Source organism: Spinacia oleracea, chromosome 2, assembly GCF_020520425.1.
Source record: "Spinacia oleracea cultivar Varoflay chromosome 2, BTI_SOV_V1, whole genome shotgun sequence".
In the NCBI taxonomy this organism is placed as follows: Eukaryota; Viridiplantae; Streptophyta; class Magnoliopsida; order Caryophyllales; family Amaranthaceae; genus Spinacia; species Spinacia oleracea.
In genome coordinates this window covers 51931362-52003450 of record NC_079488.1, presented here as the reverse complement: position 1 = coordinate 52003450, position 72089 = coordinate 51931362, and the positions used below count along the sequence as shown (strand labels likewise).

At 37.4% G+C, this 72089-nt stretch overlaps 2 protein-coding genes across 3 annotated transcripts; one reads left to right on the top strand and one right to left on the bottom strand.

Moving 5' to 3' along the window:
• The first annotated feature begins 15295 nt into the window (after nt 1-15295).
• On the top strand, nt 15296-64613 carry LOC110804797 (twinkle homolog protein, chloroplastic/mitochondrial). 2 transcript variants are annotated; one of them, XM_022010402.2, is made up of 21 exons: nt 15296-15797; nt 16309-16433; nt 18393-18448; nt 18528-18585; nt 19019-19126; nt 32719-32802; nt 33271-33351; nt 33669-33734; nt 33802-33918; nt 46842-46889; nt 46968-47053; nt 47141-47201; nt 49530-49712; nt 51289-51420; nt 55275-55336; nt 55882-55965; nt 56504-56635; nt 59308-59404; nt 59472-59606; nt 59695-59762; nt 63882-64613. In XM_022010402.2, the coding sequence occupies exons 1-21, from the start codon at nt 15527-15529 to the stop codon at nt 63913-63915; spliced, it is 2088 nt and encodes a 695-aa protein (XP_021866094.1). In that variant the 5' UTR covers nt 15296-15526; the 3' UTR covers nt 63916-64613. The 2 variants fall into 2 exon arrangements, with proteins under 2 accessions (XP_021866094.1, XP_056692781.1); XM_056836803.1 differs by having other exon boundaries at nt 15341-15797; nt 16291-16433.
• On the bottom strand, nt 27568-30379 carry LOC110804799 (uncharacterized). Its single transcript, XM_022010403.2, has 3 exons — nt 29448-30379; nt 28536-29345; nt 27568-28433 (listed from the first exon to the last, which is right to left on the bottom strand). The coding sequence occupies exons 1-3, from the start codon at nt 30235-30237 to the stop codon at nt 27811-27813; spliced, it is 2223 nt and encodes a 740-aa protein (XP_021866095.2). The 5' UTR covers nt 30238-30379; the 3' UTR covers nt 27568-27810.
• Nucleotides 64614-72089: the final 7476 nt, after the last annotated feature.

The following is a 72089-nucleotide window of genomic DNA, read 5'->3' as shown; positions in this document are numbered from 1 at the left end:
CTTGATTCAAGGAAATAAAGATATGCTAAATATTGATGCTACACGCATAAACACTGGCAAAGGATCAAGCAAAGACCCTTTGGAGTTAACCATTGATAAGGACGAGCTATAGAGCATCGTGTTTTGAAATGGCAACATGGATTGGAGACCATGAATTGTTGCGTGGGAAATTAAATATTAATTTCTATGTTCTAAGATACAGCTGGAAAGTCTTCCACATATCTGTGAACTGCTTGGATAAGCAAATCCAAACAAAGCATCACTAGCAACCTAAACAGTTGAAGTAAAAGTACTTATTGCCTAAGAAGCAATAAAACAGAGTTGTTTATATTAATGAGTTCTTCATTGAACTTGGGTGGATAACATGTCTGCTGACTTGATGGTTCTTCATTGCAAAATGCGTAGAACCACTATTTAAGTAAGAAAGACTAGATCACATAATAAACAAACTCAAAAGATCTTATCATCCTATCTCGAAAAACATTCGATGAAAGGGATATTAAGATTAGCAAAGCATGATAACTAAACCTATGCAACAAGTGAGAAGCAACACTCACATTGTAGCACTGGAAATCAAGCATAGCTTGGAATTCCATGAAATGTTTTAAAGATGGGTTAGAGGCCCATGGTTGTAAAACGTTGGGGTTGAACATTTATCATATATGAAATGTATTTTTCATATTCCATTTAATCTTGGTTTAGTATTAAATGATGAGTCCCTTTAATTTGACGATATATTCAAGATAGACTGTCAGGACCAGTCCTGTGACTAAGAAATGTCTATCAAGTGAACTTGAATGTCAAAGGTTGAAAATGGTCCCTGGTCGGAGTTTTCTATAAAATTGGACGCATAGAAAACGTTAGACGATTAGAATGCAAGATGACTAGTAGTTCTGTTTCTTGAACTATGTGGACATGGCAATGTCATAATCATTTGCATAGATACTTACTTTGGGAAGACTAGTATCGGACAAGACCTATGAAACTTTACTGTAAGAGATGAAAATCTGTCATAAGTAAATTTCATTAAAATTATTAGACACTAAATCCTCAATACCTGAGTGATTTGAGATTACTTGTTTGAGAACTGGTTGCTTTGACGTTGACCAACCGTCGCACCGTAAAAGGAGGCTATAAAGGCAACGCTCAGGTAATCACCTATCAAACGAAGTCTAATCTCAAGATCGCAAGATTGGGATTGTCCTCCCATAAATCGGGATGAGATGCTTAAAAGTTGTACAAGGCCACTCAGAGAGCTAGAAACTGTGAAATGCATGGCCGTGCTCGGATGAATCATAGGCTATGATTATCTGTTTATTTGATCAGTTGAACTCTGAAACCGAGGAACACCTCTGGACATAATAAGGATGACAACTCTTACCTTATGTTCAAGAGCAAGCATCGAGTGACAAAGGAATTAGGAAATGCACACTTGTCCCTAAGGACAAGTGGGAGACTGAAGGAAATAATGCCCTTGGTCCAAGTATGCATTCTATGTTAAGTCTAATAAGTGCGGTTCAGTATTAATTAACAAGTTAATAATTCAGTGAGATCAAGTGAGCTGAATGCCTAGCTAGAGGCCGCTTCAGTTCAAGTGGAATTAATGATATTAATCCACAGCTTACTCTTGACTGAACCCGTAGGGTCACACAAATAATACGTAAACGGATCAAGTATTTAATGGCATTAAATACTCCATCTATGGATATTCGGAATCGACGGATCTTGGTTTCAGTGGGAGCTGAGATCGTCACATGCAAGAAATGAATACTCCGGAAACGATGATATTGCCGGAAACGGAAATATGGATCGTATCGGGAATATAAATATTATCCAAGTCGTAGATGTTGCCGGAAACGGAAACATGGTACGTATCGGAAAATATTATCGGAAATGGAAATATTGCCGGAATCGGAAATATTGCCGGAAACGGAAATATTGTCAGAATCGGAAATATTATCGGAATCGGAAAATAATTCCGGAAACGGAAATATTAAATATTTGTTCGAAACGGAAATTAATTCCGGAATCGGAAATATTAAATATTGTTCGTATCGGAAATGAATTCCGGAACCGAGAATTTAATCAGAAGCGTATCGTACGAATAAGCATCGGACGAGGCCTGCCGGACGAGGGGCCAGCACGAAGCCAGGCCATCGCCCAGCAAGCCAAGCGCGCCATACGAACAGCCAAGGCCACGCCAGGCCCAGCGCAAGGCCAGGCCCAGCAGGCCATGGCAGCGCGCGCAGCGCGCGCAGCTGCGAGCAGTGGGCTGCGAGCATTGCTGCAGCTCGAGTGGGCTTGTAGCTCGCGTGGGCCGAGCGGCCGTGTGGGCTGTGCGCGGGCATGGCCTGCACGCTTGCGGGTCATGCTCGTGTAGAGTTTGTGTTCACATACGAAACCTAAAGAGTACAGGATTTGTTTAATGATTAAAATTCCTAATCCTAAAAGATAAATTAATTAAATAAGAATTCTACTAGGATTCTAATTTAATTAATTCGTATCCTAGTAGGATTCGATTATTTATTCCATGGTCTATAAATATGAGTTAAGGGCTCATAATTTATATCGAGTATTCAAGTATTCAAAGTGATTTTTGAGAGCAAAAATTCAGTCATATGATTGCCTACAATAGCCGAAAATTCTAAGTACCTTAAGGGCGATCCTAGTTGGTCAAGCTTAAGGCGGATCTGGACGTGCTGTGGACTATCTACGGAGGGACGACACTTGGAGTCCTAAACACTTGTTCTTGTTCGGTTCGGTCGCAGCTAGGGAGGGCACGCAACAAAGTGTATGCATCTAAACTATGCTAAATGATTATGTGTAAATAATATGCTTTTCTGGCTTTATGGTTTTTCCGCATGATTTATGTTTTGTCATATGGATCATAACCTAACACAGCGGGAGCTATGCTCTCACAGTGTGTACATGGATCCGAGCGAGCCATCTACTACTTGAGCAAGAAGTTCATACAGTACGAGACGAGATATACAGAACTTGAGAAAACCTGCCTCGCCCTCGTTTGGGCGTCCAAAAAACTCAGACATTACCTATTAGCCCACACCGTTCATATAGTGTCACAACTAGACCCCTTAAAATACATGTTCGAAAAGCCCGCACTAAACGGTCGCTTATCCAGATGGCTAGTCATGCTCTCAGAATTCGATCTAAAATTCATGCCAGAAAAAACGATCAAAGGAAGAGCGGTAGCCGAATTCCTGGCCGAACATGCTACAAATAAGGAAACCACGGAAGCTTACCTCCTCCCTAACGAGGAACTTTTGATGGTACGAGACGACTGTTGGACACTATACTTCGATGGAGCATCCAATCAAAAGGGATGCGGAGTCGGAGTTCTCCTAGTCAGTCCCGAAGGGGCCCATATACCAATTTTCGTCAAACTTGACTTCGAGGCCACAAACAACGCCGCCAAGTATGAAACCTGCATAGTCGGGCTAGAGGCCGCGGTTAGCCTCGGAGTCAAACATCTACAAGTCTTCGGGGATTCTTCCCTAATAATCAACCACATATCCAAAAGATGGAAAGTCCGAAGCACTAGTCTCTCAAAATACCAAGCTCACCTAGACCAAATAGTCGAGCAATTTGAAAAAATCGAGTATACATACTTACCAAGAGACGACAACCAATTCGCGGATGCACTAGCAAAGTTAGCTTCGATGCTCAACATCCCGAATGAGTGGGACGGAATGACCCTTCGGGTCGAACGAAGAAAAGAGCCGGCTTATTGCTGTGCCATAGAATCCGAACCTAAAAATACCGAAGAAGAACCATGGTATACGGACATCCTTCGTTATAAAACAAGTGGGGAATTTCCCCAAAACACCTCCCCGCGAGCACAAAGGGCCCTACGCCTCCTCGCATCACAATATAGCATAATCTTGGGAGAATTGTACAAATACACGCCAAATAAAATCAAGCTACTTTGTGTTCACCAAAACCAAGCTCAAAAACTAATGGAAGAATACCATAACGGCGTGTGCGGACCTCATATGAACGGCAAAATGCTATCCCGAAAAATATCCCGCTCAGGGTATAATTGGACCACCATGGAAACCGATTGCCATCGCTTTGTGAAAACCTGCCCAAAATGCCAAATTTTCAGTAACCTTAACCACTTACCTCCCTCAGAGCTATACACATTCACTTCCCCATGGCCCTTTTCTACCTGGGGTATAAACATAATTGGCAAAGTAACACCCACAGGTGTAGGGGGACACGAGTACGTTTTAGTCGCAATTGATTACTTCACTAAATGGGTAGAGGCAGTCTCCTACGCCAAATTAACGGCCAAGCATGTATCCCGCTTTCTTGAAAAGAACATATTCTGTCGGTACGGGGTTCCACACGAAATCATAAGCGACCAAGGTTCCCACTTTAGGGCCGAAGTCCAAGACCTACCCGAAAAATATCATGTCAAACATCATAAATCCTCTCCCTGCAGGCCACAAATGAACTGTAATCCCCCGTATATTTATAAAGTTTATTAATATAGTTTTACGTATAATTAATTATATTTAAATTACATTGGTGAATTTTAGTTTTAATGTATATTTATTTATTCAAATGCATTTTAAATATTTTAAGAATTTATGAAATTAAAATAATTTTAGAATTTTACGTTGAAAAGAAATCGAATTGCGAAACCGATTGAATTTAGAAAACTATCCTTACCGATTTTAGATTGAAATCCTAAAACTAAATCCTAATTCTAAGCCCATTTGGTAAAGCCCAAAATATCAAACCCACAACTCTCCTCCACTCTCCTCTCTTTCAATTTCACGTGAAAAACAAAACACCCAAACCCTCCTTCTTTTTGCAACTTCACGTGAACAGGAACCACAAACCCCTTGCTTCAGCCACCAGCCCTCCTCCACCGTCGCACCACAGTACCTGGTTGCAGCTGTCAACCCGCCGTCGCTGCCCTGCCCAGCCGCCGGCCTTTCTTCGCTGCTCCCTTCTCCTTCGCGAGCACCATTGTTCCCTCTTCTCCCTCGTGCTTGTCTCACTCTCTCACGTCACTGCAGATGCATCGCCAGCCTCCGCGACCGCCGCACAACCACCGTGCGTCCATTTGACGCCGTCCGACGTACTCCTCCTCCTGGTCCCGCTGCCGCGCCGCCCTGCCGCCGGCCATCACTCCTTCTTTTCTTATTTTGGTTAATTCTGAAACCCTTAAACTAATTTATGTTTTAATCATGTTTTATTAATATAATTCATGTTTTCCTTGAATTAAATTATAGTTTGTATGAGTTAATTATGAATTCAGATTACATGTTTTGCATAATTAATAATTTAAATTTGAGATTATGTAATTGAAATGAAATTAGAATTTTAATTATTAAAGCATGGATTTTTAAGGTTTTTAGAGTTTTGAAACCATGGTAGGATGATTACAAGTTATTAAAGTTATTGTTTTTATGATTTCAAACATGTTAATTATGTTTTGGAGTAGTTTGAAATTAGTTATATTGCTGGAAATTTAAAGTATGATGCTTTGAAGAGTTTTCAACGAATCTCAATAATTAATATAACAATTACGATGCTAGGAAATCAAATATTCAAGTTTCGATATTGGGAAATGTTATAATTATGTTTAGGAAGGGTTTGAAGCTCCCTAATGTTGCTGAAAATTCAATATGAATTGATATGAGTCTATATTGGTTGTTGTTAGGTGGAGAATTCTCTTTAGGCGACTTTTAAAAGTGTTAAAGTGACGTATCAGTTTGTTTACACAAGGTACGTACATACCTGTGTGCTTGGAATGTGTGCTAATTGTTGAAACCATGTTGAATTATTGATGAACTTGGTTATGTTGATGTTGTTGATGAACTTAGTCAGGTTGAAATTGCATGTTTGATACTGTTGGATGAACATATTAAACCTTTATTGCATTTTGAGGATTATAACATGTTAGTATGGAAGATTGATGCAAACATGTTTGATTGGGAACACTAGATTATTTAGTATATAATCCAGATCAGTTAATTGTTGTTCCCTTTTTAGCTTTTCACTACTTTATGAGGGCGGAGGACCTTATTTAGTAAGTTGAAACCTTATACCCATATTCAGGGGTTGATCAGTATTAAAGAAAAGATTGGAGTTAAGTGGAATGAGTCTTGTTTGATGCCTTTGTGATCACTTACTCAATTCCAAGATAAAAACAGTTATAAATAAATGTGAGTTGCATGCCTTATGTGATTGTTGAGTCATAACAGGGTGTCAATTTGTAAATCATGTAAAGTGAAACTGAGTAGCAATAGCTTTAGACTGTGCACGTCTAAAGTGACGGACAAACAGGAGTTGGGGTTCATGGTGGTAGCCCATGGCCTTTCATTCGGACCGGATTGATCACCGCGTCCTATTTTCAGTCAAACGTTCCTCGATATCGCAGGTCACTGAGGTTACGGAGTCGCGCCCGTACCTCGCCTAGCTAGAAAACTCGGTCCATTGCCTATTTCAATTAAAATAATATTATTGTTATAAAAGTCTAGTGCAGTCTAGCCTAGTCTAGTTAAGTATGGTCGTCAGATTATCATGCTTTGTCTGACCTTAATTATGTTTAATAGTATCATGTTAGGATTATTATTGCTTTAGTATGTAGTACTCAGCTTTGCTGATTACGTGCTTTGTTTGTGTGTGTTGATCACGGCTATGCCTATTGATCATGTGATGACCCATCTTTGGTGAGCAGTCCCTAAGGATCAATAAGCGTTGCCCATCTACAGGTTTGAAGATGATGCATCATTGGGATCGGGATTAGAGAGCTTGTAGTTCATTTGATTTTCTAAGTTGGATTCGGTTTGTTTAAGTGGACTCTAAAACTTATTGAATTAGTAACATTAACTTTGTTTTTCGTTGATTGGTTTTTGGGATTTATTCTGAAAATGATTATTTATAAACTTACAGTTAGTTTTATGTTTTCCGCTGCAAAATTCTGAATAAGCCGTTACGTTTTCACACGGGCGATAATGCCTTGATAATTCTCTACGTTTTATATTTAAAAGTTATTTTAGAAAAGAGAGAATTGTCGGAGTGTTACATGAACGGCGCGGTAGAGGCGGCCAACAAAAACATTAAAGTCATAATTGAAAAAATGGCTGAAAACTATAGAGACTGGCCCAACAAATTACACTTTGCATTATTGGGTTATCGAACCTCAATCCGCTCCTCCATTGGGGTAACACCTTACTCCTTGGTATACGGAATGGAAGCAGTCCAACCAATCGAGTTGGAAATCCCCTCCCTCCGGATCGTCCTAGAAAGCAAGCTACCCGAGGCCGATTGGGTCCAAGCTAGGTACGACGAGCTCGTCCTTTTAGACGAACGAAGATTGAGAGCTTTACATCACGTGCAAGTGTATCAAAAGCGTATCGCAAGGCAATTCAATAAAAGAGTCAAACCTCGAAATATCAAAGAAGGTGATTTCGTGTTAAAAGAGGTCCGTGCACCTACCACGGACCCCCGAGGAAAATTCCGGCCTAATTAGACCGGACCATAATTTGTAAAGACCATCCTGCCAGGCGGTGCAGTCCAATTGGCTGACATAGATGGAGCGGAATTCGCTAACCTCACGAATTTAGACCAATTGAAAAAATATTATATTTAATAAAGTTCAGTCCGGAGTTAAGGCATTTTAATAATATACATTAAACTCATAAGCAAGCATTCTGCACACTACTCTAGCAAAACGGCATAAGACTCACTAAAATATTTTAAAAAACAAAACGAAAACGAAAAGCTCGCAAGACCTGAGTTTCAACGCCCAGTGCTGGGCGCCATAATTTCTCACGCCCAGACCCGGGCGCCGATCTTTTCCAACACCCATACCTGGGCGTCATTCTCTTCTGCCACCAGTCCTCCCGCTTCTGCAAGTGTTCGTACTTCTTCCTCGAATTACCAAAAGAATCACGAACACTTGGGGGGTAGCAGACGTGTAATAAACACCCTCTTCAAAAAAAAAAGAAAAAAAAAGAGAGCATATATAGTAAGAACTACGCACGACCTGATTCTGACAAAGATACGTAGGCAATCCTTACCAAGGATTCGGTCCAATAAAAAAAAGGGAATAATAAAGTCATGGAACACATCGAGAGGGAAAGACAGTACAAAGGGCACTATACCCCGACCCATGCACGAGCAAAGCTAAAAGTCCAAAGATACACAGAAAAGGGTAGCCACAAGAAACTTATGAAGGCACAAACCCAACAGAGGAGTACGACACGAGTTGACAAGGACAAAAACCCCAAATATAGACATAAGAAAATATACATATGTAATACCCCCAAGTAGTCGGCTAGTCTAGTACGTGTGCACTCTTGTACGAACTCATTTTTGTTTACAATATATGGAATCCTTTCTTTTTTCAAAAATTGTCGTTGGTTTGAAAGTTTAAGTACCGTCATAATGCTACGTGTTGAGACCTCATGTGATAAAGGCAACCTAGCAAGCCCAATGAATGCTCAAACATTCTTGCACCAAAGATTCGCAAAAAAAAAAAAAAAAAAAACGTATATATATATATATATATAATAAATCATATGTACATGCGAAATACAAGAATGAATAAAACACAAAAGTGGAAGTAAGCCTAAGGCTCGTCCTCGGCTTCACCCCTCCAAGCCTCACCGGTCCATCCCGTCCACCCCCCATGGTGCGAGGACCCCCAGGCTGAACCTTCCCAACGCTGAGGCTGCGGCTGCAACTCGGGGCTAGACTCGCGAGCCACTGACGTGGAACACCGTCCACGCTCCCGCTCAGGTCGTGCCCCAGAAGTACTCGTCCCCACGTCAGAACGGCGATGCCGTAAGGGCGAATGCCGTTCCCGTTCTCTCTCCTCGGGGCCGCGTCCTCCGAACCCCGACGACCCTGTGTCATCGGCCCCGGCTCGCCATGTCTCCGTCTGTAGAAACAAAAAGAAAAAATAAATGACAAGAATAAGACAACCAAAGAAAATGTACAAAAAGAAGGCACATCACCTGAGTAGAGCTGGGGCTCCTGCAAGAAAGTGCGGATCGGGCCCGAACAAATGCAGACTTCAACCGGTTGATCACCCCCACCATCGCATTGGCCGTACGGGCCGGGACCTGAAATGGGAATGTCAGTAACAAAAGAAAACAAAAAGAGAATAAGAAAGATGCATAAATGAAAGGTGCATACCGCCTGTGCTCCCTCAGGGAGCGGAGCATGGAAAACCCGGCCCTCCGGGATAATCTCCACAACCTCGGATCCACCCTCCCCAATGTATGAGATCCGAGCATCGGGAGGCACCCATCCGCCTAACAAAGGATCAGGATGCTCCTGCACGAAACCCGAAACATGAATACATGGGCACGAGCGTGGGAATACAGCAAAAATAGTGAGAATAAAAAGAGCGACTTACAGCGCCAGGCTCCGGGAGACGAAGAGAATCCAGGATGAACTGATGGTAGCTAGCTCCCGCTATCACCAACTCCGTCGCCGGGACGCCCGCCCTCGAATGAACCCTCCAGGCCTTGCCTATCGAACGGGTGGCCAACATGGTCGCAGGTGGAGGATGAGGCACCGAGAAGACTCCAACGGTCTGCATACGTACCCGCTCTCCCAGGTACCAGACGGGGTCACGGCGACCAACGAATAAAACCCGCATCTGGCTCAGGGCATAACTATCCCTGACTGAAGCATATGCACCCCTAAAAGAGAGCCATGGGGTCTAGACCACCTATTTGTGAATAACAAACACAATCAGATCTCGCACACAAAAAAAATAAAAAAAATAAACGAGATAGGGAAAAGGTGCTTTACATGCTCGGGGTTCCCGTCCCGAATGAGATCCCACACGGTATCAGGCGGCGGACGCGCCGTCAACTTCTTCTTCCAGCCCCAACGACGACCAGCAGGGTACTCCAAAGGCCTTTGCCCCTTTCGGGGAGCCAGCCAAGGTAAATGCTCAAAAGCCCAAAGCTATAAAAGAAAGAAAATGGACAGTAAAACAAAATGTATATCAAAGAGACCAATAAAGGCCTGAAAGCAAAAAAAGAGAGCGAGGCACATACCTCAATCAAGTGCGGCACCCTCGCCAATGCGATGACGAAATGATGTCTACGGGGGTCCGACTCTCGCACCGCCAGACTCTTCTGGCCCACGAGCGTCGCATAGCCCAAATCGCCCCAGCAGTAGGCGCCTAGCAAAGACACGTCCTCCACCCAATCTATCCACCTCGGGTCAAAGGTGTCAGTAGGACCCGACAGAAAGGTAGAAGTGATGAAGTGGAGGTAAAACAGTCGGGCCTGTCTCAAAGGAGACTCCTCCACCCCACGTTCCAGGCCCCACATCAAATCAGCATAGGGTATCCCACGGGACTGGTACGAAGGTAATCTCTGACCTAGCCACGAGCCCATGAGCCTAGTGCCCTCAGCAACAGTCGGTAGCGGGCCATCAGACCTCAGACAAACGGGAATCCCTGTAAAGGTCAAGCCCGTCAAAGCAGTATAGTCCTCGGGAGTAATCGTCATCTCGCCCCAAGGAAAGTGGAAAGTATTGGTGGTATCCCACCACCATCTCATGAACGACCGCAAGAAAGACAGGGAGATGTTGAGTCACAATACCTCCCAGAAAGTCTCAACTACCGGGAACAGCGAACTCTCCCTCACCAAAGCCTGGGCGTTCGAGCTCAGGAAACCAAAGACGGTCTCGCTCATCGCCGCACCGTAACCACGGACTGTAGTATCCCTCCTCGCGTGAAGACGGGTGGTCACGTGATGCTCCAGGTCGTAGTGCAGATCCCGACCGTCGTAGTACTCAGGACCCACCCATAGGGGTCCCGCACCAATGGACTGACGCGTCATGCCACGTTCCGCATGGTCACCAGAGGACGGCGATGACTCGCGGGACATGCTGGTCAACGACACAACAATAAGGCATTATACCTTTAACAAGATGGCACTTACCATCCTTAAAAGGGTGCATCCCGCTCATAAAATGGAGTTATACAATTTTGTTCCCTAAAAACATGGTACTAAGTTCAAATTGAGCAAATACCTCCCTAAACAAAATTAACTCCAACAAAATCAAAATTCTTTCATAATTTGTCACTCATGAATTATGAAGAACGCAAGCAGTATACCAAGAACACCTACATTACAAGAAAACACTAGAATCGTAGGTACACTTGGGGGCTAGTATAAATGTGCCCAAATTCAACAAAAACCAACATACTTGCGAAAATTAACATGCACAAACTAATTAACATGTCATATAGAACATTTTCAGCTATCTAATTGAAAGAAAGGGGCACGAAATCAAAAACCCCCAAAATCAATTTTAAGTTCAAAAATACTCCACAAAAAATGCTTGAAATTGACAAAAAGCTTAAAATTGCTGAAAATTACTTACATTGGGGGGATTACGAAGTGACTTGGAGTAGAATTCGTGAAGAAAAATGAAGGAAACGAGTGGAAAATGAGTAAATTAAGTGAGAAGCTCGAACAAAAATGGCGAAAGAATGGAGGAAGAAGGAGACGGACCGCGCTTTTAAAGGCCAGCCTCCCCCTTGCACTTTCAACGCCCAGCGCCGGGCGTTAGAAATTCCCGCGCCCAGTTCTGGGCGCTGAAAATGTTCCCCAGACAACGAATATTCGCTGTCGGGGCATGCGCAAGTTTCCCTTTGAAAGAATTACATGTTGTCTTAATATTCCTTCCCCGCGGAAAAAACAACGGTATTTCAAAAATCTCGTTATTTATTAACGAGAGACATACACAACGTGGACCCACTTATAGGACACGACCACTTGGAAAATATTGCGACCCACAAGCAGGTCGTAATCATGAAAGCCTTTTATAAAAAAAATATATATATAGGCAAAGAAAAAAGAAAATGAATTCTCCACAAAAACAAAAAAATAGGCTCGCCATCTTCAGCCGGCGGGGTCTGCGTCACTAACCACGCAGGTCCTCAGTTTTCAAAAATAAAATATTCAAAAAAAAAACAACAAAAACAGGCTCGCCCACCTTCAGCGGGCGGGGTCTGCGCCACTAACCGCGTAGGTCCTTACTTGTCGCAGCAATAACTTTTCCCGGTTTATCCTTTTCCAAAAATCAAAGGGTGGTTTATCTTTTTCCAAAAATCAAAGGATGGTTTATCTTTTTCCAAAAATCAAAAGATGGTTTATCTTTTTCCAAAAATCAAAAGATGGTTTATCTTTTTCCAAAAATCAAAAGATGGTTTCCCTTTTCCAAAAATCAAAGGATTGGTTTTCCGCTTTTCCAAAAAAGAGCGATGTGCTGGATTTTCCTTCGTTTTACGTCCTATAAAAACAAAGGGGGTTTTCTCATTTAGCTAACCCTGAAAATGAGAATCTTTAAAAACATTTTTACCTCTTGATCAGGATTGGCCAGGCCTGGTTACACTTTATAGCTTCGATTTCGAAAACGTCTGTAGATACTTCCAATGACAAAGTGAGGGAGTTTCTATACATCTGTAGGTACTTCCAATGACAAAGTGAGGGAGTTCCTATACTTAACAAATTCCAATGACACATGAGGAATATGTTAACACTTCAAGTGATGACCCTTAAGTCAAATGTTATCACTCGGAGGCTCGTGAGACCCTCGCAAAACAGGTCACATACACCATGGCTTGTATGACGCACTCCGTCTGATACTTTGACCATCGTCTTACTCCAAGACTCAGTCAAAGTGGGGGCTAACTGTAGACACCTACTTTTGTCCCCATTCCCGAAAGGGAAGGTTCGATGATGAGAACGTAAATCTCCGCTTGGCAACGCATCTCCTATAAAATAACGAATCTCAAATCACCCTTTCATTTCAGCCAAACCTGCTATTTATAGAAACCTGCTAAAAATGGTAACTGCCGAAAGAAGTAGTTGTTAAAAGTGGCAAGACATAAAAGATAGAAATCTGTCAGAATTAGGTGTTGCACTCCAACATAAAATCCTAAAAGAGATAGAATTGGCAAAGGAATTCTATTCCTGTTATAATTCGAAAATAAGAGTTACGTATTAATTAAATTCCTAAGGAACCCAGAGTTCGTAACGGGCCCAGACGCATTCCGTCATAAGTTGATGCGCACTAAGAAACTCGGATAAGTCTCAAAAGCTCCGTGATTAAGAGTCCAAATCTGACAAAAGGCTCGGCTCAGACCCTATTTTCAACGCCTGGGTCTGGGCGCCGAAATCTTCGGCGCCCAGCCCTGGGCGCTGAAAATACCTGGGACGTGTTGTCTCCGAATTCTCTTTGGGTTCGGATTCCAAAGATCTATCTTTCCACCAACTCTTTCCCTATAAATACAGCCTCATAATCGACGAAAAAAAACACACAATTCATAATCTGAGTATTGACTCCAACCCTAAGCCTAAGCCTCACGCTGCGAAATTGATCCCGCGTTCTGTCGCAATCGACCCAAAAGTCGAACAGAACGTATCCTGTCCCTTGTAGCTGATGAATTAAGCCTAAATACTGGAACACTACTCAGAAACCCGAGATTCGTTAGATAAAAGGAGAAATAGCAAGCCAAGTGGTTAGTTTTCTGAGAACCGTGACGCACCTCTCAAGGGTGCGTCGTAATGTGTCCCTTCGCATGATTTAATCGCTTTCATCACCCTTTATAAAATTGTTAAACTATTAATCTGATTGATCTATCACGCCTAATAAAGATAATATCTTGGACAAACGAACTATCATGCTAGGTACCTTAAATCAATCTAAACAAGATAATCACGACCGATTTAGTATTATGTGTTGCATATTGCTAAAATCAATTCAGAATAATTTAATAGTTAACGCATGTCCCTTCAATTATTTATGCTGAGCTAGTAAGGATAACCTGCCTCTGGAGTTATCGATGAGCACTCCTCTCGGTAGTTACAGTCCCCCGAACTCTCAATCTCCTGCCCTGCGGGTGTACGTTGAGCGATCCCCACACCAGGGATCACAAGGGAACCTATGGCCGTCGTGGTCGAACATAATTGCACTCCCTTTATGTCACGATAACCGGGTTTTGTCAGTTTTTCTCATTGTCGTTAAAAACTGAATGACGACTTCTATATTACTAGTCGATTGGGTGTAAACTCACAGGAAATCTAACTACACTTGATCTGACGATGTCACGCCCACGAGGGACGAGGTCATGCATTAGCCTCGTGCTTTTTTGACCCCCTCACAGGCGTCATAATGCCGGATTTCCTAGTCTTCAAGCTTCAAGTTCAAATTCAAACTTTCTAGTCCAAAACTTCAAATTTCAAATGCAACCCAACGGCGCCTTAATGCCAAATTTTCTAGTCCAAATTTCACACTTCAAAGTCACAAACCACAAATCCAACGGCGTCATGTCGGATCTCCTATTTCAAACATTCAAGTCTTCAAGCATCGAAGTCAAGTCACCAATTTCAAGTCTCAAAACCTCAAAGTTCAAATGCCAAGTCTATGACCGGCGTAATGCCAACTTTTCAACTCCAACTTTCAAACCTCAAATTCTATGTCAATCCTTCAAATCTCAAATCCTACACTCCAAGTCCACAGCGGCATAAGGCCGGACTTTCAAGTTCCCAAATTCAATGTCACAAATCCACGGCGACATAATGCCGGATTTTCTAAATACGAATCTTCATGTTCTACATACAAAATGCGTCCCTTTCCATTTCAAAATTCAAACTTCGAGTCAAATTCAAATTTTCACGGGTTGAAACTCCCCAGAAATAATACAAGTTCAAGATTCGTGATGGAAAAAACATTTTAGTTGGATACCAAATAATTTTTAAGGAGATAAAATAGTTCAAAGTAACGATTATTCATACTAAAATCAAATTATACTTCATCCGTCTTTTAATACTCGCAACGTTTGGACTTTTGCTACTATTCATATAATCTACTTTGACTATTCTTAGTGCATTTTATATAAGATAAAACATAGTCATGTTGGATTTTGTTAGATTCGTCTCAATGTGTATTTTCAAAATATTAACTTTTTATAAATTTTTGCCTAAAGAGAATTTAAGATATAAATGATCAAAGTTGTGCATTGGCATGCGTGAAACTAACAAACGTTGCGAGTATTAAAAGACGGAGGAAGTATTATTTAAAGTAGAAACCCGAGGCATCGCCCGGGGAACACACTAGTTACAACTTATTCCAAGAATATTAACTAAACGGGCCATAGTATGGACCAAATCCATTTAAGAATTGGACAATTTCGGATAGGACGGAATACCCGAAATGCCCACCCCTGATTTTTAGTTTACGAGTCAAATTCAGTCTTGCTATACCTAATATACTCCTTTTTTTTTTTTTTTTTTAATTTTTAAATTGAACAAAACAATTCAATCCTTGCTCCGCACAAATCAGTTCACAAGACGAAGAGAGAGAATTAGAGGAGAAGACAGCGCGAAAAACAGAGCATTTGGCCACGCCTGCTTTCGCGAGCCTCAGCCGAGAAAACCACTTATCGCCGTCGCCGGTTCCGCTGCCGCCGCATTTCAGTGCTAATGGTAGCTTGCTGAGCAAAATAAGCGACATGCTCCGTCTAAATTCCTACTGTCACACTCACAATCGTCATTCTAGTCTTCATAGACTGCTATTATCCTCTGATTTTCCTATGTTTAACTCCAAAATTTTGCCTCAATTTAAGCCTATTTCTCCTTCTCCCTGTTCTACGTTTCGAAGGCAGCTTTTTTGCTCTCCCAAAGTGCATTTATTCGCTTATTCTTCAATACCCACTTCCGATGTTCGCCCTACTTCACTCAGAACTGCTGGGTTGTGTTATGCCGCTCATCCTAGTTTATCAGGTAGTTCTTCTTTTATTTCTCAATGAATATTCATGTGTTATTCTTTGTGGGCCCTTATTTTAATTTATTATGCATTGTTACATTTTGGTTATTGTGGTTGCTGTTATTGATAAAAAATTATGTCATGTTTACGGAGCTAGGGTGCGGATTTAAGTCCCGTTATGAGCATGTAAAATTCAAAAATTATGAACATGTAGTTCAAAGGTTACTAACATTTTAGTGCAATTGCTAATTTGATATGGAGGCAAGTATTGGTTCTTTTAGTTGCTGGTTTCTTATTATTGTGACAAAGTGAAAATTCTATCATGATCTTGGGAGTAAAATGAGTGTTCTAGTCCCCGGATGAACATATAGTTTAAAAAGTACGAACATATAGTTCAAATATTACGAGGTAATTGCTGTGGTAAGTAAATTTTGTTTCTTTGGTTGCTGTTTCCTTATTATTGGGACTATATAGCCCTTTTGTAATCATGACATTCATTCATGGCTTTAGCTGGCTCTTTTTGTGCAGTACCTGTGGAAGCTTTACCTCCTCAATCTCATAGACTTAGTAAGCTGATGAAGAAATTGGATGAGCTTGGCATTAAAGGTCACGACCCTGAAGAAGGCCAATATAATAACTTGTTGTGCCCTATGGTAAGTATTGAGTATTGACTAGTTGATTACTATTTCAATATTGATCTGTTGTTTTTGTAAATATGTTATTGATTCATATGTTTCTCACACTGCTAGAAATGGTCAAGCATAGGTAAGCGTTGGTCCTAAGGTCAAATACGGTATTATTATAAAAAATTGGCGTGATTTTGGTTCAAAATGAAGTTTCTAAGTGTTACACCCATGTTCAAGTATTGAGTATCTGACATAGATACTTGAACTGAAGAGTCACAATAGCAAAAATAAGCAATGATTTTATAGCAAAAATAATCATAGGAATGTCATATATTAAGGGATCAATAAAAAGGTATTGAGTATGAATTTGAGACTGATAAGCTACTATCTTCTTCTCTGAATGAGGGTTCTAGAATCTAGGCCATAGTATGGAGTTTGTAAGCCAATTATCTTTCGGAATTGTTCACCTTATTGCATGAAGGAGATGAATTTCATAATGGTAAGCTAGTATTTGTCTCTGAGGATGGTGTTTGGGCTATAACATGTTCTAAAATCAAATCCCTATAGTGGCCGTCTAAGATTGTCCACAACAGGATCATGTTCTTTGTTCTATTTTGTTTGAAAATGCTGTTATCAAAATCTATGATCTCTGCCTTAGGGTAGTGAAATTGATGATGAAAGCACTATTTATATGAGGGCTTTGCTGTTTTGAAATCATATGGTCTTTGATGGTGGTGCTACACATGACACAATCAACAAGTGGTGGGTCGGGAGTGGTTAACTGGTTACTTGTTAGTGCAAGAATAGTTGAACTCTTTTATTGATAAATTAGATCGTTAAATGTTCATTTTACATCATGCAATCCAAATGTAGATCTGACTGGCAGTAAATAAACAAAAGAGAACAGGTCCAAGGAGAACAGAAATGAAAAAGAGAGGTTACAAGTCAAACCATTATCATCGTTTTGGAGACAGAAAATGCAGACAGGAGACCAACAAAAGGAGAGAGAGAAGGAACTGTAAGAGTAAACATACGAGTCAACAGGAGAGAAATGAACATTTAACAACATATTGTGTCAGATTTAGTAATATCTGGTGTTAAGGGGGAGTATATGGTGCAGTAAGTCCATGTTATGTAAACAACATCAAAAGTACTTTTAATATGAAGGGAATGAAAAAGCATTTAAATCATGCCGAAAAAGCGGCACCTTGTTGCCTCTGTGCCCTGAGCGCTTGATGCACCTTCTGGTTCCTCAATGCGCCTCATTGGAATGGCTCTGGCCTTTCTAAGTATAGGGAAATGACACCTTGACCTTTCCAGACTCTGGATCTTATTAAATTTGATGATATGGAGGTGTTATGGGACTTGAGTGTGTTTCTTAGCTTCTTTGTCATTATACGACTCATGTGAGTGATCTTTATGGAGGGAAAGGATAGCATGATTTGATGCATTTTATTCTCTTTCTATTAGATATTTATTTTCCTTATTATCATACATAAAGGAGATGACTAATGTATCTGAACCCATGCTGAGGTTCTTGTGTGTTTGGAACTCTCTTTTTCTCCGTGTTAATATAGAATGAAGGGGGTACATTTCGGAGTCATTCAATTCCCTCTGTAGTGAAGAAATAGTGTGCTTTCTTTTTGAATGGTAGACCGACAAGAAAGCATATACTGAGCTAACTATATAATCTGAACTTCAGGGTATCTTGATTCAATGAAAGAGATAAATTCATGTTTGGATTGATACTTTAGAACTTAGAAGTCTTCCATTTTAGTATCCTAGCATGGGTAGAGAATTTGGTTGTCTTTGGAGTATGTTGAAAGAAGGTATTGGATATGGTTATCTCAGAAATCTATCATCAATTGCAAATGATTGGGACTTGTAAATGCTGAATTGTTCACTTAAGGCAGTGTAACATTTTCTGGTTATTAAGCTTTAGTTAAAAAAAAGTTTTGGTCATTAGCGGATACTTTCCTCTTGCAGTGTAAAGGTGGTGATTCGGGTGAGCATTCCTTGTCGTTGCACATAAGTGAAGATGGGTATGCTTCATTTTTGCCTAGTATTTTTGTCCTATTGTTTTTCAGATGTATACAGTTCTCAATTCTTCCGCTGCTGCAGGAATTCTGCGGTGTGGCTTTGTTTCCGTGGAAAATGTGGTTGGCAGGGCAACACAATGGTAGAGCTTTTGTTCATTGTAGTCGGCTTTGATTTTATTCTTTTAAGTGGTCTGTTTCTTTTGAGATTAAATGATCATTTCTTGAATACTTAGGTACTCTCCCTGTATTTATGCTTCCTTCATTTTACTTTGAGGTCTCGAAACTGAAGTCTTGAGCAATTATTTATGGACGATATCTATATCTATACCATTTTCCCTACACAGCGCATCATTTATCTTAATACAGCATTATATATTAGTCTATTTTATAATTTGTCAATTCAACTTTTCAGGCACATAATTTATTGTCTTGTTTAAACTTTGCGTTAGTCAACGAGGAACATTCTTTTGAGCCAGAGGACGTAGTTCATTTTTCTTTTGAATGTAATTCCCATGTGGTAGCTGTGAGCCTCAGACAATTCTATCGTCGATGACACACTGCATATGTTTGTAGGCTGCTGCTAATGTTCGGTCGTCCATTGAGAAGTTGAGCCATATTATGAAAGCTGAAAAAAAAGAATTATCAGAGAAGAGTCTTGGGCTAGAGCCACTTTGTACTGAGGTAAATTTTATTTTCACCATTAATATGGTTTTATTTATTTGAATGACATACATATAAAAGAAAAAAACAAAATATTAACATATTTGAAAGTGAATAGCGAGTTGTGCTTACTTAGCTCTAAGTATCTCAGGGAAGTATAACTTTTGTTGAGTGGCACTTATCTAGTTGTTTAAACATTCATTTATTTGCGGTATATGCTTCATGACAATTTCTTTGTAGTCTGTTATTATTTCCGATAGATTAATGAGCTTTGCATAGAGAAGTTTTATCTATCTTAAGAGGTGATACTTCTCTCATAAGTTTTTTTACCCAGATAATAGGATAAATCACATACCTAATCAAAGATAAACCTAAGGTTCACCACGTAACTAATGTAGTAGGGAGATCAGGATCGTATTCCACAAGTAGATAACTTTCTTATTAGTGATTACTATTAACTACAAGAAATTAGACTATGAAAGGGAACTTAATAATTATGCTAAGAAACTAATAATTAAAGAACAAAAACAATTAGAATATATCAAATAATAAAAAGCTTAGGGCATAGGTTCACTCATATGCATACACATCCCACTAAAATAGACTATAAAAACACATAATTGTTCAACAAAAAGATCTGCATTTCATTCATTTTACTATAAACAACATAAAACCTCCTCTTTTATCATGCAAATATGCAATAGGAAATAAAGATACTACAAAGTAAACAAAGCTAGCTTCATTGATGATATCAAAACTTCTAAAGGACATGACTTGATTAATCATATTATATCATCATCTTATGCTGTAAAAACAACATAACCCTCCAAATTATCTCCATCCAGTAACTGATAGCCTTCATCGTCGTATTCTTCTTCTTCTTCCTCTTCTTGTCTTATGGTTTACCTTTATGTAGTAACCCCACTTGTATTGCCCATCACTTCCTCCAAGCCTACTTTCTCTTGATCTAAAGTTAAATCTTTCTTCATGTACTCCAGCAACACTAGCAACTTGTCCCCAAGTAAGACCCTCTTCCTCCTCAAATATCAAATCATCTTCAACATCTTATGTTGTCCTCCTAGTCAAATATTCATTAGAGTCATCAATATCTTTCATAGCTATTGGGTCAATTTTATCACGGAACTTGTACTTAACAAACACCAAGTAGTTTAGTCGAGCTTGTGTGAGCCTGTTCCTCTTCTTGGTGTGAATCTATGAGAATGATAGCAACAAATTCAGTATATAAGTAATATAATTATATCAAGCAATGCCCAATTGTACTTAACAAACACCAATTAGTTTAGTCGAGCTTGTGTGAGCCTGTTCCTCTTCTTGGTGTGAATCTATGAGAATGATAGCAACAAATTCAGTATATAAGTAATATAATTATATAATTATAAAGCACTTAACTAGCTGCACCACCACTTACATGCTCAAATGTGCTCCAATTTCTCTCACAACCCGATGCACTACATGTAAGGCTTAAAATCTTTATGGAAAACTGTTGTAAAGTAGGTGTCGAAGTACCATAACAAGCCCACCATTCAGCTGCAATAAATTAGGTTGTAGTACATGTAGTTAATGAATAAATTATTAGAGATTATCAGATTACCGGGGAGGAACATTTCGTTACCTTAGCCTTGCCTTTTGTGTATAATAGCCATTGGATTACCATACAAACCATGTGCTTCCTTGTAAGATGTAAGCTCTTGCATAATGTTATCTTGCTTTTCAAGGGCTGGGACTAACCTTAGAACACATTCATACAAATCACTTGCCACTTCTTCACATTGTTCAATTTGAGGATTGTCATAAAAAACTCAGGGTTCAAGAGGTGTCCAGCAACATGTACAGGGCGATGTAGTTGACACTCCCATCTCTTATTGATCATCCCAATACTTTACTTGGACTTATGACAGGCTAAAGTCGTATCACCTAATCAAAAATAACCTAAGGTCCACTAGCTAGGTAGCAAGGGAAGTCAGGATCGAATCCACAGGGAAACATGCGTTCTTTCTACTATCAATTAATTAATCTAGACTATTGTGAACAAGAGTTGGTTGGTGGTTTGTATACTAAGATTACGAACGATAATTAAACACGAATGAATCAATATATTAAGGAATCTAGGGTATAGGTTCGCCAACAAATAATAATCCAGGACATTGAACAATCACAATAATCAACAAAGTAATTAATTAGACTAGCATGCTCTCTCAAGTCGATACTAATCATAGACTTAGAATTAACGGACTCTCGCTACGTATTAACTCTAATTCCACCTATTGACACAAGGCTAAACATCAAATTGCATCTCTCGAATCTTAATTTGATATTTCATAACTACCACAATTAAACCTGCGCAAATCTAATTGTATAGTGAAATAAACCAATCAATAGGAATCAATTACAATGCCAACAATCATAATCATTCAATCATCCCTTCATATTATTCATGGATCCCCAACCCTAGAAATTAAACTACTCAAGCATTGACAATAAACAAAGCAATAATCATAATTGAAAGCATTATTAAAGCAAGACAATGAATTGAAATAAGAAATAATACCTATTTGAAGAACAAAGGGAAGTGAAAGCTTGAATTTTTATTGAGAATTAAACTAAGTGTTTTTGCATAAACTAGAGAGAAAACTAGGCTAAGGAAAATAATACTAAGGTTTCAATCCTAGAAAATAAAGTGCCACTAAAAATAAAAGGGGCTAGTATTTATAGTTTGCCAAAAATATAGCCCAAAATCGGAAATAAAAACTCGCGAAAAAGCAGCAGGGGTTGGCGTCGCCCAATCGGGCGAACGCCCGCCCGATCGGGCATTCTGCTCGATAGTCGGCCCGATCGGGCGAAATTCCGCCCGATCGGGCGGTTGCGAAATGCCCAGAACAGCGCCCAGAATGACCGCCCGATCCGGATCGGGCGAAGCCCGCCCGATCGGGCGCGTGACGAAACTGCACGATCCTCTATCTTCAAAACGCCATATCTCCTTCGTTATTCGTCGGAATTAGGAGAGTGACCACTTGTTGGAAAGCTATTGAAGTCTAGAATCCAACCCAATTGGAATTAGTTCATTTGGAGTTGTAGAACTTGAGTTATGATTAAAATAGTGGACTATAGTCATTTTTCTACTTCTTTCGTTATTCGCTTTGCTTCAAAACTCTTCCAACTTAATGTTTGTGCTCTCGAAAGTACATAATCTCTTGTATTGATTCAAATGAGTAGGAAATGCACAAAAATATGCTAATTCCTACAATGATGAACCTGAAACTACAAACACACTATAAGGAGCACATTAGTACTAAAAATCGCTCCGAAGAGCTCATTTGAGATCAAAAAGTACTAAGGGACGGGGGTAAAAACACTATAAAATATGAACATATCAAACTTACTACCATTGAATGATGTTGCAAATGCAATAGCTTCTTTAGCACGGTTCATAACCTCATATATATATATATATATATATATATATATATATATATATATATATATATATATATATATATATATATATATATATAGATTTACACTCAATTGAGAAGGAGGCTTAAAATGAGAAAAATGAGAAGGAGTTTGACGTGTTCAAAGATCATACAACAGGCGGTCAAGATTAGATCCAAATTTCCTTTATTTTGTTCCCATCCTTCACAAATTATACCTTCAGAGCATAATCCATGGCACCCTCACTCCCTCCCTCCTTTTCTCTCTCCTCGCCCTTACCTGCACCCAACCACTAGTTGCACCGTCATCGTGTTCCCACCTGCTACAGCCACCAAGCCTCCATCATCATCCTCCATAGTTAGAAAAATAAAGAAAAAATTGAAATAAAATATAATGTTAAACAAGAGGAAAAAAGAATGAGGAGGGGACGAGATGAAATCCAAAAATCACAACTGTTTCGAAGAAGCACAAGCAAAGCCATTAATATTTAAGATCGAAACAAAGTAATGGCGGAAGTGTTTGAGCGAATTTTGCTCATTTATATAATTGAGCAAAAAAAAATTGCTCATTTAGTATAGATGAGCAAAAATATTGCTCATTTAGTATAGATGAGCAAAAAAAATGCTCATTTAGTATAAATGAGCAAAACAGTTGCTCATTTAGTATAAATGAGCAAAACAGTTGCTCATTTAGTATAAATGAACAAAAATTAAATAAACATTTTAGTTTTATTTAATGTTCATGATTCATGATCTGATTAATAACTATCACAACACCAATAGCAGCCAGTGAGAGTTTGAAGAACCCAATAATGGCGGAACAAAACAAATTCGCTCATTTATTTCAACTAAGCAAAACAAATTTGCTCATTTGCGTAAATGAGCAAGAAAACAAAAACAAATGAGCAAATGTATCTTTAATCAATTAAGCAAATCTTCACACAACACAAAGGAGAGAGAAACTGAGAAGGAGGAATCTGATCTAATGGAGGAAACTTAATCCGACTATAATCCGGTTGAGACGAGCCCGACAATTTCATACACAACAATCTAACAACACGTTAACAAGATTCTAATTCAAACAAGATCTATATTTTTTCTTCGAAAAGCTTAATTTATCAGACCATGGTACATCAAATTTCACCCAAAAAGAATGAGCCCAATAATCATACTAAAAAAAAAATGGCCTAATTTACATATCACCTGGGTCACTCCATATGATCAAGAGGAATAAAACAACATTAATTATTCAATTGCTGAATCTTTGGTTGAATTCGTAGATCCGTTAATGGAGGGTGGGTGAAGGGAGGAGAGAGAAATGGGATAAGAAGATGATTGAGTTTAGTAAGAAACCCAAAAGTAAAGCACGTGTGCGGTGTGCGGATGAAAATAAGATATTTTTTTCCTTTTAAATCTTATCCGTATATACATCTGCAATCTAACGGCCCATACTCTTTCTCATTCTTCTCATTATAAGGTTCTTCTCATTGGAGGGGAACCCTATATATATATATATATATATATATATATATATATATATATATATATATATATGTATTTATATATATCCCATGGCAGGTTTTCTCTCTTCATCAACCAACCTAAGTGCATGAACTAGAGGACCACTTAATATTAATGAATACATAGTGCCATTCCTAAAGGAAGACATCAAAATAGTATCAACGACTCTTTTCTTTTCCCTTCGGGTTCCTTAGCCCATTTACTAGTTCTCCATTCTTGAGAGGTGAACATCTTTCTTAGATTATCTTGCTGTTTGTGAATGGATGAAAGTGTGATAAAAAAATGGAGAATCTTGTCTTTCTCGACCTTAGCATGTTTCTTGCTTAGTAAATTCCCTTATCATATTCAACAAGCCTGGGCGTTGATAAAGGAAGTTGTTAACTTGAATTCTTAATTCAAGACTCGATCAATGATTGGAATGTGTCCAATATCTTCGAAGTAAAAGATCAATGTAGTGAGCAGCACATGAAGTCCAATACAAATGCTTATACTTTGCCATTAATAGTTCACCAGCAGCCACAAAATTGCTCCCATTGTCAGATATAATTTGTAAATAGCTTACCTCCTATCTTTGAATAGTTTGAGCATCAACAGACTCTAGGAACATGCTTCCTTTTGAACAACTAGGAAGTTAATGATCATCCTTCCACCTATCTGTCCATGTTCATGTCCAGACATCAGATAAACAACAACTTGTTTTGAACCATTCTCGTCCATGATTCCTCATTTTCTCATTAGTGCTTTCAACTTCTTGTTTCAAGAACGTAACTCTTACTTCATATGCACTTGGTCGTTCATTTCGATTCCAGCTGTCGTTACGCAATCAATTGCAACTTTAAAGCTAGGGTAATTGAGAGCATTGAAGGGTGTTCCTGCATCATACATTCATTTAGCAAATTCAGCACACGCCTTCTTCCTTTGCTCTTTCTTGTAGGATTCCTTAAGTGTTTTTTGCTTGCCCGTTGTTTGCGTCGGAGACTCGAAAAAAGCATCCATTGGTCGAACTTGTTTAGTAGAATTCTGATTTCTTTCCCTGTTGGTTTAGTTACCAAAAGCATCTCATCTATATAATCAAAATCAGTCATATCATGCTCATGTGTCATAACTATTGTCTCTGGAGCATTCTTCTTTTTGGCCAAGAAATCGGTGATCTCGTCTCTCACATGCTGAAGACACTTTTTACACTCTGTTATGTTCCCATATTCACCGGCTACATGTTGTTTAAGCCTGTGAATCCTACCTTTGGCTAATTTCCCATGTCACATCATTTGTGTTTTTAAGATCAGCTAAATACCCATGCTTCCAACCCAAATCAGACTTTCTTGTAAAATTGGCATCACTCTCCATGCTAGAAAATAAAGAATATTAACTGTTCGACCATCGTTTGTTTTTCTAGATGCATAGCAAGGGAAGTTATAGTAAATAGAATAATAAATGTGTTCATAGTTGAAAGATTGATTGTTAAATGATGGTTGAAATATTATTTAATGTTCTTATAAAAAAAATTAAATAATTGGTACATCCTTTTTTTGAACGTGACAAGTGCAAGATAAAAATAATCAGTTTACTTTAGTCCATAAAAAGAAGATTTTTATGAATAAAAAAGTTAAGTCCGATGAGAGAGAAAGAGAGGTAGAAGACAAAGATAAGATTTTATGAGAGAGAAAGAGAGGTAGAAGACAAAGATAAGATTTTATGAGAGAGAAAGAGAGGTAGAAGATAAATACTTCCTCCGTTCCATATATATTGCACCATCTTGTTTTTTACACTACTCACACTATACCTTTGTTCAATTTTTGTGATTCCTACCTAAGAAAAATTGTAATCATGTGACATCTTGTTAGATTCGTACCAATAAATATTTTCTAAATATATAATTTTTATAATTTTTACTCATACATTATTCGAGATATTAAGAGTTAAAGTATGCAAAGGGAAGCGTAAAGTCAACCGTGGTGCAATATTTAAGGAACAAAGGAAGTATAAGATTTGATGAGAGAGAAAGAGGTAGAAGCGAGAGTGTACCCCGGAAAAAAAGTTTCTTCAAGGAGAGCTGATGATGATGATGCTACAGACGACTGATCATATGATCCTGATCCGTCTTCTGCTTTCTTCTTCTTCTTCTTCTTCTTCTTCTTCTTCTTCTTCTTCTTCTTCTTCTTCTTCTTCTTCTTCTTCTTCTTCTTCTTCTTCTTCTTCTTTTTTCTTTCTTCTTCTTCTTTTTGGACTCTTTGTCCACCATTTGATGTTAAGGAAAGTGTATTGTGTGGTCCAGTGCATGATAAGGACTATCAAAAGTCCATAAAAAAAGACATTTTAAAACAATTTCATTTAGGCGCACAAAGGCGAAGCCTTAGCCCCTTATGCACCTTTTTCTCGCCTCATTCAAATCGCCTCGCCTAGGACAACTTAAGCGACATAATTGTGCGCCTTGAGCCTCGTTGCCTAGGCACGCCTTTTTATACACTAAAATTAACAATAACATAAATAGAATGCGTGAATCGCGTCAGAAAAATGCTCGTCGGTGAACCGTAAAATTTCGCCTTGTCGAACTCGCAAGTAGATCTAAAAACGTAGGAAAAATTCCGAAAATCTTCAATGCACATACAAGGATGTTTGTTGGTCCAATACCGGACATGAACCAATTTGGACAGTAACCAGAATCAAGAAATTTTGTGGACCGAATACCGGACTGAGAAAATTACGGTCCAGACCGGACCATACCTACTTTTCCGATCTGGTCCGGGTTTAGATCGGATTGGACCGAAATTATTGAATGTGTCTTCATACTATTTGCGAGGTTATTTATTTCTACAAAATGTATAGTTAGAACCCTTTCCAAACTTTAGTTCTCCATTTTGCGGGAATAGAGACTGGTATTGAAGACTAAAGACTAAAGTGTAGGAAAACAAAAGAAAATAACACGATTTAGGTACTAGAAAAGAATAATGATTTATTTAATTTAACATGGGTCAACTGGTACGAACCGAAAAATTCCGGGTATTGACTAGACCGAAAACCAAAATTTGAAGGACCGTAGACCGGATCTTAATTAATTGGTTCGGTCTGGTCAAAAATCGGTCTGTTTCTGGTCTTTTTTTCCTGCCGGAACCAGATTTTGAAAACCCATGCATACAAGTCCGCAAAGTTCTTCCATAAAGTCTGTTTCGGCAACATAGTCGGTGTACGGGGCGAGACCCCAAAAATCCAGTATTCAGCTGCATGATGACTTTGAGCCCAAATCCAACTCTTCTAAATCCTAAATACTCCCTCTGTATTTTATTATTAGGAGTTACATGTTGACCGACACGCGTATCGGCGTATTAAGGAATGAGAGTTGAATCTAATAAAAACTTAGTTTTAAAAAGCGCGAAGCGCACCGAAGCGCACAAGGGCCCTGGAGCTAAAGCGCAAAGCGAAAGCGCGGGCTTTTCGTAGGTGAAGCGCATCTTAAGTGCCAAAAACCTTTAAAATCATATCTAGAACATATTTTGTACTTAAAACAATACGTTTCTTATATTATAAATGCATAAATTAACAAAAGGAAGCATAATTCATTACTAGACATCAAACCGGCATACGTCTAAGAGTCTAAAGTACTAACCAAAGGCTTAGAGTAAGTCACAAGCTCACAAAAGTCACAACCAACATAAGCAAGTAAGTAGAAAGACTAGAAAAAGGAAAAAAGAAAAGCAAACTCGGTTTTTCAAGCTTATAGTCGCCCCTATGCTCCTAGAGCTCATCATCATCATAATCTTCATCATCATCGATAGCATCATACTCATCCTCATCATCTAGATAATCTCCATCTTCACCAATATCCTCTTCCTCATCCTCTTCATCATCATCCACAATCACAACTCGACGAGAAAATTTAGAAGTGGAGGTAGTAGTCGGCCCTTTTCCTTTATCAACTCTAGATGAGGATGGCATGGACTCCCTAGCAACCCTTGTTGCTCCTCTAGTGCCATAGATTGGATCATTGGCTCCGGCGGCTCTACTAACACTAGCCCATGTCAAGTCATCACCCTCAAATACAAGATCACCTTCATCATCCGAAGAATTCTCTTCCATTCTCCCAAGTAACCACTCATTACTCTCATCAATCTCTCTCAAAAGAACGGGATCAATGGTGTCTTTTCTCTTATATCGGCGCTCTAAAGCTCGATTAGCTTTCACATACACCATGTCATTCAAACGACTTTGTGCCAACCGATTCCTCTTTTTGGAGTGAAGTTGTTGAAAAACACCCCAATTTCTCTCACAACCCGTAGCACTACAAGTTAGGCTAAGAACCTTTATGGCAAAATTCTTGAGGTCGGGAGTTGAAGATCCATAACTAGACCACCAATCCGCTACAAAAATAATAAAATTAAGTTAGTGATCAATTAATTTCAACATAAAACAATTGATATACTTAAAGTTTTATAAACTTAGGGTAGTTAGTTATTTATTACATGGGGATTTGGTCTTTCTTTGTCTTATAGCCATATAATGACCAAAGAGACCGGTGGCATTCTTAAATGAATCCAATTCCAAAAGAATCTTCTCTTGAGTTTCAACATCCGGAACTATCCTTCCAATACAATCATACAAACCCAACATCACTTCTTCACATTCGACATTTTCAACATTATCATAATGGATCTCGGGGTTTAGATAATAACCGGCCGCATGCAAAGGTCGATGAAGTTGACAATTCCATCTTTTATCAATGAACTCAAAAGCTTCTTTGTATTCCTCCTCTTTCATTCCAAAACTCTTAGAGATAGTCTCCTTAACCCTATCCATGGCTTCATAAATATATCCCATAGGAGGCTTTTTCTCTCCATCAACAATTCTAAGCACCTTAACTAGTGGACCGGTCAACTTAAGAGCATATAAGACATTTCTCCAAAAAGTGTCTTGCAAAAAGTATGTTGCTATTTTCTTTCCTCCCACATCCTTTGACCACTTAGAGGTATTCCACTCTTGAGAAGTAACCATCTTCCTCAAGTTACTCTTTTGCTTATGAAATTGAGCAAGAGTAATGAAAGATGTAGCAAATCTTGTAACCGCCGGCCTATGCAAATTCCTTTGATTTGTGAATTTCCTCATCAAGTTCACAAGAGATATATGGTTATATATATAACCATTCATGAAGATGCATTTCTTCAAAGCATTCTTGACCTTAGGAATTTTCCCAATATCTTCCAACATCAAGTCTAAACAATGTGCGGCGCAAGGAGTCCAATAAAGATGTTGTCTTTTAGCCTCCAACAATCTTCCTACAAATTTATAACAAAAGAAAAGACATTTAGTTAATTAGTTTCAAATAAAAGGAAATAAAATATAACATATAAAGTAAGAAGAAGATCTATATCTCTTACCGGCCTTAACATAATTGGATGCGTTATCCGTCACCACTTGGATTACATTTTGTTCTCCAACTTCCTCTACCATGTCATCAAGCATATGAAACAACAAATCCGCATCTTTCACAACATTGGAAACATCCATGGATTTTATGAAGAAAGAGCCTTTTGGAGAGTTGACAAGAAAGTTCACAATGTCTTTTGAGGCAATCGAATCACGCCATCCATCGGACATAATTGAACAACCTTTTGTTGCCCACTCTTTCTTGTGCTCTTCCTTTAGTTTATCAATCTCCTCTACTTTACTCTTGAGGAGAGGAACTCTTAGCTCATGCATGCTTGGTGGCTTGAATCCCATGCCATATTGTGCAACGGCATCAAGCATGCCTTTGAAACTATCATAAGTAGCCGCATGAAAGGGTATCCCCGCATCATAAAACCACTTTGCAATCGCTTTACAAGTCTTGTCTCTCAATTGCTTATCACAAGCACCAAAGATATATTTTCTATCTTTTCTACCTTTCAAGACATTTTCGGAAGGAGAAGTGACAAAGAAATCCATGGGACCCTTGACTTTTGGTTTTTTGCGAAGTTGTTGGCTACTTTTTGAATTCATGATTTCACAATCTTGTTCTTCCTCATCATCATCATCACGATCAAATTGGTTAACCATTGGCATCATTTGACTCTCAATTTTAGCTTGTGCTTTCTTGATCATAAAAAGCTTCACTTCCTCCCTCACATGCTCGGGACAAGTAGGACACTTAGTCACATTTCTAAAACCTCCTACCAAATGTTGCTTCATTCGTAGAACCCCTCCTTTTGTCACTTTACCACAAAAGCTACAATGCCAATTGGTCTTATTAGTAGGTTCCGGTTTACCATACTTTCTTGCCGGATCCACGGTATCTAAGGAAGGTGTGCTTAAACCCCCCTCATTAGTAGCCATCCTAATATTAAAAGGAAATTAGAAACCAATTGCAAAAAAAGAAAAAACAGAGCAAAAAACAAAGAAAAAAAACAAGCTACTGCCTACTGCCTTTTAAATTTTAATATAAACTATTATTGAAATTATTCTGGTTGCATCTTGATTGTTGCATGCCATTTATTAAAATAATCAAGTTGGGAATGTGATGGGGCCTAAACACTATCAATCAAGTTACTGACATATAATAAAATTATTATTGAAAACCAAAACAAGAAAAAAGCTACTGCCTTTAGTGCCTTTTTATTAATATTATTGTCATCAATTCACGTTTTGGTCACTATCATCCATAAATAATTTATATGTGGGGCAGAAACAAAAAGCAAGAGAATAAAAAATCTACAAAACTAAATAAATAAACGCCAGATGGAGAAGAGAACAGAGCCCACAACCCCTCAAATATATAAAGCAGTAAAACCACTCAAAAAGAAAACAGAAACTCAAGCCCCAAAACCCCTCAAACCAAAAACGAAGAACAGAGCTCAAAGAAGAAGAATAGAGCTCAGAGAAGAAGAACAGAGCAGAGTCGCAGAGAAGAATTAAACCGAAAAAAAAAGAGATGGAGAAGAACAGAGAAGTAGAAAATCGAAAAGAGGGGAAAACAAAAAGAGAAAGAAAAAGAAAAAGAAAAATTAAACGTACCTAGAGATGCGTGGAACTCCGGCGAGACGGTGGCTGGTGGCTGGAGGAATTCCGGCAGCAGCAACGTAGGTGGGTAGCCTCCAAAATCGCAACTAGGGTTTTGGAGAAAAACCCCAATTGTCACAGCAACAAGGTAAGAGAAGAACTGACTTTCTCTCTCCTAAATTCTTCCCGTTAATCCCAGCAAACACCAATTAAAGTAGGTCACGTGATACTCACGTGATCAATTTTCAAAAAAAACAGCATTTTTTCTTGTTCCTGCGCCACACATACAAGAAGCTTGCGCTTCACAAAAAGCGCGCTTCACAGAAAAGCGCAAAAGGCGCGCGCACCCTGTATAACGCTACGCTATTCTTACCCGGCGCGATTCCAGCTGCGCTCCTTCTCGCTCTGCGCTTTTTGTGCGCTAAAGCGCGCTTTTTAAAACTTTATAAAAATAATAAAACAAGTGGGGGAGGGATTAATAAACAAATAGAAAAAATATGATGGGAAAAATATTTTAATCCAAGTAGAGAGAGAGTTCATTGTAGTGGTGTCCCTAAAGAAAAATAAATATATTAAATAATTAGAAGGGGAGGTGTAAAAGTTACTAAAAATGGAACTGCGACTCCTAATAAAATATGGACGGAAATGGTAAGTGTGACTCCTAATAAAATACGACTCCATAACTGCAAAGGTCGGGCTCTGCTCGCTCCAAGTACCTTCTCGCTCCGCTTAAATAGGTAGAAAACGGATGCAAAACACCAATTCTTACACAACAAAACAAAACATAGGAACCAAGAACTACACATAGGAGGAAAATGTTATATAAAATAGCCCTAAAGGGCGCACTTAACGCCATTAAATGATAAGGCACTGGATAAAAACTCTAATATGGGCACATCACCGGTCAATTAAAAAATGCTATGGTTCACATGTTAGATCACTAAATTATATATATTTTTGATTTTTGGCATTATCTGATGTCATGTTCTTAAAGGCACGAGGCATAAGAAGGCCATAAGATTTCTTGAGGAATTTCGGCATGAGCCATGAGGTGCGAGGCACATGCACATTATATACAGTCGACAAAATTACTGTCTTTTATGGAAATTCTAGCATTTTAGGGAACTATTTATGGAGTACTGATTAGTGACAAAAATATCTTGTTTAGTGAGAATTCACTACTAAATCAAGAACATGTTAGGTAGTTTACACTTTACAGGGATATGCGATCTAATATTAGGGATATTTTAACCCAAAACATGAAGGGATTGTTGTGGTTTTGTTAGTCTCAAATGGAGGTAACAATAACAGGTGCAATATCTTGAATTATAAGACAAAAACAAAGTGAATACAAACGGAATAAACGAAAACAAACTTTTAAAAGCAAGTTTTGGTTTTTGAATTAGAATCCATCCTTTATCCTAAACTCAATATTAACGAAATTAACAAAACTAATCAGCTGTCTCAAAGGTGGCTTTGCTGTCTTGTGACATGAATACTGTTTATTTATTTTTACTCTGATTGAGGAAGAAGGCTAGTCCTTGCTTTATGTAATCTGCCTTTGATATTTATATAGTTATTTTCTTTCATTTGGAAGACTTATGAGGGTTCTGATAGCCCACACTTGCTGTTTCTTTAGTGATTGACTAATATTTTACGGTGCTTCTGTGTCAGCTACTCGCATATTTTGCAGAGAGAATGATTACTGCAGAAACGTTGAGGAGAAATTATGTTATGCAGAAATCCTATGGTAATCAGGTACATGTTTCATCCTTCATCAGCCACTTAGCATATTTGGATAGAGTGACAAAAGTAACTAGCTTTTGATGGCCTCTTTGTGATTATGCTAGCCTTTGAATTTAGTGAATTTTGATGTACAGAAGCTTTTTTCGTTTAGCGCTGCAAATTTATTTGTATTGGTTCTTTTGTCCGTGGAAAGCTAGAAAGAAATTAAAACAAAGAAAAATTCTTTAGGATACTCGTGTAACTACAATTTCTATATGCTGCTTACATGTTCCTTTACAAATAGAGAATAGTTGACATTTCTGACAGTGATGGACTTGTCCTAGTATATTCTGCAAATATAATTTCCCCTAGGGTTAAAGAAAGAAGATTTACCCCTCTTTTGCTGTCTGTATCAGATTATCACTGTATTGAGCAATTTATCTTTAGTACTCTGGCGACGATTGATACTCCATTGTCTTATTGCTTGATGGTCTGTTTCAGATTGTTATTGCATTTACTTACCGACGAAATGGAGTTCTAACAAGCTGCAAATATCGTGATGTCAATAAGAAATTTTGGCAGGTTTTGCTTTCTATATTCTTTTGTTATCTTTTGCAAAGAAGTTCGAAGTGACTTAAGATTATTGTTTCTATTGATGTGTGCATAAATAATAATAAATAAAAAAAATACCCCACCCCCATGTATGGAAAACTCTCTCGAGGGGATGACTGTAGCTTTCACTAATTAAACTTCTTAAAAAAACTACTAAGTCTACTATGCATTGCTTAGGCTCGTGGTGATCTTTTAGTCTCCGAGGCTTTTATACAATATGCATAGTCATATCATCATTTTTTTCAATGCTTAGGTAGTTGGTATATAGATTTTCTTTGGATGTGCAGGAAGCTGATACTGAAAGAATATTTTATGGGCTGGATGATATAAGGAATGCAAGTGACATCATCATTGTGAGTGCTCTTTTCAGTTTTGAGTGATAATTTGCAAGTTTGTTCTCTTCTAAAACATTGTGCATAGGTTGAAGGAGAGATGGATAAGCTAGCAATGGAAGAAGCTGGGTTGCGCAATTGTGTGAGTGTGCCTGATGGAGCACCTTCTAAAGTTTCAGATAAAAGTGTTCCAACGCAAGATAAGGTTTGATCTTGCCTTATTTTCCTTGTTTATGTCATTTCAATTTTACTTGTTTTCTATGGCATAAAAAAAGTTTTGTCTTTTGGATATCATTGACGGATATCTTTCGAAAACAGAGTGGTTTATCAAGTTTTAAAAATAGAGGCTTTTGAGTCCAATTATTAGCTTTATAACATTCATAGCGTTTATGAATTTGGGTTGGGCCATGAAGAACTATTATCTAAGTGCCTTTGTGCAAAGGTGGATTCTCTATGCTGCCCTTACAGCTATGTAGTTGTAGATTATGTTTTGATGGTTGCAGAATAGGTATTGTTCTAAAGTTGGATTATAGGAAAGCTTCTTTGAAAGTGTGCTGCAGTTTTTGGACAAAACCATGGCCAAGTACAAGAAGGTTTGGTGTTTAGGTTGAGGAGGTGGATTTGGGAAAATGTCCCTGTTTGTCTTTTATTTTTTGTTTGCATTTTTAGGCCATGGCTGCCGTGATAGGTTGTTTAAGGCTTCTAATAATTTGAGACAAAGAGGTCCACAATTCCCTCTTTTTTTTTTTAATGATACTGGTAGATGTTTTTACTCATATGATTTCGATGTGGATGTTTTGAATGTTTCAAAATTGGATGGGATTTCATCTTGTCGACTTTCTGCTTGTTATCTTTTGATCCTTTCTTGTGACCCAAGTTGAGGAGCATGCTCCATTACTCACGTTTTTTTCCCTTCCAAATCCTGTAGTTACTATTAGAGTTGGCTGTACTCGATCTGAGTGTTTGTCACTGGTTTGGACACACGTATTGTAGATTATTTCTCTTCCTTAAGTAGTGGTGGGTTCTCTGTTTCCTTCTTACTTGTCTTTGTGTTCCCATTGCGACCAACAACATAAGAAATGGAATTCAGGATTTTAGGGTATGTTGGGACTTGGGAGTATCTCATACAGTCATACTCTGCTTTTTATTGAGCTAGTTTAGGGCCCGTGCAACGCACGGCTACTACTAAAACAATTTATTATTTTAATAGTAACTAAAAGACTTGTGATATTAGGAAAATATGAAAGTAAAAGGATATATGAAAAAGTATAAATTCAAAGTTGTGTAAAAACAATATTCAAAGGAACTAAATTTGCATATTACTATACAAAGTTAAAAATTATAGTCGTTTACTTGTATGTAGAACGATCTAACAACGTTAACCAAACCCGAATGACTCAAGACTAATTTTCGAAAAGACCCGAGCATAACCGAGTTAGTCAAATACAACATATTTTGAATTCTGTAAAATCTTGATAAAAAAACTTATATGTTAGTCTACTTGCCATGTGTTATTATTTTAATTAACATTCCTACTTACCAGTTACCATGTATTATACTATTAATAGTAGACTAAAAGTTATAATAATACATAAATAAAATTATATCATAAAGGAAAAAATAATATTGATTTAGCTTTCCTCCAATAATATATTATTTAGTACACATCTATTGGTAATTAAAATATATTTTTATCTTAGTTTCCTAAAAAAACGTAATGTAATTTATTTATTTTAAAGTACAAAAATAAAAAAAACATTTTGGCTGGAAAAAATCGCACCAAGAAATGATACGTGTCATTCCTGGTGTCCCTTTTAGTATATATAGTAATAGATTTTTAACATACTCGTTTAAATTTATTAATCTAATATGCATATTTAAAATAATAATATGGTAATTTGATCAAAATATTGAGTGCTATATTTTCTATTATTAATATAGCTATTTGACTAAAATATTACTAGAATAATTATTATTACGTCGTAGCTATTATTGCCATAATTTATAAACTTAATTTTGTTTCCATACATAAATAGTTAATAAAAAAAGGTAAAGAATAAAAATAAAATAAAATAGATACATTTTTTTGGGAAAGTGGTTTTTGGCGGGAAAAAATCGCACCAGGAATTGACACGTATCATTCCTGGTGTCTCTTTTAGTATATAGTAATAGATTGTTCCACTTTGACTTTCACGTTTGTCAATGCATGACCTTGGCCATTAATATCTTTAAATGTCAGTATTTGTAAAAAGCATAAGATACTGATACTTTGAGAATATACAACAACAACAATAACAACAACAACAAAGCCTTAGTCCCAACATAATTTGGGGTCGGCTAACATGAATCGTCGTAGGAGATCGTCAAAAAAACAAGGAAGAGAAAGTGGAATTAATGAAAGTAAGATAAGAGAAAAATGTATATATATTATAGAAGAAATATTGTAAGAGATAATAAAAATAAGTAAAGTTTAAAATAAATGAATAAGTAAAATAAGTATATTTCAAAATAGCATGTAAATTAAAAAAATTAAAGAATTTTAAAAATAAAATAAAAATAAAAATAAGAGTAAAAATAAAATAAAAAATAGAAAGAAACGAAAACATGAAATCTGTATAAATCAACTGAAGTCATCATTGTATATTCTCTCCCTCCACTCTGTCCTATCCAACGCCATATTTTCCTCAATCCCAAGAAAGCTCATATCGTGCTCAATCACCTTCCTCCAAGTTTTCTTAGGTCTTCCCCTACCCTTTGCAATTCTATCACTTTGCCCCCCTTCTATCCTCCTAACCGGGGCATCACTTGGTCTTCTGCTCACATGTCCAAACCATCTTAAACGATTTTCCATCATCTTAAACTCAATCGGTGCAACCCCTACTTTCTTCCTAATAATCTCATTCCTCAAACGATCCTTTCTTGTTTGCCCACACATCCAACGTAACATGCGCATCTCCGCCACATTCATCTTGTGCACGCGACAATGTTTCACTGCCCAGCATTCTGTGCCGTATAACAAAGCCGGTCGAATTGTCGTGCGGTAAAATTTTCCCTTCAATCTTTGGAGCATGCCTGAATCACATAGGAACCCCGTGGCACCTTTCCACTTCAACCAACCTGCATTGATTCTATGGTCCACATCGCCATCCAATTCTCCATCCTTTTGGATAATAGATCCTAAATAACAGGACATTTCAGAGCCTTGGACAATTTTCCCATCTAAGGTAATCTCCCCTGTCTCTCTAACTTGGACTCCACTAAACTTACACTCCATATATTCCGTCTTGTTTCTACTCAGCCTAAAACCCCGAGATTCCAACGTTTGTCTCCATAACTCCAACTTACTTTCCACTCCTTCTTTTGTTTCATCAATCAACACAATATCATCTGCAAACATCATGCACCAGGGAATACCATCTTGGACCATGACTATAGCAAAAAGAAACGGGCTAAGTGCGGAACCTTGATGCACTCCAATCGTAATGGGGAATTCTTCAGTCTTACCAACAATAGTTCTCACACCCGTGCCAACTCCCTCATACATGTCCTTGATGATATCAATATACTTCCTCGGAATTCCTTTCTTACTTAATGCCCACCAAAGGATTTCCCTTGGTACCTTATCATACGCCTTCTCCAAATCTATGAAAACCATATGTAAGTCCTTCTTCTTATCCCGATAATTCCATTAGTTGCCTTATAAGATGAATGGCCTCCATAGTCGATCTCCCAGGCATAAATCCAAACTGGTTCTCCGAAATTTTCACAGTTTTCCTCAGTCTTTCTCAATAATCCGCTCCCAAAGTTTCATAGTATGACTCATTAGTTTGATTCCTCGATACCAACTATCCTGGACATCACCCTTATTCTTGTACAAGGGGATGATAGTACTCTTCCTCCACTCTAATGGCATCCTATTACTTCCCCAAATCTTGTTGAAAAGAGTTGTTAACCATACAACCCCTCTCTCTCCCAAGCATCTCCAGACTTCGATAGGTATACCATCGGGCCCCACTGCCCTCTTGCGTCCCATCCTTTTCAGTGCCATTTCGACTTCTCTCTTTTGAATTCTTCGCATAAAGTCTAGGTTAACCATATCCCTAGGGATATTTGTATTCCCAATATCGCGCCCTTGATCCCCGTTGAACAAGCTATCAAAGTAGAACCTCCATCTATCCTTGATTTCCTTATCTCCCACCAAAACTTTTTGATCAACATCTTTCACACATTTAATCCTCCTGATCTCTCGCGTCTTTCTATCTCTCATTCGAGCAAGTCTATAGATGTCTTTTTCACCTTCCTTTGTATCCAATCTTGCGTAAAGATCCTGATTCACCTTTGCTCTAGCCTCTCTTACGACCTTCTTAGCTTCCCTTTTAGCCTCCTTGTACTTCTCGTAGTTCTCATCACTTCTACATTTTCCCAACTCTTTATAGCATTCTCGTTTGCTCTTTATAGCTTGTTGCACAACTTCGTTCCACCAAGATGTGTCCTTACTTGGTGGCATGATTCCTTTAGATTCCCCTAGGACCTCCTTCACCACTCCCTTTATGGTGTGCTCCATTCTTGTCCATAATGAGTCTACATCCAAATCCATATCCCCGGCCCAAATACCTTCACTTGCCACCTTTTCCACGAATTTTAGTTGTTGCTCCCCTTGAAGTTTCCACCACTTGATCAGTTGATCCTAGGCTCCACTAGTGGTCTACTCTTTCTTATATAACTTCTACCTCGAAAATCAAGTACCACAAGTCTATGTTGGGTTGCTGTACTCTCACCCGGAATCACCTTACAATTGGTGTAGCACTGTCTCAAAGCAATCCTTACTAAAAAGAAATCAATCTGACTCGCATTATCTCCACTCCTATAGGTTACTAGGTGAGATTCTCTTTTCTCAAACCAAGTGTTCATTATACCCAAGTCATATGCCAATGCAAAATCCAAAATAGCATTTCCCGTTTCATTCCGCTCCCCATACTCAAAACCACACTGAATGCTTTCAAATCCATCGCGACTCGAGCCTACATGTCCGTTGAGATCCCCACCAATGATCAGTTTCTCACTTCTAGGGACACGTTACACCACTTCTTCTAAATCCTCCCAAAATTCTTGTCTAGTTGACGCATCTAGTCCTGCTTGTGGTGCATAGGCACTCACAATAGTTACAACTTCATCCCCTATCACAAGCTTAATACTTATAATTCGATCACTCTTTCGGGACACGTCCACTACATCATCAATATAATCTCTGTCAATAAGGATACCTACCCCATTCCTACCCCTAGTTTTTCCCGAATACCAAAGCTTATAACCCCATGGAGCTATCTCTCTTGCCTTGTTTCCAACCCACTTAGTCTCCTGAAACATAATATGTTAATTCTCCTCCTTCTTATAACCTCTACTACTTCGACTAATCTCCCTGTCAAAGAGCCAATGTTCCAAGTCCCAAACCGCATCCTACTACCCTTACCCTTACCCCTGCCCTTACCATAAAACCTTGGATAGTTAACACCACCATCGGGTGGCGCACCGCTTCCGGGCGACGGCCTAGTAACCCTTGCATATTTTCCACTACACCCGGGCCTAGGAAGTGTAGCGCACCCTTGCATATTTGACACCACCCCCAGGTGTAGGGGTGGGGCGCCGCTTCTGGGCGACGACCTAGCAACCCTCACATATTTTTCACTACACCCGGGCTTAAGAGGTGTAGCGCGTCGCTGAGAAGGGGACGCCCCCATGATATTCCATTGTCGATTCATGTCATGATATGTGGCTTAGTTTTAATGCTGGCCGCCACCAACCTACCGCACCCTCCTCCTTTATCCGAGCTTGGGACCGGCAGTGAATGCCGCATACGCAACACTCACAAGTGAATGCCGCATACGCGACACTCACAGGCGGAGTTGATACTTTGAGAATATGACGGAGACAAATCTACTGGTGTTATACATAGTAAATTTGTTTTAGGTATTATGTCAATATTGTAAAAGTCAAAGGGGAACAATGAATAAGAAAAGTAAGGGGTATGTTTTATGGGTGGAAGAAGCGTATTGCCCTTATTATATGTCTTCTGAGTTCTGACTGAAATCAAATTAATCATGAATTTGATTGTTAGTCAATTTATTCCAATCCGCGAATCACAACTACTCAATCAAGTAATGGATCATGTATTTAGTTAAAGAAAGGGAAGGAGTTTGAAGATTGTTACTATCCAAGTAGGTCTTCCATTGATAATTGAAGTTGATTCTTAATCCACAAAATAAGTGTTCAAATTTTGTAGAAAACAATATTTAAATTTCTAATTAGCTGTAATTTTAACTAACTAGTGTTTTGGACTACTAATCAGTTGTCTATGTTACACTAATAATTAGTTTCTTTACTCATATTAAAACCTAAATATGGAAGTTGATTACTTAACTCTCTCTAAAGATTTTATTTAGCAGTGCTGGGATTAACATAACTAGGTCAATTTTCATGGCCAACTGGCGGTGAGCCTAAGGGGTGGTGTCGTGGTGGGAGGGCATCCATTGGGTACAGGGGAAACACGTTCTAGTTTGACAGGGTGTTTATGTTGTAGTCTAAATGCTTGCCAGCTCCAGTTCACTACTCTCCTCAAATTACTCCAAGTTCTTATACTCCCCTACTTTTCTTATATTTTCTCTATCTTCTGGGAGTTCTGTGATGATTCTATAATTTTCTATCACTGTCTTTCTTTTTAATGATGTTTAGACTCGGAGCTGCTCTAATCTGTGATATTGTGTAGTCTGATAAACCGAGGAAACAGCTTTTATTAATCTTTAACCCCAAGTCTTTACATAATGTTTTGTGTTAGATTTCCTCGGTTACTCCAATGGTCTTCAATAGACAATGCTCTGTCTTTATTTAACCGTGAAAATTCTTGAGAATTTACATTTCCGGAGTCCTCCGCATGAGAGGGAGTTAGAAAAGCTCCCTTCTTTGTAATGAGGTTACCAACCTTCAGCTGACTTCAGTAGTGCAGTAGACGATTCAAGGGTATGGATGGGGGACACAACCCCTAAGGTTCCGGATTTTCCAGTGAATATTTTTTATTTGGAAGCCTAAGGTCCCTTTAAAGGTTAGTGACAAATATGAAGCAAAAAGCTACCCTCTTCTTATTAAATCAATGAATATTTATGTTACAATTTCTAACCTATTTTAAGATAATGCTAATACTATAGTAATCCTAATATTAGGATACCACTAATTAAACAATTCCTAACGCCTAATATACCTTAACATCCTAATATAGCTTATAGTTTAATTTACTAATTAATACAATTAGGATAATATTAACATCCTAATATAGCTTATAGTTTAACATACTAATTAATACAATTAGGATAATATTAACATGCCTAATATAGCTTAACATCCCCCCTCAAGGTGGAGCATGTAGATCTCGAATGCCCATCTTGTCAAGAAAAAATTCAAATTGCGCTTTTCCTAACGCCTTTGTAAAAATATCTGCTAATTGGACCTTTGTTGATACATAAGAAGGACAAATAATACCTTCCTTGATTGCATCTCGTATGAAATGACAATCTACCTCAATATGTTTTGTCCTCTCATGAAATACTGGATTATGTGCAATGTGAAGTGCTGACCGACTATCACAAAACACACGCATACCTTGCTTGGGCTCCACACCCAAATCTCTAAGTAGTTGCTTTAACCACTTTAACTCACATGTTAATGCTGCCATCGAACAATACTCTGCTTCAGCTGAGGAGCGTGAAACTGTATGTTGTTTCTTAGTCTTCCAGGAAATCGGAGAATGACCGAGTAAAACAAACCATCCAGTTAACGACCGACGTGTTAAAGGACAACTAGCCCAATTTGAGTCACACCATCCCTCTAGTCGCAAAACACTGTCAGAACGTAAAAGGATGCCTTGACCAGGACACTTCTTTAAGTATCACACTACTCTCAATGCTGCCTCCCAATGTACCTTTGGTGTCTACATAAACTGCGATAAAATATGCACAGAATATGCCAGCTCTGGCCTAGTCACGGCCAAGTAAATTAGACGGCCTACGAGACGCCTGTATTTCTCTACATCTTCCGGTTCCTTCCCCTCTGCAAGTGCTAGCTTATGATTTTGCTCAATAGGAAAATTCGAGGGCTTTGCACCTAGTAGACCTGTTTCTGAAATAATATCTAGAGCATACTTCCGCTGACAGACATATAAGCCACTCTTGCTACGTGCAACCTCCAATCCTAAAAAATATTTCAGATGACCCAGATCCTTCATTTTAAAGCATTGGCTCAAATATGCTTTAAAACTAGTTAATGCAAATACATTATTTCCGGCAATAATCATGTCATCAACATACACTAGAACGCTCAACTGTAACTCTCCTTTCGAAAGGGTGAATAACGAGTAATCAGAATATGACTGTGTAAACCCATACTTTTTCAAAGCAATGGACAACTTTTCAAACCAACATCGGGGTGCCTGTTTCAATCCATACAATGATTTTTTCATTCTGCAAACCATATCAGTATTATCTTTATGAAACCCAGGTGGAATTTTCATATAGATTTCCTCCTTTAAATCACCATGCAAGAAAGCATTATGTACATCCATTTGATGCACCTCCAAGTTTTTCACTGCGGCAACTGCCAAGAAAGTTCGCACTGTTGACATTTTAGCAACTGGAGCAAAAGTTTCATTATAATCTGTACCTTAAACCTGATGATTTCCTAAGCACACCAATCGTGCCTTGTTCCGGATCAAATTTCCATCCTCATCTCTTTTTTTCGGTATATACCCACTTGCTTCCTAGTGCTTTCTTTCCTGGAGGCAATTTTTCTAGGACCCATGTCCCCTGCCCTTCAAGTGCGTCAATTTCGCACCCATAGCCTCTCTCCACGCTTCATGTTTCATTGCCTCTTTAAAAGATTTTGGGGCTTTTCCCTCTGTAATAGCTGCAATAAAATTTCTATGTTGCGCAGAAAATCTTTCATAATTAACAAAATATGTTATAGGATAAGGAGTACCCGAGGAGGAGGATGATGTTAAGGATGAACTTTCCGATGGAACTTTATTTTTTCGTATAGTATGCATCACACAATCTCGAAGTTTGAAGGAAGGGTATTTTTGTCTCTTCCCTCGACCCAACTCCTCCTCACTTCTCGAAGTAGGTGTTGTGATCTGCGCCTCTTACTGCACTTCGACGTGCGATTCATGCGTCACTTCGTTGAACTCCTCCTGCAATACTTCTCCATCACTCGCAGCTACTGGCACACTTGATGCCCCTGTGTTCCGTGCATTATCGCTTATTTCTTCCGCCTCACTACTACTAGGCCTTAAATGTTGCCTGGCATTGCGACGACTAACACATTCTGCCTCATCATCACTCTCATAAACTTCCACATGTTCCTCATTATCATTTACTCCGACAACATCATCTCCCATACCCTCGGTATAAGGAAAAATCTTCTCATGAAACTTAACGTCACGCGACACAAAGAATTCTCGTGTTTCTAAATCAAACAATTGCCACCCTTTCTTGCCAAACGGGTAACCAATAAGAATACATTTTCTACCCCGAGAATCACATTTGTCCCCTTTACTCCGTTGATTATGTGCATAACAAAGACATCCAAAAACACGAATCAACTCATACGACGGAATTTTACCAAACAACATTTCATATGGCGTTTTATTATTGAGCAAAGGAGTTGGCGTTCTATTTATCAGATAACATGCCGTTAAAATACATTCCTCCCAAAATTTCTTTGGTAACTTAGCCTGAAAACATAAAGCTCGTGCCACGTTTAATAAATGTTGGTATTTCCGCTCTACCCTACCATTCTGTTGGGGAGTCCCAACACATGATGATTCAAACCAAATTCCATTTTTCAAAAAATAACCTTGCAGACAATTCAATTCAGTACCATTATCACTTCGTATCACCTCAATATCTTGATTAAATTGACGTTTAGTCATTGCAACAAAATTCATAAACACATCTTCAACCTCAGTTTTATTACGAAGCAAATAAATCCATGCTCCTCTGGAAAAATCATCTACAATAGTTAAAAAATATCGAGCACCACAAGACGAATGTGTCTTATAGGCCCCCACAAATCTAAATGTATCAACTCAAACATTTCACCAGCTTTATTTTCACTGACAGGAAAAGGACTCCTAGTATGCTTAGCACGAGGACAAATATCGCATACATTATTATTTCTCCTAACAGCATTACTCACAGGAGGAAGAAGCTTCACAATTTTTTCCGATGGATGTCCCATTTGTTGATGCCACAGTTCGACCACACACTCTGTCTCAACCGCACACACCTTGACCAACGGAGTTCCACGAAAAAAATAAAGTCCATCTGTTCGTTCACCCAGGCCAATCATCTTCCTCGTCAACCGGTCCTGTATAACACATATTTTGTTAGTAAATTGAATCACACAATTTGATTCATCACTCAACTGCGTCACGGAAATTAAATTGCAATTTAAAGTAGGTACAAATAACACATTATCAAGTATTAATCCTCCGTTCATTTCCACCGAACCAATTTGATTCGAGTTAGTAAATTTTCCATCTGGGAGGCCTACGGGGCAATTTTGGATTGTACGCACATTCATCAATATGGAGTGGTCATTTGTAACATGATTTGATGCTCCCGTATCAACAATCCATGATAAATTATTTTCACATATACCTTGCAATTTTATATTGGGTTTTGATGTCAATAGGTCAATAATCTGCTGGACTTGAGTGGAGGATACTCCTGCTAGCCCATCAGCTATCTCAGAAGCAGCCAAAGGAGTGTGATGTACTTGGCTTGTAAGTTTGTTAGCTCGCACACCACCTACTGCCCCTTGATTACTTGGCCCTGCAACACCATTGCCTCCGACACGACCTCGGCTTCCACGACCGCCTCTACTATTGTTACGGCCAGAGCCTCGTCCTCCTTTTCTCCTATCATCCCACCATTCACGAAAGCCAACCAGCTGGTAGCACATCTCATCCTCGTGGCCTTCCCTATTGCAATGGTTACAAAATCTTTTGGCATGATCTCTATAACCTGACTTACCTCGTACTTCAGTCTTGAAAGCCATAATGTTACCCTCACGTTGATGGCCTTCCTTTACTCGTAAATCCTCAGCATTAGTCACAGACTGGTATGCTTCATCCATCGAAGGTAGAGGCGTCTGTCCTAGTAATTGGGCTCGGATGGCTTCGTAAGGTTTGTGAAGCCCAATCAAAAAATAATGTAGATGATCCTCTTCTCTAATCTCCGCTACCTGCGTTGCAATATCACACATGCAACCTCCACAATCACACTTAGGTACCCTTGCATAATTCACAAGTTCCTTCATGATAATTGACAGCCTGCCATAATACTCAGCCACTGTCTCATTACCTCTCTGCTTGCATTCACCTAGGCTTGTTTTTAATTTGCAGACACGTGTGCCGCTGACCACGCAAAAGCGCTTCTTCAGGTGAAGCCACAAAGTCCCGACATTATCATAATCTCCTACGGTGGATCTCAACGATTCCTCCAACGTGTGTGTGATCCATGATACCAACATAGATTGGACAGCAATCCAATCTCAAGTCGGACCGGGTCTGTTGTGGGTTCTTTTATTGTTCCATCAATGAAGCCAAATTTTCTCTTTGAAATCAAAGCTCTACGAACCGATGTAGACCACTCGTCGTAGTTCTTAGAGCCTCTAAGTTTAATTGGTGTAATTATATTTCCTGGACCATCGGATGATCCTAGATAGTATTCCTTCGCGAGTTCATCCTTCGGTGGCGGAGTTACCTCATCATCCTTCGCCATTACACGACCTCAAAACTCCCCGTGTTTTTTTTTTTTTTTTTTTTTTTCCCCTCAATTTTGTGGAGGAAAAAAAATAAAAATCTTACCTTGTTCTGATACCATGACAAATATGAAGCAAAAAGCTACCCTCTTCTTATTAAATCAATGAATATTTATGTTACAATTTCTAACCTATTTTAGAAAAATGCTAATACTATAGTAATCCTAATATTAGGATACCACTAATTAAACAATTCCTAACGCCTAATATACCTTAACATCCTAATATAGCTTATAGTTTAATTTACTAATCAATACAATTAGGATAATATTAACATCCTAATATAGCTTATAGTTTAACATACTAATTAATACAATTAGGATAATATTAACATGCCTAATATAGCTTAACAGTTAGAGCTTTTGTTAGGACGTTGGCATTGCAGGATTGATACTAGTAACATTTTTCAAAGGCGTTTGCGGTGGCCAATTCTTTGCCCTCATATTTGTTTGCTGCACGGTGCTAGTTAGTCTTGTTCACTTGTTTTTCTGCATTATGAAATGGCATGTTACCCATGAGGGATATTGTTTGGCTTATGTCAAGAATCATGGGTTTTCCCTTTGACGGTGGTGGATTGGCTACAAATTCGTTTTGGGGAATTTGGTAGGGACAAGGAGAAGAGGTTGTGGCACAACACTATTATGGCAATTTTGTTGTGTATATGGGTGTAGCAAAATTCTCGTGTCTTTTCTGGAGCTTCTTTTCTTATCATTTGGCCTGGGACAAAGTAACTTATCCAGTGTCTTTACAGGCTAAAGGGGCTGGGGACTTTTAAGAGCTATTTGGTTGGGAGGTTCAAAGAAATTCACGTACTTTGTGAACTAGATACCCAATTAGTGGACATCTTGTCCTATTCCAATGTACTCCTGTTTTCAGCTGGGATAATGTTTTTTTCTATAAAAAAAATTTGTATTCAGATCTATTGAAATACAAGAAAAATATAAAGCCAATATTGAAAAGAAGAAGTTATGGTTAGAAATATGGAAATGGTAAAAGAATGACCAACCCCAGCCTTGAAAAACTTCAAAGGCGGAGGCTAGGTTTGTTGAGTGAGAGAGAAACAAGGGACTTTTTTTTGAACTTTGTATTCATAACATCATAAACATGAAATTAGTACTTTCCAGTTCAGGTTTTCCTTTTTGTGTGATTCTCGGTGTCCTGTATTTTGTATTTAAAATAAAGGGTTTGGTTGGTTCTCTCAGTCAAAGAAGCTCTGGAAGGATTTTCTGATATGGTTTCCATGAATTTCTTTGATGCTAGGACACGAAGTATCAGTTTCTGTGGAATTGCAAGGATTACTTTGAAAAGGTTGGCATCTTCTTACAGTTCTTTTATTGATAAAAAACGGATGGACATAACAGTCAGCTATCATTTGTATCCTGGTAGGCATCTAGAATAATATTAGCAACTGATGGGGATCCTCCCGGTCAAGCATTGTCTGAGGAACTTGCTCGCCGTCTTGGGAGGGAGAGGTTTAATTCTTTGATATCCTCTTTTAATTTTGGTTTGCCACATGCTTAGACTTGTACGACATATGACATTTTCTTTTTGTATTGCAGATGCTGGCGAGTTAAGTGGCCAAAGAAAAACGAGTTAGATGACTACAAAGATGCAAACGAGGTTACAATATACTCCCTCCGTGTTTTTTAACTCAATTTCCATTTCGAGGTGTTTCTGAAAGTTCTACTCACTTTTGCTTTATTCTATTTTTGGCCTATAAGGTGTACCACTTTATCCTCATTTCCCCACAATATTGACACCTTTCCACTTACTCTTTCTTACTTTATTTATTTTTTACTTGCTACATTAATTAAAACAAACACAAATTCCTGGTTAAAAAATTTCCCACTTAAATATTTTTTCCTTTTTTATTTATTTCAATCCTATTTTTAATGAAAAAGATTTCACTAGAATATTATCATTCTATGTTTAATTGATATTCCTTTATAATATTTTCAACTATAATTTTATTTCTAAAAGTATAATATATGTACGTATCATGAAAAATATCCTTACTTTATTGATCTTCTCAAAATCTGTCAATTTTTTTTTATTACTACGTATTATTTTTGAACTAATTTTATTTTGGTGTGTGTGTGTTCACATTCTCTTTTGAACTACTTGACTATAAACGGAATACTCACTCCTGATTGATATATTCCCTCCACCCCGATTAAATCGTCGCAATTCCTTTTATGTCTGTCCCACTTTAATTGTTATACTCCCTCCGTCCCGGAATACTCGATCCGGTTTGACCGGCACAGAGTTTAAGGGACTTGAATTGACTTATTTAATTTAATAGGTAGTAGTTGATAGTGGGGTATTATTTTAATGTAGTTAGTGGAAAATGTGTAAAGGGGTGGGGTTGGGGGAGAGTAGGGGTTGATTTTTAATTTTTTTTTGTATGGAGTAGGGGGTAGGTGGGTTAATAGGGGTGGAGTGAGAAATAATATAATATTGTTAGAATATTTCCATTTTTAGAAACAGGTCAAGTATTAAGGGACGGCCCGATAAGGAAAACAGGTCAAGTATTCCGGGACGGAGGGAGTACTTCCTTTTATGGCATGGACCCACTAATATTTTATTACCTCTCTCTTCCCATTACCAAAAGTTATGGCCTCACATCTTCTCACATTCAATTAAAACAATTGTTCCACTATCTCTCACCATACCTACTTCTCTATTAAACTAGAATTGCGTCGATTGCTTTGGGACGGAGGGAGTATTGTTTTGGTAATTTTTTTGAAATGATTTTCACAAGTATCCTTTATAAAAAATAAAATAATTGAAGGTATCATAAAAAAATATTGTCAATATTTTTTCAAAGTTTATCGTCTTTTCTCCATCTTATTTTTTAAGCAAACGATTCAACACCCTACTACTTCAGTGTGTTGGTGTTCTAAAGCAAAATAATAAGAGACGGAAGGAGAAAGACTACTACGTATATTATTTGTGGAACTCCCTTAAGTCTTTTTCTCCCAATAATTTGGATTCATCTATAACTAACTACCCCGATCCTTATATGTATTGACATGTCTAATTGTTTAGTCCAAACATACAAATAAATGTGGCAATTCCAAACATACAAATTTGAAATTATTTGTCTAGTACCAATATATTCCAGCATGTTCTAAATGCACTTTCCCATTCACATTTCCAAAACAACTGAAGGAGTTTCTAAGCATCAGAGTTGGTTATTTTTGCTAGGTTAGGTAAATGTCAGGGTACCGTCTTAGATTGGATACCATTTACAATGGGATGCTGGCATTCCTTTTTTTTTTTGTTTTCTTTCTCAAGTGGTTACAAGCTGCACCTTTGAGGGCAATACAAAACAACTCCACTTTAGAGACTGAGGAGTTGTTATCAAAACAACTCTGTACATCACGACTTTCACACTCCTGTGGTGAAATTCTCATTAAGTTGTTATCTCCATCGGGCATCTACATACTTTTAGTGCAGTACACTAATCCTTTTAGTCATATTCATGTTTTATCGAGTTAAAGTGATAAACTTTTTAACTAAATGCATGCATTAACCTTTGTTCAAGATATCGAGGACATCCGTTTTGGTCAACTACTAAAATGATCTGTATTACATCCTAGAATTCAGAAAAATTTCCCTTGTTCTCTTTTTATCATTGCATGGTCCAACTTGTTTTTATTAGCCCGGGAGGTGGTATGTAAGTGGTGTTTCATTAGTGCTATACTTTTGTCTCAGTTGCATATCATTCTTATTTCTCATATGAGCACTGTCAAAAATACTTATCCTACGTACTTGCCCTTTATTTGTCTACATTGAACCAAACACGTACATGAGACTCCGTATACTCAAGTGCAAGAACTAAGCTCCATGAATTTAACATCCCAGGATAGTGATTGAAAGGAACTAACACTTCTTTGTTTATTTCTGTATGTGGAATTGCTGACCTTAATTACATGTCGCTCGCAGGTTCTTATGTATTTGGGGCCAGAGAAACTCAAGGAAACAATTGAAAACGCTGAGATATATCCAATTCAAGGGTTGTTTCCTTTCAGAGACTATTTTCATGAAATTGATGCATATTATGACAGGGTTCTTGGTGATGAGCTTGGTGTTTCTACTGGTTGGAGGTGTTTGGATGAGTATTACAATGTAAGCATTCAAAATAAAATTTCATGCCATAACTAGTCAAAAGAAGATCAACTAATGCATGAAAATAACATAAATGACTTGCATCTTGTGCCTCTCCTTTCCCCTCTCTCATAGAGTCATAGGGGTTTCTGGAGCCAGAATTATCTTACATTCATGTATTTGTGTTTTCCTCTTTTCCCCTCTCCCTTTTCCTTTTGGGATAATTAAACAAAAGTTTATCTAATGATTTAAATGCATGAATTATATGGTGTCTAGCGACAACCACAACTTTGTCGGTTGCGTTGTAAGGACCATAGTCCATATGTTATCACATTGGATCAACTTTGTGCTCAGCAAGGTAGAAAACTAGAAAAGTTTCATAAACCACCTGTATGACTGCATCACATAGCGTGATAGCTCTCTCTCTCTCTCTCTCTCTCTCTCTCATTTGAACTTCCTCCGTTTTTTCCCCAGTTGCGTGCACCCTTGTCAATGTACATTTTTAACCAATAATATCATTAACTATACATTAGTAAAAATTATAACAAATTGATATTCTTAAAGTATATTTGAGACGTATCTAACATGACTCCATATCTATATGACTATAATTTTCCTTGCATATAAATTACCAAAGATGGTTGTCCCGTTGTCCTCCTGTTATCGCTTTTGGGTCAATTGGAAACAACCTCTCTGCAATTGCAGGGGTAAGGTTGTGTACACCCGACCCCTTCTTACCCCGCTTCTTGCGGGAGCCTCTTTGAGGCAATGGGGTTATGATAATGTATAGTCATATCGGGTGTGTGAATAGTGTCAAAATCCAAATGGTGCAATTATTCAAAAATATTGGTGGAAGTATTCTTTTAGGACGGAGAGAGGGGGTAGGGAGTAGGGGAGGAGGGGGAGGGAGGGCTTCTAACAATATTTCCATTATTATTTCGGACATATCTTTAAAAATGATGCTTACATGTATTGAGGTATTGAAGATTTAGTCACTTTAGTATCTTATAAATGGTGGCATGAACTCCTAGAATCATACCCTGCCCTTGTTAGAATATCAGTAAGTTTTATAGCGTTCTCCGGCTCAAGGAAAGTAAGTTTGTGTTTTACCAAGTTACGATTCTAAAAGAAGGTTTTTTTTTCCTTTAAGTATTTATTGGCATAACGGATGCCCATATTTTCGCCAGGTACCATTTCAGTTTCACTAGGGGGACAACGTATTCAGTCATTCTAAGAGTTAAAAGTACAAGTGTCTTTGGCACAAGTTAGGGCAGGAATTTTTGAGACTTGCTAGTTTCAATGTAAAGTTCTTTCTCTCAAGTTGGGGATTTGTAAGATGATATTTTCCCCTCGAGTTTCCTACATCCATTTTAAAATTATAAGCTGAAATGTTGAGTACTTGAGTAAGTTGAACAGCGTTATCTTGAATTTTTGGATTTAGCTTGCTTCGTAATCCATATTCTAAGCACACTTGTTTCTACTTCAAACACTCTACATAAGCAGTTGGTGATTTTATTGAATTTTCTTGATAATGTTTTGGCATGTATATTTATTGCATGTTTTGTTAAAACTCTCACGGTAGTTATGATATTAACAGGTTGTACCTGGCGAATTGACCATAGTGACCGGTGTTCCTAATTCTGGAAAAAGTGAATGGATTGATGCTTTAATATGCAACCTTAATGAAAATTTTGGTTGGAAGTTTGCACTTTGCTCAATGGAGAACAAGGTATGGCTATATTTGAAATTATGTTCTGCTTGAACTTCAGTAGAATTGTCACGAATAGATTGTGAGGATAAGTTGATGAACTGAACTATACGAGCTTCTTTGCCCTCCAGAAAATGTTTTATTATAAAATAAATGGGTCCTTTTTTGTCAACATCTTTCAATCCATGCTATGATCTTTTTATTTCTTCGGAGATTACTCCATTCGCTTCAAAATAATGGTTACACTTTTTCTTTACTTTAGAACCAAGATAATCATTAGGGAAGTAAGAGATAGAAGTCCAAAAGTAGAATATTATGGGAATAGAATAGTAAAATAATGTTGTGGATATAGTAAGAAAAGAATAACAGAAATAACGCAAGTTGGGCAAAAGTTTAGAAATAAGTAATAAAATAATGCGTGTCATTATCCCAAAGTAGAAATAGTGCAAGTGTAACTATTATTTTGAAACGGTCACATACGGAACTATAACCATTATTTTGGAACAAAGGGAGAATTCTTGTACAGTATGGTACAGAAGATACATGGACGACGATTGTAACGAATAACATTCTTTCTCGGTGCATGTGCACTTGATCATGAAGGCAACTTACAAAACTGTACTCTGCTAGTCTGCTTGTGTCTCCCCTCCCTCGCTCACCTACGTTTCGTTTTTTCTTTTTTAAAATATTTAACAGAGTGATCCTTAAATTTAGAGATGTATCATTTATGTACCCATTTAACCTATGCGTTTTACTTTAAAGGCTGCTTACAGAATTTCCCTAACAAGGCTGATGAAGTTCACTTCATTTATTCAGCATCCCATCCTAGTTAGCTCGCAATGGGTTGGGTCGGGTTGGGTTGGAATCAGGTCGACCCATTTATAAACGGGTTGAGATTTCCCCAACCAAACTCGGCCTGTTTACTTAAACGGGTTGAGATTCTCAACCCAACCTGATTATAAACGGGTTGACCTAAAATTAACCCGTTTAAGTTTTTTTTCCCCTTTAAGTGTTGACATACTTTATAACTAAAGGGGTGATTTTTTCGAGGCAAATCTCATAGAAAAAACTAGTACTCCAATATGTATTTGACAGGAATCAAAACCTTAAATAATTATTCAATGTTAAAGGAAAAAAAAATGAGAAATAAAATCTTTCAAATATCATTCTTCAAATTTATATTACACACTTGCTTGAACTTAAAAGTTGGTTAAATAATATAGCAATAATTTTTTTAATAAATGGATGAAGTAAAGTTATGTGAGTAAAATAGGCCATCCAAGTCTAAGAAGAGGCGTCACTCATAGGCTACGAAGTGACTCATTATTTAATTTTTTTTCTTGTCTTCCTTCACAGTTATTTAGGAAATGATCGATCATAGATCCGATACTTTACTTTTTCATGTAAAGAATACATACATAGAGAATAAATTTAGGTTGATAATTATTGAGATGAGGCAGAGAAGATAGATATTGAGAGGGAAAAACAAGTACTTGCGGCTGTTATGCGTTAGTTTAAGTTTTTCATATTTATAATTTGTAAAAAGCTAAAAAGACGTAAAGTTAAATTTTTATGCGGTTGAGAGGGTTGACTGATCCGTTTAGTTATATGGGTCAGGCGGGTTACTTTCGGGTTGTAAATTTCAACCTGACCCAACGCAATTAATTAAACGGGTTGGGTTGGGTTGAACCATTTAATTAAACGGGTTGAGAATCTTGACCCAAGTACCCAACCCTTTATTATTGGGCTGGGTTCGGGTTGGATTAGCTTTTGCCAGCATTAATCCCAGTTGTCTTTGTCGTTCTTTCGAAACATTTGTCTATAACAAATTGGTAGAGTGAACTTAGTGAGGACTTTAAGATCCCAATAGAGTTGTTTTCCTTTGCTTTCATTTAATGCTAATTTATGTTTTTCTGGTTTCATCTTTGACTTGAGCGTGATTGGCACATATTTCTTCTATCTGATTAACATTATGTCTTGTCACTTACATAGACCTCTGCTTTAGTATCAAGCTCCTAAACCTTCTTTGTATTTGCTTCCACTTATGACTTCAACTACCGTGCTATGTTATCCTTTCTCTACCATAAGTCATAAATGTATGAGATCAAGCATTACCATATACCCTGAGGCCTGATCAAACAGAACAAACTTTTCATGGATCTTAAATTATCTCATCCATTAGGAAAGAACATACAATGTAGAAAATGTGTCTGCAGAGAAACTTAGGGAGCACGATAACATGAGGTTTCATGCTTTCCGATCACTGGCTATTGGACAATAAAGTGCCAAGGAATGTAGAGACAAGGAAGTGTAATCCATACAAAATAGATCAATTGAGGGCTAAGGACATTAAAAACTCAAGTCTTTAATCTTTGCCAAAAAAAGTCTATTGTTTTCTTTCTTTACAAGTGCACCACCAAATCCCTTGATCTTATTGCGCCCACTGCACTTCAAATCTGCCAGTCTCAAATGGCTACAGTCCCTTCTCGTAGATTTATTGCCATTCATGGCGCACAAATTCCCTTTGGATATTACTTATAGGTGCCACAAACAGATCACTAGACCACCAATATTATCTTCTTTGTACCAGCAACCTTTTCAAGCATGACTATGGATCTGTCATTACCCTCCCAGCGATAAAATCTTTGCCAACTTACCCCTGCATGTGAAGCCTAATCGGAAAAATATACCTTACAAATGCTTATCATTTTTACCTACTATAAGATCCTCAAATCGAATATGGGTATGAAGCTAAAGTAGTTTGTTCATGACTGCCAACAAAACGATGAGCGTTCTGGAAGAACATCATCTAGCTCAAATACGGTTTAGAGAAGGTAGGGGTTTTGGAGTAATAAGGTTTCCACCCTTTTATGAATTCATGATAGGCATATGAAATTCCATCTCAGGAGGCGTTGAATGTCTAATTATATTTGTCAATTAGAAGGGAAAAAATGTGGATCAAGAGTTCTGTTTTGGCATGAACGTGAATATCTAATGTTAACAGTTCAATCTCGAGTTTTGTTCAAAACTTCCTTGCTTAAAAGATACTACGATTGATGAGGTGACAGTAAGTGTAGATATGTGAACAGATTCAAAACCTTATTCCACACTCCCTGAGCAAAGGAACAGAGGGATGCCAAAAGTGGCAGAAAATTTTAAAATGCTTGTAAAAGTGCCTAAACAGAAATATTATCATATCTATGAAATTAAAGAAAATGTTTTAAAGAAAGACCTTTTCCCTCCTGTTCTCCTCCTCACTGCCAGCAGCCACTGCCCCACCCCCTTCCTGCTGTCCCCCCTCCCTGGCTATGGAAAATTGGAATCTCATAAACTAGTCTCCGTGATAACTTTGTACAGCTAGAGAGTAATGATAAAAAATTAAGATAGATTAATGTGGTATGAATTAGGTCCTACCATGTGGAAACAGTTGTAGTACTAGCCAACCATGATCAAGAAGAAGCCACTGGTTCCTCTTTGTGGGCTGTTATGCATTGGCAACAGCTGTAATGCTACAATCTGATTCATCATTTTTTGTCTACAACCTCAAAACGTTTTCATATTATATTATACGTTCATTTTATTTCAAGGGGAATTCTTTCTCAGGATAAAGTAGTTTGCTTTGCTTCCCCTTTGTTCGTAGGGCTTTGTTCACAGGTATTACTGATAATTTTACTGGACTAGTATACAATATTTAGACACTCATTTAGTCACATGTAATATTCTAAGTTTCCATTTATGTTTGCATTTAACCTTAAGTTTCGATTGAAATTTTTTGTATCTATGTCTTGCTTTGGTTAGAAAATGTAGATTTTGACTGATATGTTTGTCATCTTATTGTCCTGTTATATGCTTCTGTGTGATTGGTTTTGATTTAGGTTCGTGAGCACGCAAGAAAACTTTTGGAGAAGCGCATAAAGAAACCATTTTTTGATGTTAGGTAATTTTCAACTATATTAGTTCTTAATATTTAAGTACTTCCATGCAAAGTATGTTTTTAAAGATTTTACGCAGTCATCATTGGACTAATATAAAGTTAGTGTATAAGGTTGTGCTCTCTAGTCTCTACTTAATCTTTGCTCCACATGCTAATATAAAATTGTGTGAATTTAAAAATAAGTAGAGCTTGAGCCAACTATTTTTGTGCATTGTACTTTGATTGACCCGAGAATCTTCGTGGCAATGAATGCAAGTGAAACTGGCAGTAATATTTTTTCAACTTATGTGATAACATGACTGAGTATTTGCACCACAACGGGATCTGTTTAACCAAGGATTATTGGGTGCTCTGCGCATATCTAAAAAACATGTGTGTGTCTAACGATGTTGACATAAGTCTGGTGTATTTAGAAAACTCAAAGAGTCAAAGGGTGAGATTCATTTCATTCAGTTACAAGATTCTTTGGGTCACTAAATCCTTTTTCTGACTCGCTCTGTTCTCCTCAGTCTCTCTGGATTCTTATCTTTTAAGCTTATTGGCTGCAGGTATGCTGCTTCTCTTGAGCGGATGACAAGAGAGGACTTAGAGGAAGGAAAGAAATGGCTAGATAATACATTCCATCTTATACGGTACGGTTTCAATATCTGCCTCCAACTAATCAGGTCTGATGTAGTAGTCCCACCTGCCCGTGCTTTTCTTTAATGAGGGTGGTAACTGCATAGTATCAAATGTGATTCACGGTGAGATTTGCAAGTTCTTGCAATCAATTGTGTTATTTTGTGCTTCATTCTTAATGTATGCTACCTCCATAAATTGATTTGTTTTTTTTTCACCCAGTTCTAAACTACCTGTTTGGCAATATTTTAGAATTGGAAGGAGGTAAATGGTCTATGTTGGTATGCCTCGAATTAGGCTCTTCGGATGACCTATCTGTACTTAAACATGACGATGGGCAGTACCGTAGCGCCCAAACGCCAATAGTTTTGTTTACGTTGTACAAAGTTTCTTGATGCCATGTAGCAACCTAACCCCTAAAAATAAAGGATGTCAGGCTGGTTTAATTATTTTCTTTGTTTTTGGTTTAGATAATACCCTTGGTGGTTTTATGGTATCGACATATTTGCAGCTACTATCTTGTGTCTTTGTAACTTATTGATTGTTATCCAGGTGTGAAAATGATAGCCTTCCCAACATCAAATGGGTTCTTGATCTTGCAAAAGCTGCGGTTTTGAGGAATGGTGTGCGTGGCCTTGTCATTGATCCGTATAACGAACTTGACCATCAGCGTCATCACAGCATGTGAGGTTCTTATTTTGAATGTCATACAAAAATTGTATTTGTATAGTATGATCATCACTTAATGCAGTACCACTTTATGCTATCTCACCGGATATTGAGATGTAGGAGTTAGCTTTTGATTGGGTTGGGAGGTTGGGTCAGAGTTGCGATCGGAAAGAGAGAACTTGATAAAAAAAGAAGTCAAAAAACAGAGATGTACTATTAGTCTACTTTGTGTAAAGTAATTGGGGAAAGAGTATGAGACTAGTCGAAATGTAAACTCATACAAAAACAAATCCCACCTATTATTCTCAACATTTAGTTTTTTATTATTTAAAGTGGAATCTGAACAGTTTATTTCATTCTTCCCCGTAAACATCTCTGTTTTATTAATTTGACAGAAAAAAGATAAACTATTTATTTTCTTATACTTGGTTATCCAAAAATATTTTCAGATTTCATTAGCTTAAAAAATTAAAAATTAACTATACTTCCTTCATTCCTTAAATATTGCACCATGGTTGACTTTACGCTCTCCAAACATGACTTTGACTTTTAATATCTCGAATTATGTATGATTAGAATTTTTTTCCGATACGAATCTTACAAGACCCCACGTGACTACAATGTTTCTTTACGTATGAATCTCAAAAGATGACCAAAAGTCTAGTGTAAATAGGGTAAAACACCAAATGGTGCGATATCTAAGGAACGAAGGCAGTATATTAATTGCCTCGTCTGCAGTATCCCTGTCTGAAACTCAGGCAGAGTCCCTGAGTCCTAAAATTTTGGCATTGACTTATCAGACACTCGGATCGGCACCCGTATCCAATATTTCTGTCCAAGTCCAGGTAACATAATCCAGAACCATGTTGTTTCATGAGTCTGGAAGGATAGCTATTGGTATTCCTTTGAAAAGGTAAGCTCGCGAGAATTTTCTCCATGTATGTGGCTAGTGTAATCTTGAATACTGTGTCTCTATTTGGAAAGATTACCCCATTCTGCTGATTGTAGTTTTTGAACTTTTCCTGAATACCCCTTCTGTCCTAAATGTTTGCTCCATCCTCTTAACTTTCACTTTATTAAAATTTAGGCAAAAATTTTGGAAGTGGACGAGGGTACCTTTGTCTTTTTACACATTTAGTGAGTATACAAGTGGAATAAATGTTGGAGACCCATTACCAAAATAAGAATGGAGCAATCCTTGCGGGACAAACTAAAATGACAAATAAAACAATATTATTAAATATTCATCCACCAAATATGTTTGAGCTAGAATATTTTTTGTTCTCAGACAAAGATGTTTGGTTGCCTACCTTGGCAAAGGCAATTGGAGTTATTGAGCTACCGCCGCCTGGAAATTTTTAAAAGTGTTTATAGGTCAAATAGAATTTGTGATCTGTAATCGACAACATGGGTGAGTAAGAACCAAAACATGCGAGCTAAAGCTATACTTATGACTAGCAACCCTTATCCCAATAGGAATGAATTAAAATCCGAAGAAAAGTACATTACAGGTTTTGAATTCCCTTTCTGAGCTGAAACTTTCTCAAAGAGAGCAACATTTTAGAGAATTCCAGCAGAACGTGTTTGCTAACGCTTCTTAGGCATTTAATTTTTGCCCTAGTTCTGAATCTTACCTTGCTGTTTTGTTGACAGCAGAATTAAGGAAGCCTTGGAGAATTTCCTCATTGTCGGAAACAAATGTTACAAGTGAGGTTAACAATTGAAATGAACATTATTGGTTGGACAATGGAATAAAAAAAGAAGTTTTTGGTTGATGTTAATGTAGGCTCAAGGATCCTTAAAGATAAATCACTAACTCCTTTTACCCAATTTAATTTCTCTTTGACTTTAATATTTATATAATTTCTGTATATTCCAAGGTTCCAAGCTTTGCTGCTTACTTTGTATGGAGGTCCCTATTCTTACACTCCTTAGAAGTTCAGCTATCAAGATTAGGAATATCAATTAATTTCGACCCTCATGTATATTAACCTCTTCTACTCAATTGTATTGTACTATATTAAACTCAGTTTCCTCTCTCAATCAGCCTCCTTTATTGCTCCTTTCCAAACTGATATTTGAGCTTCTCTCTAGTCTCTCAGTCCCCAGGTGTCTTTTACCTGTACCCAGTCTCCACTCTCCAATCTCCACTTTGATTTCCTGCTCAAAATTGTACATCCTACTCATCTTATGATGAGATTGAAAATTGAAAAAAATAGCAGAAAGTCTGGGGGCTGGGTATATGAATAAAAAGATCTATAGTTCTGTGAAATAATTCAAGATTAATGAAAAGTGAAATCTGGTCACCCATTCAAGATTTCCTGCTCACATGACTTGTCTGGCGGGGGGGGGGGGGGGGGGGGGGGGGGGTTATGGCTTGCACCCTGGTTCTTATTGGACCATTAATAGGAGACTGTACATGACCTGATTCTTTCATGCCTGCATAGGTCTCTCTTTAAAGTGATGGTTTGGTGGGATCTTCGATAGGTTGTCATTGATGCTGGTGAGATTGGGACTGTATATTTCTTCTGATTAGGTTGCAGACAAGTCATGTGAGATTTCGGAACTTTCGAGATGCTTCCTTGCGGTGGTTGTCAAATTTTTTATGAAACATGTTTGTCTATTTCTACTGAAGTTAAACCTATTTGTGAATTCTATAGATCTGAATAAATTTATGTATTCAACAGGACAGAAACAGAGTACGTTAGCCAGATGCTTACAATGGTCAAACGATTTGCTCAACACCACTGTTGCCATGTTTGGTTTGTTGCTCATCCTAGACAGGTGAGTGGAGAGAAATCACTGCTTTCTTGCTCTCCAGAATATATTCTGATTCCCGTGCCTCTAACAGCTGCACAACTGGGTCGGTGACGCTCCTGGCCTTTACGACATCAGTGGTAGTGCACATTTCATTAACAAATGCGACAATGGGATCGTAATTCATCGTAACAGGGATCCAGAGGCGGGCCCACTTGATAGAGTGCAGGCAACAAATTCTTTCCACATTTTTAAAAATATATCCTCTCTCTAATCCCTTTATCACTAAAGCTCGACTTCTGTCTCATTTTCTGCAGATCTGTGTAAGGAAGGTACGGAATAAGGTTGCTGGTACAATTGGTGATACTTACTTGACCTATAACAGGTACTTACTATCGCGTTTAGTATTATTGTTTTTCTTGTCCCCTTTTGGATGCAACTGCATAAGGGGTTCAGGACAGAGAACATACTTTGTTCCCAAATAAAAAGTGGAGACAGGAAGAATGAACAGCAGTAAGTGAAGTCCATGAGAAAAAGGAGAGCAATGCGATGGTGGAATGTGATCATTGCAAGTGCTGGCTGACTTAGTAGCCATATATAGCTTGAACTTTTATGGTAAATTGGGACTCTGAGAGTTATATTTGTGCTTCTTTGAGGTGTTTGTTTTAAGTTAACATCGTACTTATGGGATGAGATGTAGGTCATTGAGGCATGCAGTAAGTGCTTATAAATTTTAGGGATGTGGTATTACTGTTTGTGTGAGGAGGATAGACTGATGACCCTTGTATGATCAACAAATTTATGCTGCATCCCTAGGATAATATCCTGGAAGCCGTCTAACAGATATGAACAAAGATATTTACAATATCTATATGATATTTGCTCATGTTGAAAGCCATTTGAGCCGCTACCTAGTGGAAAGTTTTGTGGAGGGACTAGGAGACCAAGGAGACGTATATGGTCTTTATTCGAATTATTCAAAACTTGCACTTCCTCCATCCTCTATTAACTGCAATATACGCACAACTTTGTCCATTAATATCTTCAGTAAAAACTATGAAAATTGATATATATGTTAGAACTAATCCAACAATCTTTTACGTAATAACATTTGTTTGTATATATTAACAAAAAAGGCTGGTTAAAGTGAGGCATGGTAATAGTGCAAAAGGTAAAATGTTGCAATTAAAAGATAATGGAGGAAGTGTAAAAGAGCCAACATAAGTAGGAGGAAGTGAGGCAGGGACGCATAACATATTTATTTTGGGACAGTATACCAAGTGAGTCCATTTCTATTCGCGATAGTTATATAATGAGCTCACGAACACAATTCAAGGGCAGTGTTCTGGTGTGTGTTCAACTTTTCATCACAGATGACATGGTCTAGGTGGATGATACTAGAGAGGGCGTGAATGATTTTTTAAAACCATGTATGTCAGGGATGCAAGGAAGCCTCTTAGTTAGATGTAAGGGGTATGGTGGTGCTATATCCAGGAAGGATTGTTATAATGTTTTGTTTTTATCATCCAATGCAATGGTGAGATCGTGGAACGCAATTATCATATCAATATTGGATGAATGAATAGAAGCGTGCTTTAGGAGTCCCCTGTAAGAAGAAATTACCCCTCAATTTAAGGGTGCATTATATCAAATGTGTTTGCTCTTCTTTATGACGTTTAACTTTTGCTAATCGAACAATTGATGTATGCAATTTAACCGTCACAAAGACAAAGATGTTCTGTTGGATGTCTAGTCATAGCAGAAAGAGATAGGATAAAGATTGAAGTGAAATGAGACATGTTGGTTTGCCTCTTTATAAAGGGAGTAGAGCACAGCTTTGGTGGACCAGGCATGTGAAGAGACAACTAGATGCTAGGAGAAGAGGTAAATCCAAGAAGTGGAGTGCTAGGAGTAAGAGGTAGCCTTAGTTCAAATCTCTTCTGAGCCTGCAAACTCATTAAAGTAAACAAAGTCAATCTTGTAATCCGAATGTCCGATTGACTGCCTGGTGTTAGGATCCGAAGATCTCTGCCTGGGTTCAGTGCCACATTAATTAAAGGAAGGCTAACAATAAGGGTAGGTTTCCATAATGCAAGCACTAAGCAAGTAAACAACCATACTTGCTCCAAGTAAGTGAATTGCATTACCATGCTCTATCAAACTTTGCAGGAGTAGGTATTCCATCGCTTAAGCGACTACATACCTTTAGGAATAGGCAGTTAAGTCATACCAGACATGAAATCCTCAGCCTCGGATGAAAGATATGAGGTCATTACCTCTCTTTCTGGATAAGGGGGTCCCGTAAACCTAGCTCGAAAATTTGCCAGAATAGAAACTCAACCTGATGGTAATGAATGGCAAAAGCATAACAAGCCCACCTAGAATTTCAAAGCAAGCCCGCGCAAGAAGGGAAAGGGGCAGGATCATTAAAGCAGGATCTTTAGTGCCAGTATGACCCGGAGATAGTAGAGGAGATCTTCTTGTGGAAAGCGTCCATCCTTGCTGGAGTGTCCTAGTTGTCAAGGATCTGCGCAGCGGGATGTCATGTGGAGTGGGGATCCAAGAGTGGAGTGCATTGACGACATTAGATTTGAGTTACCAAAAGCATACATAGAATACAATCTACTATGTCATTTATTTCATGAGTAAATCCATTAGATTTAAATCCATGAATAAATTGTGATAGCGACCACAGTCTCTATGTCGCAGAAGCAGTATCTCTCCCGGATATTACGATGCGCTTCGTGGCCATCACAGCTCAAATTGATTAAATTTAAAAAGATCTGCTATGTCATTGTAATTCATGATATCGGAACAACCTTAACTAGTTTGTAGTTTGTAGTTTGTACCTCAAAATACATCTTTTGGACTTACATTTGTTAGTTTTTGGTGAATTAGGAGGTTTTGAATTTTGTTTTATTAGGAAATAGGAGGTTCATATTGGTTTGGAGTAGTAGTCGTGGTGGTGGTGGTGAGCGGGTGGTGGTAGTGGCACTGGTAGTATCTTTGCCGAATCAAAGTGTTTAGTGGGTGAGGTGGCTTCATTTGGATCTCCTTGGACAGGCACCCACAATGAGATTTATATTAGGTGGTTCAGTTGCGCGCTAACGTTGTATATATATCGCAAAATTTACAGCTGTTAATGTGAAAGTAATTGCTAGTTGTAATATGAATAAAAAGTTGCGAGGGGGATTGTTGAAACAGGCTGGTGTTATTGTGTTAAAGATGAAGATAGCTGCTTACAAAGCTTGTCACGTTGTTAGTTTGATTGGATGCATTACATTTACTTTTGGTACACAAGAAATCAGAGTCAAAATGAGGTGGTCCCCAAGGGTACAAGGTCAATAGGAAAAAGTGCCGTGCTTATATGTCTTAAGGTTCAGCTTATATTCTATGAAGAATTTGGAAAGGACAATATGTGAAGCTTCTAGTTCAAAAGTCTCAGGAAGAAATGTGATCCACCCCTTTTTAATGATATGGAAATGGACGGAGAGGGGCTTATCAAAGTTCACAGGGTGCCAATCACGGCTGATCAATGAGTATTTTCAAACTGTGAAAGCTAAGAAGTTGATAGAAGAGATTATGTCTCTCCTTAAATGGCATGCTTCTAGCATATACATAGGTCCAATTTTTGTTTGGGGAACTTATTATGTTTCAGCTATGATACAGCTTGTTTTATCACTGGCTTAAATGTTTTTGGTACAGTGAAGTGCAAGGATATAAGGGGTTCAGGAAGGGTTTAGGGTATTAGACTACTTCAGCCATAGTTGCACTATTTTTCAATTTCTGGAATTTCTTCTTCACACACGATTCACTAAAACAAAATTTTGAAAAATTGATTATAGCGAATTTCATCCAGTGGCTGTTTGCATTGAACATATTTTGTGGTGTTAAAATTAGGAATTTTCTGTTAGTACTAATTAATTTAGTGTGAGCACACACTTCTGTGACCTTAGGGTTTAAATGATGAAGTAGTATGTTATTTACTCGCTTTATGTGTCTAAGTTTTCAGTTATCTAGCATTGGAGATGAAATGTCATTAGCTAGCTTAAGGTATTACCATTGTCATATTTGATGATTGATAGAGTGAAAATTCGCTTGCAAATGACGAGTGGGTAATCTACACTCATGAGATATACGGAGAATTTTTAAACTGTATTTTATGTCTGAATTAGGTTGCACTTGCTTTTCTGGATAAGTACTTTACCATATATCAAATGAGTGATTCAAATTATAACTGTTAGATTTTGGATTGAGTGATGAAAGTTAAATTCTAAATCCTCGTAGCCTACATGTCTTTTCTTTCTATCGCCCACTTTTTTTTCTCTCAGTTAACATTTTTTGTAAGGTGAAAAGTGAATGCAATTTTCTATTTGAGGAAAAACTACATTTTAATCTAAATTCTATACCAGATACATCTGTGTAAAATATTTTGTTTAGTTTTTGTGGACTATTAAGCTGATTAACATTCGTATAGCATCATTGACATTGCTTGTTTTTGCAGGATAACTGGTGAATTTGTGGAGCTGAAAAACTAATTCCGTTAGGAAGGTAGACGGCATCTTAAGGTTAGATGGTCCAATTGCCTCATGGAATTCCATTGATTCTTCAAGTCTCTTCTGCAATCTCAAAGGAGGGAGTGAGTATTGGAGGTGTACAGTATACAAGTGTTTTTTGATAGATGTTGCTTCTAAAAAAACTGAAGTTTGCACTAGTGGAGGCAAATATAGTTGATTATTAGCATTTGCTCTAGGATTTAGCAGTAGCAAAAGAAAGAAAACAGATTTGAGAGTCAAGATGCTGTGAAGCTTCAACTTTTTATGGTAGCTCAAAGACCTTTGTTTGTTTGTTTGTTTGTATTATAGAGTGACCTATCCGATTGGTAAATGTGATGAACCATTCATAGCTGTTCATAATTTTGGTGGCATTTTCGACGAATTGATTATTATCGGCGTAGAAGTTTGAACTTCACTGTGTGGAATGGTGCCTATATGAAATTTCAGCATGGTTATGTAGATTTGAAATCGGACCTGGTTGTTCTTTCTGTAAGCAGCAATAGAAGAGTATATTTACAAAGCTATACAAAATGTACATGATTTGTTTATTTGTTGATTTGAGACATTGACTATTGTACACTTGTACCTCGTTCTGTAAACCAATTTGGCAGTGTACTCTTCACCCTCCGTTTCGAATTTAGTTCTTGCTAAGGCCAGTTTACAAGGTCGATTTTATTTAATTTATTTCGTTTATTTTACTTTAAAGTATTATGGGATGATTATTTACTAGATCTCATGCTATCAAATATTGATATCTTCATATTGTACTTTAAAGGAAAATGCATATGAATAGACTAAATTATTTATGTTCTTCCATTAATAATTCCAACTATAAGTTATTCTAGTACCATCCTAAATTTAGGGGTGTTTTCCAAAAAAAAATAAAACAAATTAGAACTATGGGGATCATATCCTCAAAAAGAAAAAGAAAAAAAAACTAAGGGACATTCCTCAAATAACTCTAAATGACCAGTTTAATAATAGGTCATCTTTGTTATGTGGTTTTATGTGATTGATTATTATATATTCTTTTACCCAACTTTTAATTCCTCCCCTTTCCTTTTCCCTTTATCCACTACCATTTGACCATGTCTATTTTCTCTTCTTTGCTTTGAATATATTTGAAAAACACAAATTCTTATTTACAATGCTTAAAAATTAAGTCATAATGCTTAAAAGTTAAGCTTATATATGTAAAAGTTATCTATTTTTAAGTGTTAAATTTTTTCATTTTAGTATAACTTATTTCTTCAAAATCAGTAATAATGTATAAAATTAATCATTTAACCCTTTAAAATATTTATCTATCAATTTTTTTTTACTAATATAAAAGTTAATCAAAACTAGGTTAAAGTTATAAAAAAAAGGGTTAAAGTTATCTTGGTGTACAATAAATTTATTGTACACCTTGTTCGCGCAAGACCTTTTGTTTGAAAAAATAAGAAATCAGACTAATTTAGATTAGTTAAACACTTCTTCCGTTCTTATTTACATGACACAATTGGGTTTATAACACTATTCACACAAATTCATTTGATTTCATTTTGTGATTATATTTAAGAAAAAACATATTCGTGTGGGTTTATTAGATTCGTCTCAATAAATATTTTTTAAATATCAACTTTTTTATAATTTTTTCTTATCCATAACTAGAGATATTAACGTTTGAAATCATGCGTTGGCAAACATGCCTAAATAATTGTGTCATTTAAAAAAGAACAGAGGAAGTACTAACTTTTATATAAGGCGGTCTTATACAAAATACCGTCTTTGTGTCATCTAACCTGCCACATGGAAGTACTGACATCAGCATATATTCTATTGTTTATTTGAAAATATATATGCACATTTTTGTTTTCAAAACCCTAATTTATTTTCTCTCTCCTCACACACTCTCAGCTTTCTCTCTCCTAAAAAATGTCGCCCTCCCTCTCCTCCAAAACTCCAGCAAGAGAGATCACGAAGAGGATTGTAACAGCCTTATAACTCCTTACTAGAATAAACCATTTTCCAACTCTAAATAAGAAATAACTAAAGTATTACCGCCACCGTGATAACAATTAAGGATATTTACCAAAGTTATGCAGCGGAATAAATAAAATTTGAAAACAATAAAAGATAGTTAACGGTCTCCATACAAGTTGGAACCATCACGGCCCAAACCAAATACCGTAAAACCAAATGCATTAACTAATTAAAACATTATAGTTTAGGCAAATGAAAGTAAATAGAGTTTTAAACAGTGCAAGAGAAAAAGAAAGTCGCTCAACCATCCCCATGCAAGATAGTTATTTCTCTTGCAAGTTCTCTACCAACCTGCTATCAAATTTTCTACTCCCCAACAATGTGAATGCAATTGAAGGATCATCATAGGGTCGTTAAGGCATAGACCATGACCAAACACAAAGGACGTAATGACTGAAAGCTGAGTACAAACAAGCTAGAATGAAATCTTATACTAATTAACACGCTTCATTACAACAATAAATAAATCACATGCAAAAGCCAATCAATAAACAATTGATCATGATGACAAAACTCGACTCTCGACTCGACTCTTGACTTCTAGATTAATTAGAATAAGCTTCGAACGAGCCTAAAGAAAATATCCAAAGGACAGGTGTTGGGAGCCAACCACACACCAAAGTAATTTAACCAATTGTCGGACCATACCGACGGAATTCCAGCGCATAAAAATAATAAAACAACGTCTTGTATCATTCATAGGAGTACAAGTTTTTCGGCAAGAATCCCCTCATGTTCATCCTCGAGGTATATACGTTCCAAGAGTTTTTAAACTCGTTCTGGTTGCACTTTACGTTTATCAATATTTTATTCACAAAGCCGACTCAAGACACAGTCAAGCAAGGCATTTAATAAACGGACAACCAAACAAGACTCACATTTTAGTTCATTAGGACTTGTGATCAATCATTCAAGACGCAAAAATTTACTCTCATTCTTCCTTCTCAACATTTGTTGAGTATCCACGACATGCACATTAACATGCGGGTTGTGCACTAGGCACGAAAGAATCCTTAATTCAATTGACTCGAAAGTCTACCCTACATTTGCGGTGGCTAACGAGAGCTTACCCTTCATATGTGATAAATAACAATAGTGTGACTTGTATCTACCCTTAAATTCTAATATAGAAAAATAGACCTGATCAAATGGCGGGTCGGACCGGGTTCGGGCCGGGATTGAGCGTAAAAAATCAGCCCGCTATGTCGGGCCGGGCCAAGATTCGGGCCAAAAAATTGTGCCCAAGCCCGTTATTTTCGGGCCGGGCCTACCGGGCTTTTCGGGCCATTTCCGGGCCGGGCCAAATTTATAACTAAAAAGTGTATTTTTGTGTTTCCCAAACCCGCCAAAAAAAACAAAATTTTCGGGCCGGGCCTGGCCGGAAAATTCTGCCCAAACCCGCAAAAATTTCGGGCGGGCCGGGCTCATCTTGATCAGGTCTATAGAAAAATAAGGAACTAAAGTGCTATTTAAACTGACGGTGGCGGAAACACTGTCTTCTGGGATTTAAAGAAGGGGTTTAAAGACTAAATTGTCAATCTACGAAATAAATAAAACGTTATTAAGATAAATATCTCAAATGAGTTAAAACATAACCTCAAAACCAAAGTAGAATTTTTTTTAAAAAAAAAAACTCCAATTATTTTATTCTCATTCGAAGCCCAAGTCCAAGAAAATAAGCTAAGAAAATATCCTGTAAAATAAACAACGAAATTCCACAATCAGTTGGGAGCAACTAGAAGTTCTCCAAGTCTAAGTTAAATTAGATAATTAAAACTAATAAATTTAAATAGAGTAAGCTAGCAACACCACCCAATAAACAAGGATTAAATAATTAGTTTAAAAGAATAAAAATCGAGATTAAACAATATGTTCCACAAGACATAAATAGAAATCTATATTAAATATTAATTAATTAAGTAAAAAAAAGTCAAGTAAGGATGGAACGCAAGTGAATCGCAAGACATGGTAATATCATGAAAACTGTCGAGACGAAATCCTCTCTCGGGAATGCGATTTAAGGCCTCACATCCCTAGTCTAAGTATAACCATACCCCGAATCTAGTACTATCGCCATTTAAGGCCTCACATCCCTACTAAGCTCTCCGACGACGATAGACTCAAAAGATATACCCAAATCCAAGACGGATGTGGCATGCTCCTCTCCTTAGGGAATAATACCCCTTGGATAACTTAACCTCAGCACAGTTGATAAATTTGCCTTTAAAGGACTTGGAAATAAATATATGACATAAAGATCTTAATTACAATATTAGGAATCCCATTTAAGGTCTCACATGCAAAAATCCAAAACCGGTCTATTGTAAAGAGATTCAAGAATTCCAATCTTGTAAAATAAACATAAATTGGAAAATAGTCGATAGGATAAGTAAACAGAACACAATTTAAAAATTACAATAAGCAAGACAAGGGAAGAGAAATTAGAAAATATAGGCTTTAATACAAGGATATTAACTAATTAATAAAACCCATATATATAGAAACCAACACGGTTACAAATGAAGAGTCCAAACGATAGAGGTTATAAAGATAAGGACCCTAGGTTTAAAAGACTAATATTCATAGTTAGACATAAGGAATTATTAATTAGGAACTAACCATGATATTAGTGGTTTTAAATTGGGGTCGGTTTAAATGAAATTAATTCAAAATACAAGTTATAAAAATCATTAGACATATCCCTTAAAGATTTAAAGTTAAAAATAAAAGGTGATTAGTAATAAAAATGGATTTTTAAAATAATTTATGCAAAATATTATTAGTAGAAAATTCAGGGGTGTTACACAACTAGGCACGATAACTTGGCTCGAAACATGCTAGACGTTGCATATAATAGCATAAACCATTCCTTGCATGTGAATAAATCATACATGCATAATCATACTTGGACAGCATGCTTGTTATTTAAATTCAACAAACATAACCAATCATAACATGCTTGTTTACTTCAATTCAACAAACATAACCAATCATAACATGTTTGTTTACTTCAATTCAACAAACATAACCAATCATAACATGCTTGTTTACTTCAATTCAACAAACATAAACAATCATAACATGCTTGTTTACTTCAATTCAACAAACATAAGCCATATCCATAAAATGCTTGTTCACGGCATAGTCCATATACATGAATCATAATATAAAATGATGACATGAATCTTCATGGAAATAAGGTGGTCACCCTAGACTTGCACGTACCTTGAAATTCTAAGAACGGAGGCCACTTTGCGATTCAAGCTACTACTCTAGAAATCTCCTCCTATCATTAAAATAATGAAACTTAATTATTATCATTTCATTAAATTTCTAGCAACTTTATTAAGTTTTTTGAATTAATTAGAAATTAATCGTTAATTGATAGAATAATAGTTTCAATTAATCCCTTAAAACCTTAGCATGAAATTTGACTAATTTCATGCTTAAAACCATTAAAAATTGACACTTTATGTCCCAAAACGAATCTGAAAATTATAATTGATTACCATAATTAAAATTGTCATCTAATTATGCTAATCAATTAACCATAAGGTTTAGGGAAAAACTCTAACTTTTAAATCATCATTAAAATCATCAAGAATCCATAAAGATTGAAACTTAATCTCATAAACAAATCTGAAAATTACTACTCTTCAATCAAAAGTAATCCTCAACATTCTAATCATCAAAATTCTCAACTTTGGTGTTCATAACCAATCCCAAATACAATAATAATCATCATCCATCTTCAAAACATAATAAAAATCTAAGCTTTAAACTAGAGAAGATAAGGAAGAAGAGAAATATACCAAACCGACCTATAGCACGGTACGGTTACTAATTTGAGGTTATCGGGCGCAAATAGGAAAGCACACGAGCGATGGAAGTGCACAACAAGAGCAGCAAGCTTGTGACTGCTTGAAGTGGCAGGGCGTGCGAGGGAGGAGAGTTGTGCGCGGTGCTGGCGCAAGAAAGCAGGGGTCGTGCGTAGGGGAAAGAAGAAGCAGCGCCCACAGCGATGGGCAACGACACGAGTTGGGCGAGCTCGGGCTGGCACGCACGCACGAAAGACAAAAGAGAAAAAAGAATTGTAAGAGAAAGAAAGAAAGAAAGAAAGAAAGAGAGGAAAAGAGAAAACTTAGAGGTGAAGAAATAGAATAGAAGAGAGAGAAAGAGTTCCCCAAATGTGTGGAAAAATGAGGGGTTTCTCAAGGTATTTATAGAGTGAGAATCCTTGAGGATTGGGGTTAAGGTAGTTGTAACACCCCGATAATTCTCCCTTTTCTAGAATAACCCTTTTTATAAATATGAATATAGAGAATTATCAAAGTATTATCGCCCATGTGAAAACGTAAAGGCTTATTCAGGATTTTGCAGCGGAAAACATAAAACTAACTTTGAACTTATAAATAGTCAACTACGGGATTAACTCCAAAACCAACCAACGAAAATAAAGTTAATGTAACTAATTCAACAAGTTTAAAGTCCAATTAAACAAACCAAAGTTACTAAGTGATCGATGTCATATATTTATAAAGATGGGCTAAAATGTACTTCCTATAGTTGTAGTTATGGACACTTGGGACTACAGCTATTATGTGCTTTGATCTTATTAAAAAAACTAAATACGTAAAGTGTAATCTCAGATAGAAAAGTCCATAAGGGTTAGGAACAGGTTGTCCTTCTAGATGTTGTTCTATTGGTGCATTTTAGTAGAGATTCGGTAGGCTTCTAATAGGTTTCTATTATTCTGTATTAAAACAGTGCCGTCTTAAATATTTTAGGGGCCATGTACTATTAGTATAACATTTGCATGCATTTTTCATAAAACAAAAAATATATTAACAAAACAATATCAAAGCAAGTTTGGTAAAGTCAATAACAAATAATAAACCTACTAGTAAAATCTAAATAAGAGATTTTTAAAAAGAGACATTTTATAGGGTACTTGCTCGTCGAACCTCTGATGTCTTTGCCAAGCAAACTTACCTTCCTTCCTCCTACCAACTCAACTTTCTTCATTTCGATGAATAAATATGTGCTGCATTTTATATATACTAGTGGATGGCCGCGCGCATTGCGTGCAGTTTGGATGGATATTTAAATTTGGCTCTGATAGTGTTATAGCACCCTAATTTTTTAATTTTTTTTGAATTCAGACCGATTTCGGATTTTTGGGAATCCGATCCAAAAAATTCATATCGATCGGATCAGATCCTATATCCGAAAATTAAACACCCCTATGTAGTATATATTCTACGTTTTATTACCTTAGATAAATTAGAATATAATAAATGACAGAATTCTATCCTAATTTCAATGTATATTTCCTTTTCAACAAAAAGAGTTGAAAAATTGGATACTCAAAACTTGATACTATACACAATACATGTTCTACATTTCAAATAAAAAAGGAAATGCAAACGTATATGAGAATCATTTTCAACAAAAAGAGTTGAAAATTAAAATTGGATACTCGAAACTCGATACTATACATAGTACATGTTCTACATTTCTGAATAAAAAAAGAAATGCAAACGTATATGAGAACTTTTATCTTATCCCCGACTATGTTTATAATTAGGTGTACTCAAAATCGGTTTTATCTTATTGATCGGTTATACTAAATCGTAAATAAACAAAATCGATAAAGTTAGTACAAAAAAGACATTTGGTACATGTACCCAGCTCTAAATATACTTCGTACTTAGGAGCAAGATTATTAGATTAAGGAGTATGAGTTGAATGAGTATCTAAGAAACATGCAGTGAAGTGTTTAGATTAAGACTCAATAAGACTATTGCCCTTGATAAAGGTAGTTGACAAATTAGTTAAAGAGAAATTAGGATAATTAGTTAAAAAAAAGTTAAATAAATAATTAGTATATGGGAAGTTACTGTTCATAAGGAACAGTAACTAATCTCCCAATTTTTAAAGGGTAGAGATTTAGTTTTTTAGATTTTGGGGCCCCAAAAAAGTTGGGGGCCCTGTGTTGTTGGCTGGATGTACAATCCAATAGCCGACCATGTATTAAACTTTCTGCTTAGTCTTCCTCCTAATTCAATTGGTGCTCGGTCACGGAGACCCATAGTCAATTAGTGAGGGGTGTGCACACTAGGGACATTATG

Coding starts and splice junctions, on each gene's coding strand:
- LOC110804797 (XM_056836803.1), top strand. CDS start 15,527: ATGCTCCGTCTAAATTCCTACTGTCACACTCACAATCGTCATTCTAGT. Junction 32,803..33,270: donor AGAAATCCTATGGTAATCAG/GTACATGTTTCA, acceptor GGTCTGTTTCAG/ATTGTTATTGCATTTACTTA. Junction 56,636..59,307: donor CATCAGCGTCATCACAGCAT/GTGAGGTTCTTA, acceptor TGTATTCAACAG/GACAGAAACAGAGTACGTTA.
- LOC110804799 (XM_022010403.2), bottom strand. CDS start 30,237: ATGAAGCAACATTTGGTAGGAGGTTTTAGAAATGTGACTAAGTGTCCT. Junction 29,346..29,447: donor ATCCAATTATGTTAAGGCCG/GTAAGAGATATA, acceptor ATAAATTTGTAG/GAAGATTGTTGGAGGCTAAA. Junction 28,434..28,535: donor AAGAAAGACCAAATCCCCAT/GTAATAAATAAC, acceptor TTATTTTTGTAG/CGGATTGGTGGTCTAGTTAT.